Source organism: Xiphophorus hellerii, chromosome 6 (assembly GCF_003331165.1).
Source record: "Xiphophorus hellerii strain 12219 chromosome 6, Xiphophorus_hellerii-4.1, whole genome shotgun sequence".
Taxonomy (NCBI): Eukaryota; Metazoa; Chordata; class Actinopteri; order Cyprinodontiformes; family Poeciliidae; genus Xiphophorus; species Xiphophorus hellerii.
The window spans coordinates 28,003,328-28,073,706 of record NC_045677.1 but is presented as its reverse complement, the minus strand read 5'-3'; the positions used below and the strand labels follow the sequence as shown (position 1 = coordinate 28,073,706).

The 70,379-nt window shown below is 37.4% G+C and overlaps 4 protein-coding genes across 9 annotated transcripts in view; 2 read left to right on the top strand and 2 right to left on the bottom strand.

Annotated features, from left to right (window-relative positions):
- The window catches only part of LOC116720971 (tripartite motif-containing protein 16-like), a 3,255-nt gene extending 77 nt beyond the window's left edge, over positions 1-3,178 (top strand). Inside the window, exon 1 of the mRNA XM_032564509.1 lies at positions 1-3,178. This exon is cut by the window's left edge and continues 77 nt beyond it. Coding sequence (XP_032420400.1) covers positions 1,126-2,577 — 1,452 coding nt within the window. The 5' untranslated portion in view covers positions 1-1,125 and the 3' untranslated portion in view covers positions 2,578-3,178.
- A 952-nt stretch (positions 3,179-4,130) lies between these two features.
- On the bottom strand, positions 4,131-20,014 carry LOC116720968 (WD repeat-containing protein 37). 4 transcript variants are annotated; one of them, XM_032564502.1, is made up of 14 exons: positions 19,845-20,014; positions 17,602-17,795; positions 13,943-14,039; positions 13,108-13,203; positions 12,773-12,837; positions 9,687-9,822; positions 8,625-8,696; positions 8,485-8,529; positions 8,324-8,400; positions 8,006-8,240; positions 6,936-7,077; positions 6,694-6,828; positions 5,841-5,955; positions 4,131-5,007 (listed from the first exon to the last, which is right to left on the bottom strand). In XM_032564502.1, exons 2-14 carry the CDS (start codon positions 17,737-17,739, stop codon positions 4,876-4,878), a joined length of 1,485 nt encoding a protein of 494 aa, XP_032420393.1. In that variant the 5' UTR covers positions 17,740-17,795; positions 19,845-20,014; the 3' UTR covers positions 4,131-4,875. The 4 variants fall into 4 exon arrangements, with proteins under 4 accessions (XP_032420393.1, XP_032420394.1, XP_032420392.1 ...); XM_032564503.1 differs by having other exon boundaries at positions 17,602-17,758; XM_032564501.1 differs by having other exon boundaries at positions 17,602-17,799; positions 19,845-20,013.
- A 1,124-nt stretch (positions 20,015-21,138) lies between these two features.
- gtpbp4 (GTP binding protein 4) lies at positions 21,139-30,986 on the bottom strand. Its single transcript, XM_032566201.1, has 17 exons — positions 30,858-30,986; positions 29,269-29,439; positions 29,086-29,189; positions 27,977-28,113; positions 27,801-27,901; positions 26,913-27,005; positions 26,645-26,836; positions 25,229-25,294; positions 25,067-25,156; positions 24,868-24,978; positions 24,241-24,318; positions 23,325-23,376; positions 23,126-23,226; positions 22,712-22,909; positions 22,538-22,603; positions 21,650-21,802; positions 21,139-21,549 (listed from the first exon to the last, which is right to left on the bottom strand). The coding sequence occupies exons 1-17, from the start codon at positions 30,903-30,905 to the stop codon at positions 21,397-21,399; spliced, it is 1,914 nt and encodes a 637-aa protein (XP_032422092.1). The 5' UTR covers positions 30,906-30,986; the 3' UTR covers positions 21,139-21,396.
- A 3,093-nt stretch (positions 30,987-34,079) lies between these two features.
- Positions 34,080-67,586, top strand: larp4b (La ribonucleoprotein 4B). 3 transcript variants are annotated; one of them, XM_032565648.1, is made up of 17 exons: positions 34,080-34,603; positions 41,127-41,260; positions 50,094-50,247; positions 54,250-54,423; positions 55,129-55,207; positions 60,464-60,600; positions 61,693-61,796; positions 61,971-62,081; positions 62,256-62,309; positions 63,398-63,622; positions 64,529-64,635; positions 64,726-64,983; positions 65,338-65,362; positions 65,448-65,612; positions 66,144-66,322; positions 66,408-66,513; positions 67,146-67,586. In XM_032565648.1, exons 2-17 carry the CDS (start codon positions 41,180-41,182, stop codon positions 67,473-67,475), a joined length of 2,289 nt encoding a protein of 762 aa, XP_032421539.1. In that variant the 5' UTR covers positions 34,080-34,603; positions 41,127-41,179; the 3' UTR covers positions 67,476-67,586. The 3 variants fall into 3 exon arrangements, with proteins under 3 accessions (XP_032421539.1, XP_032421540.1, XP_032421538.1); XM_032565647.1 differs by lacking the exons at positions 34,080-34,603; positions 41,127-41,260 and adding an exon at positions 46,887-47,197; XM_032565649.1 differs by lacking the exons at positions 34,080-34,603; positions 41,127-41,260; positions 54,250-54,423 and adding an exon at positions 46,877-47,197.
- The last annotated feature ends 2,793 nt before the right edge of the window (positions 67,587-70,379 follow it).

Sequence of the window (70,379 nt, the reverse complement as noted above, 5' to 3'; positions counted from 1 at the left end):
AAGGTCATAAATCACTCCAACGATTACATTTTGACATAAGGGTGTCTATATAGTCTCTATTGATCAGTTATGTATGAAGCCTGATCCTGATGCTGTGAAGCATTATATTTAGTATCTGGGTTAAGGTGTAGATTAAGTGTAGACTGAGGTTAGCAGTAGTTTTCTGTTCTGGTAATGTCAAGGTTTGGGTTGTCTAATGGTGCGTTCACACCAAACGCATTACGCAATTGAATTGACTCAATAAATTGTGTGGCATTGCGGCACATAACACAGCGCTCCATTAATTAAATATTTCTAGGACAAAACTGAGAAAACTTTGTCTCATAACTAGATTGACTCTGGACTGCTGCTTCCTCTGTGTGGCATGAATTGGTATGAAACTAGAAGCAAATTTCCATTTTTGAAAAATCTCAAAGTCATCAGTTTATATTTACAGAAAACACAAAGTTACATCAACCAGAAAAAACAACAACAACTGTCACATAACGCTTGAGTTTATCAGGAGAGTCTCGTGTTGCTGCGGGTATTTTTGGTTTTACTGAGTTATCAAGAACACTCCTTACATTTACTGGAGAGAAAAATCTCATTAAAGTTTGAAATGTTCTTCTGAGATGCATCAACAAAACCTAAATTAACTTTGAGAAAATAATAAAATGGAGATGAGAAGTTTCACTGAGGAGCATTAGTAAATATTTAACAAACTTTCTTGTAAATGAGGAGATAAATTTAGATTTACAGCTGGAAAAATGTGATAACCCTATCTCTTCTTCCTGCTGCTAAACAAACTTTGTGGCTGGGTGGAAACACCTGCTGAAGGTGAAAGCTGATTGGCTGCAGCCTCTCTGCAATGAGATATGAATCATATATCAGAGCTCAACCATGTTTCTGTTTTCAGGAAATGAAACTTACACAGTCACTTTGTCTGACAGGAAAAGTGGAGCAGAATCAGCTTGATTTGTCTGGATCTACTGAAGAATCTGGTGACTATTCCCTGTGGACACAGTTACTGTATGAACTGTATTAAAAGCTTCTGAGATCAAAAAATTCAGGAAGTTTCGTCTGTCGACAACAGTCCTTAGTGCAGAAAAAACTTCTGTATCGAGCTCTTACCTGGAGAAGAACACCATGTTGGGAGCATTATTAGAGCAGTTGATGAAGATTGGGCTCCTGGATGCTGCTGCTGATCACCGCTATGCTGGACCTGAAGATGTGGCCTGTGATTTCTGCACTGGAAGAAAACTGAAAGCCATCAAGTCCTGTTTATTCTGTCTGGCCTCTTACTGTGAGAAACACCTTCAGCCTCATTATGATGTGGCTCCTTTAAAGAAACACAAGCTGGTGGAGCCGTCCAAGAACCTCCAGGAGAACATCTGCTCTAAGCATGATGAGGTGATGAAGATGTTCTGCCGCACTGATCAGAAGTGTATCTGCTATGTCTGCCCAGTGGATGAACATAAAGGTCACATCACAGTGTCAGCAGCAGTAGAAAGGACTGAGAGGCAGAGAGAGCTGGAGGAGAGACAAGGAAACATCCAGCAGAGAATCCAGGACAGAGAGAAAGATGTGAAGCTGCTTCAACAGGAGGTGGAGGCCATCAATCACTCTGCTGATAAAACAGTGGAGGACAGTGAGAAGATCTTCACTGAGCTGATCCGCCTCCTCCAGAAAAGAAGCTCTGAGGTGAAGCAGCAGATCAGATCCCAGCAGGAAACTGAAGTGAGTCGAGTCAAAGATGTTCAGGAGAAGCTGGAGCAGGAGATCACTGAGCTGAAGAGGAAAGACGCTGAGCTGGAGCAGCTCTCACACACAGAGGATCACAACCAGTTTCTCCTCAACTACCCCTCACTGCCAGCACTCAGTGAGTCTACACACTCATCCAGCATCAACATCCGTCCTCTGAGACACTTTGAGGACGTGACAGCAGCTGTGTCAGAGCTCAGAGAGAAACTACAGGACGTCCTGAGAGACTCATGGACAAACATCTCACTGATGGTCACTGAGGTGGGTGTTTTACTGCCAGAACCAGAACCAAGGAGCAGAGCTGATTTCTTAAAATATTCATGTAAAATCACTCTGAATCCAAACACAGCTCACATGCGAATGGTATTATCAGAGGGGAAAAGCAAGGTGACAGTGGTGGATCAACCTCAGTCTTATTCCAGTCATCCAGACAGATTCACTGATTACTGGCAGGTTCTGAGTAAAGAGAGTTTAACTGGACGTTGTTACTGGGAGGTGGAGTGGAGAGGGATACAGGTTATTATAGCAGTTGCATACAAGAATATCAGCAGAGGAGGGGATGAATCTTCATTTGGTGATAATGAGAAATCCTGGGCATTAGAATGTCGCAAAAATGGTTATGAATTTTGGCACAACAACATCTCAACCTCCGTCTCAGGTCCAGTTTCCTCCAGAGTCGGAGTGTACCTGGATCACAGAGCAGGTATTCTGTCCTTTTACAGAGTCTCTAAAACCATGACTCTGATCCACAGAGTCAAGACCAGATTCACTGAGCCGCTACACGCTGGAGTTTATTTATCATTGGAGTCTACTGTTAAATTCTGTAAACCCAAATAGAGAGAATCCAATTCATTCTCATGCAGATTTAGTTCTGATTATTGTTGTTTTATGTCTCAACTGTTCAGAAATCATGTGTCAGAGATTATCTGCGATTGTTTTTCTTCCAATTATATTCTAGTTTTGTTGAATTTGTTCATTTTTCAACACCCATCTCTAAAGCATTTGATCCGCACTAGAATATCTGCTGTCTCATCCCCTTGTTGCTTTTAGCTGCAAAGACTGTGAATTTGGTAAAAAAAAAAAAAAAAAAAAAAAAAAAAAGACAAAAGATTCCTCATGTTGAAAAAGTGACACCAGTACTTCAGTCACATTCTTGTTTGAACACGTTTTGTCGAGTCCTGACACAAACAAGACAACAGATATTGTCTCATTGTGGATCTAAGCTCATTTCATGTCAGTGATTTTTAGGAGAAACTTCAGAATAAAGCTTTCATTATGCCTCAATGTTTAGCTGTTGGTGATGGGACGCTGCCCCCTACAGGAAGGTTGTGTTTTTACACGACATGAACTCCAGGGATTGTTTATCATTACTTAATTTTTATTAATTGTATAAAATTAATGTGTTTAATCACTGAAAATAAAATAGTTTATTTCTGTATTTATGTGTTTTGTGCCCTGTAGATATTAAGTCGGATTTAAAATCTCTTCTGTTCATCTGCTTAGACAGGAAAAGAGGCATTTCACCATCCATGCCATAAAGGAGAACATCAACTCAGCTTTACATGTAAATAAAACAAATCTTCCAAAATCAGCAGCCATGAAGCAATAAGACGGATTTACATTAAAAACAAAGAAAAAAACATACATTCTGAAGACTAATTTGTTTTTTTAGCAGAACTGAACTATATTCTGTAAAGAAATTTATAAAGTAACAGATGAAAAAGATGTTAGAAATACACTACTATGATTTGTCAGTGTTCAGTTTAATGGTTTAAATTGTAAATTTTATATCTCAGAATTTAGTGAAATATCTCTTATTTATGGTAAATTATTTTTAAAATAGTCAACCTTAAAAATACCAACAAAACTAATTACAGTATTTCAGTAAAAAATGACAAAGCAACTAAACATGATTTTATTTAAATCTTAAAATTTACTGGATGCAAAATCTGTAATAAAGGCAGAAATATAATATGGACTAAGGATGTTTTATAGAATTAGGCATAGCAGAGTTACACTGTAAAAATAAAACTAATATGTTTGAAGTATATTGTGTTCTTGACAAAGGTTTGAAATATTGAAGCTCTGATTTATTTTAGGGAGAATTTACTGCATCTGTTCCACTAGTTTACCTTTAAAATGTTTGGTTTTTTTAATTTTTTTTAATTTTAGCATTTTCCCCATATTTTTCAGGCTTATTTAAGTCAGATTCTTTTATTTTATTTTTTTAAAATTTGTCTGCATTTGCTTTTTGACTGCAAAACTGTATTGATTTCATTGTAACTGAGTCTACTTTAAACTCTTTCTGTTATTGGAAACATTTGTCTATCATTTGTAAAAACATGCAATACTTTGTGTTGCTCCAGCTAATAAAATCCCAATAAAACACATTGTAGTTGAAGGTTTTAATAAGTTTAGGGATATGAATACTTTTGCACATCAGGAAACAACTCATCCATAGTCAATCTATGACCACAAGTTAAACAGTAAAGAATTTTCCCTTAAAAAATAAAATCTGTAACAGACATTATTTTAAACAAACAAAAACAAGGTGCATAAAGTTTCTGCAGAGATTGAGAACCTCTGAAGAGAAAACTGCCTAAATAATCAGAAATCTGTTGCTGATCTGACCTACCTTCTGTCTGTCTGCAAGAGGAAAACATGGCTCTAAATTTATACAGAAAAAAACTTAAGAGATAACAAGGATTATGTGCAACACCAAACCAGAAAATTCACAGATGTTTCCTTTAATCTGCCACCTGAAGCAAACATTAGATCTGGAGTTTTGGAGCTAAAAGCAGCAGGAAGCAGCAGAGAAACATGTTAACTTGCAGTAAGCAGGAGCTTCTGTACATTGTTTGTGCTTTCATCAGTGAGTGGTTCAGAGGTTTGCCTTTGTTGCTAATAGTGACGGAAAGTGAGACAGATGATTTTCAAGCCCCTCAACCTGGAGAAAGTCTGATCTGAGGAACTTCAACAATCCTAAGGCTTTAAAGGCCGACTCCATGGAGTCACTCTAACATCTAAACTAAACTGCTTACATCTGTCGAGACACAAACACACGCTGTGGGTGAGGTTTCACTGTGTGCTAACAACGTGAAGAACAAGAAGAAGAAGAAGGAGAAGAGGAGGATTTTATTTCTCCTGCAGCAGAGCCGGGATGTTGATGTTCCAGCCGATGGCCTGCCTGTCGAAGCCGCAGGTGAACAGGTTGCAGGCGGTGTTGTCCTCACACCAGGCGGAGCAGCAAACCATCCGACGGTGACCCTGAACAACATCCATCAACAATCACTAAAAATTCAATCAAAAGCTCCTTCAGATATCACTGGAAGCGTTTTGACAGAAAATAAAGTCATGAAAACATTGGGAGTGTTTTGACTTATTTACAGATTCTCAAAGTTTGGATTCTAAGCCACAAGTTATGTTGAAATGTTCAGCTCAATCTCAAGATGTGGGATATTATTTTTATTTCCAAATGGCGTTACCATGGCGATGTAATTGGCCAGAAATACCCTGGGAATGAATGGAGTCGAGAGTTGAAAAATCCTGAAAATCCACAACTTTAGAGGATTTTCTCTCATCATAGTTTCTAACATTTAACTTTCAGTTCGTAGGTAAATCTGTGGTCTGTTCAGAGGTGAAGAGGGCTTGTTGATTCCTCTTAGAGTTTTTCTACATCTTCCCTCTAAATGCTGCAAAGCTTGAGGGAAAAGTCAGATTTCAGAGTGGAACGGCCGATAAGTATGACACCTGAAGACAGTACATTACAGATGGTACAAAATGCTGCGGCACGACTTTCGGTTTCATCGTCTCTTCACTGGCTTCCTGTTGGATTTTGAATCTGTTTTTAATGTTTTTAATGGTCTTACTATTACATAGTGAAAGTTTCTTCATTTTTGATGCTAAAGAAAGGTGAATATTTTACTCACCTTGCTTGGTTATGGCAGAACCAAATTACCATGAATGCAAAAACCTGGTCAGTTTTACTGTACCAAATATTTTTTAATTTAATTTTATTTATGTAATTATCTATAAAATTGATCACCCTTAAAGAAACTAAAAACAAAAGTCCATCTGGAGTTCACGTCCTGCCGACTGACCTGCCTGTTGCTCCGCGGCAGCCGAGCCAGCCGCACTCCGGACATGTCGAACAGTCGGACCTGCCGATTGTCGTGAGGAAGGGCGATGATCTTCTGGTTCACCGACACGCTGATCCTGATGGGAAACAGGAAGTAGAATAATTATTCCTAACTCCTGCTGCACTTGTGACGAAGAAAATAGATTTAAAGGAGATGTTGGTGATGAAGTTACTGGATTACTTTTGAGGAATGAAGTATCCATTTTGAGCAAGTGAAACAGGTTTTGTAGTTTTTACAGATTTAAAAATGGACACATTGTTGTGCAAATGTACCAAGCGACTGAGAAAAACCATGAAAGCCAAAGATTCTCACGGACTGCGGAACGTTTTCACATTAAGTTACATTATTTTACACTAAGACTTTAACTGAGTCACTTTGGAAACAGGACTGATGCAACAAGCTGAACATGGGATCATTTCTCATGTCTTTAGTGCTTTTATATTTGGGATTTATATGATTTTCATTTGTTCAAATCAGTTTAGCGTCAACAGTTCAGGTGAGACGATGCTTCGCTGCATTTTTTGTCTCCAGCTGTAAAGAAAAAGTTCTTTTCCTCTCTATGGCGTTATTCGAGCCACCAATCTGCGTGTGCAGTGAGACCGATCTGGGCGCACATATCTATGTACATAAACAATAATTCAAGGTGTGTGTTTGAATTTCACACCTTCAAACAGGAGATCTTTCCTAAAGCAAAAATGTTACTTTTGTGCTTTTAGTTTTAATATGTTGTTATTGTGATTGCCATGATGATTTTTCGTCAGTTTGATTTTTTGTTGGTGTTTGACGAGTATCGGCAGGTTTGCAGCTCACACACCTGTTGACAGCAGAGTCGGTGCGAATGGTTGCTATGGGCGACCGCATGTTCTTCAGGTCCCACACTTTGACGGTGCGGTCGTCGCTGCCCGACACCACGTTGTCTCCCACGGTGAAGACAGCTGACGTCACCGTGCTGCAGGGGACGAGGGCACAGCTTTCACACACTCGCTTTCATTCAGGAAACCTGCAGAATTTTAGTTGTTTTCTAGATTTTTAAATGCTTGTTTGCGTCAGACTGACTCTGTGTGTCCCTGGAAGACGTTGACGGAGTGGATGGACGGGTCTCTGAAGTCCCACAGCCTGAAGGTGGTGTCTCTGGAGGAAGTGACCACCAGGCGTTGGTTGGGGTGGGTGCAGCAGTGGGTCAGCTCCTGATCGTGACCTTCACAGACACATTTGTTTCAAAGCTTTGATGTGTCCCTTGTCCCACAAACTTGAGTTAAATGGTGAAACTGCCTCACTGGCCTCTAAAGAGCTCTGCTAAAGAGCGAATACTGAAGCCAGGTGCTGAAGCACAGAGACATCTAAAGATTACAGGTGTTTGAGACGTTAAGATGCTTCCTTGAACAGGTTAGGACAGATTTATACAAATCATGTCCATTACTTTTCTTTTTGCATAAAAACATTCTTAGATAATGAGATTTTAGTCTGCTCAGTTCTGCCTATTTTGATCTGCTTTTGTGCATCTTTTCACTTTAAATCCATATAAGCTGCTGCTGGCCACGCCCCCCCAACTCAACATTCGTTTAGCAGCAAATTATACAACCGTACATCTTTGAAAAGCATTAGTAAAGCCTCATGCGCAACCAACAAGAATGCAGCAAGTGGTTTCTGGATGGTAAATCAAGAACAAAACATTTATAATAACAATATTAATAATAATGGATTTAATTTATATTGCACTTTATATCTCTAGATGTCAAAGGGCAAAACAAAAAGAAAACAAGTAATTGGAATGGATAAAGAGATTAAAACCAACATCTAAGCAGCAGCAGCCACTGTACAGGGCATACAGGGGAAAACCAGTTGGCGAACAGCATGGGTTGCTAGGTAACGGGCAGGGCTTGACTGGGGTTGCTAGGTAACGGGCTGGGTTTCTGATTTGTGACGTTAGATTCAGGAAAATTTTTAAACAGCTTGTTTTCAAGACACTAAAAAATATAAACGTACTGCCTAAAACTGGCTGGATGTTTGTTTTTTAGTCTGTTTTTAGAAGCAGCTGAGATCCAAATAGAAGTACAAAACGTGCAAAATTTTGCATAACTCGTCCTCTTTAAACTGAACCCGACTCTAACCCCGGAGCATCCTACCAGTGAGCGAGTGGACTAACTCCGAGGTCTCCACGTCGTACAGGTTGGCGGCTCGGTCCCAGGAGGCCGTCACCACCTGTTTGCCCCCCACCAGCCAATCGGCAGCGATCACCACGCCCTGATGGCTGCGCAGCGTCGTGGTCGGTACGCGGACCGAAGGGCAGTCGTTCGGGCCCTCCGCGTCGCCGTCGCCGTCGTCTTTATCCGAAGAGTCCACATCGTCTTCACAGGGCGTCTGCAGGACGGACAGGGGAGTGAATCAGAAATAAAATCTGCTGGAGTCGCTGTGATGAGCGAACAGCTGCAGACCAAGCTTACAGTGGTGTCAGCGACGGGCTGAGGAGTGGGAAGCTGCACCAGGTACCTCCAGATGTGAGCCGTCTGATCTCCAGAGGCTGCAGAGGAGAGACGGAGGGTTAAAACGGATCTGCAGTACTTTATATAGTAATTATCTGAATGATGGAAGCGTGGATGGTTACCAGTCAGAGCCATCTGTTCACTGGGGTGGAACTTAATGGAGTTAACTGAGGAAAAACAGACCAAACATCAATGAAACTTGCTGTTTCTATACCGTCCAATAACGCTACAACACATTATGATCAAATATTTTGGATGCTACCTGATCCCTGGTGACCCAGGTACTTGAGGAGGCACTTTCCGGTCTCAATGCTCCACAGCATGGCAGTGTGGTCTGTCAGGATAAATTCAACAGTCTGAGGTTTTTCATAGAAAATAGTGTATAATGAACAAACCCTTGCACTTTTCTGCAGGTTTATTTCAAATTTTGAACAAAAATACCCCAAAACACCAGTGGGTGGCAGTGTTTCCTACTTCTACTCAGGGGTCACAAAATATTCTCGTTTTTGATCGTTTTTTCTTAAATGGTGATGGAAAAATCTACAGATTGCAATTCACACACTTGGACACATTTTTAATTTTACACACAGATTACAGATACTTGTATCCATTGTAACTGGTTTGTTTTTATTTTTGTCCTTTGAGATCTAAACATATAAAGGGAATTACAAATAAAATCTACTATTATTATTTTTAGTATTTTACCAAATAAATCTAAAGTCCAGTTTTTGTTCTTTATGTAGATTTTGGACATGAGAAATAAATATTGTAAATTCATTGCAAATATTTATAAAGTAGAACCACACAGATCTGATTTTGATGGCAAAAAATACTAAAAATAATTGTGAAATCCTGCGTTGTAGATGCATATTTATAGTTTTTAAACTGTTAAACTAAACCATTTATGTTACAAGGTGTCTGAATTTGATAAGGATTCAGGTAAATATGTTGGCATGCTTGGAAAAGGTAAATGTAAGAAATGTTAGAAAAACAAATTATCTAAAAAGAGGAAAAAAACACCAATAACACAATTATTAGACACTATTATTACTTCTCCTGTAAACAGAGAACTTCAAGTTCAATTAAAGGTATTTTTTTCTCAACTGCGTAAATGAACGCAAATTAAAGTTGCAAAAACATTCATTTCTCTCCAGGTTTTTTTTTTTTTTTTTTTTTTACGAATCTCTGACAATAAATCCGTCCAGGTTTTATTGGACAAACAGCAGAAGAAACCTAAATATTGAAGGCAGTACAGGAAAAAAAAAAGCGAAAAACATTTAAGTTGTATTTAAAAAACAAAACAAGGTGAGTTAGTCCTGCGTACCTGCGGACGCGGTGCCGAGCACCACAGGCTGGGCCCGCGTGGCGCTCAGGTCCCAGATGCCGTCCCTGTGGCCGACATACTCCTTCACCAGCTGGCAAACCGCTCTGGATGTGGTCGCTTTGAAGCTGGACACAATCTGACACCGACGCCACACCAACGTTACAACAGAACGACGAAAATGCAACGGCAGGGTTCCTGAATGCAGCTTCTTAAAATGGAATCACTTTTTGGTTTTTCTTTTTATTCTGAGGGATTCTTTTAGCTTTATTGGCACCTTTTTAGTCAAATAAAGCTCCTTTTCTTTAACTTTATTTGATTAATTAGGCTAATCTCACTTTGTTTAGCTTTAACTGATCCCATTTTATCTTTTCAGAGCTGTGCAGGAATCCTGTTCTTAGGGAGGAAGCAGGTCAGGAGGAGATGCTCTGCAGGGTCCTTGTAGTACGCCAGGGCTAAGAAGCTTTAAGTTTACATTACATATTAGTCTGAGGCCATTTGTTGACCAATTTAATAACCTTTTGTTTGCTTTAAAATCAACTAGAGTAGGTATAAACCCTGCAAACCTTATGCTGAAAACAAAAAACATCGGCTAATGGCAAAAACAGATCTGCAACATAAAGATCAAATCAACATAAATGGGTTCAATTGGATCAGTAGATAAAAAGGTAAATTTATCAAAACAGCTCAAAGGATAAATAAAAACAGGGTGAAAGCTGGTGGGACAAGAAACAGGTTATCATTAATGTATCAGTTGAATCAAGGTTTGATGGAGGCGTTTACATTAAAGATGGGAATGATGCAAACAGGAGTCCTGGTGCGTTTTGGACACAAACTGCTAAATAAGTTCAGACTGAAACGAAGGAGGAGAAAAAAGGCATCATTCATCTGAAAGGAAGTTCAGTCTTCCTGTTTAACAGAGACAGTCTAAAAATATTTATTTCTTCAAATGACTCGAGCAGATGGAAAACACTGCTGCTGATTGTTAGTGAGTAAAAGACTCCAGCAGCAGAAAACCAAGGGGACTTTATGGGACAGTGAAGTAAATTATTGTTTTCCCACCTATTTGTGATGGATCCAGAAATGATTCCAGTTCAATACTGATGCATGATGATGCAGTTAAAGTAAAGCAGCAACAGCAGCAGGGACTGAGGGGAGTTTATGCTTTTAGCACTGCAGAGTAAAGCTGTGAGCACCGAGTCTGAAGCACTCAGCTATTAGTGAGCTACAGTTTGCACTGCAAAAACTCAAAACCTTACCAAATATGTTTGGTTTAGTTTCTAGTGCAAATTTCTTAGTACACTTAAAATAAAACAAAACTAACTTGCAAGTAATTTTTCAGCAACAAACATTTGCTTGTTTTAAGTCAATAATTCCTTAATTTTGCTGAAAAAGTGCTTGTTTCATTGGCAGATTATTTCACTTATAGAAAGACATTTTCCTGTGCTATATGCAAAATAATCTGCCAATGGAACTAGAACTTTTTCAGCAGAATTAAGAAATTATTGACTTATAACAAGCTCCTATTTCCTGCTGAAACAGTATGTATACACTAAAATATTTGCACATGAAACTAAACCAAAATACTTGTTAAGATTTTGTGTTTTTGCAGATTGAGGTGTGCAGTCTGCTGCAGCCAAACAAAGATTCAAACCCAAACGCAGAACACCGAGCAGGACGTGAAGTCTGTCGGAAAATAAATGGATCCAGACGAGATGTAAGCGGTCCCTGCACGGTCTGGGGAGGTTTTCTGAGGGAAGCTGAGTGAGTGAGGATGCACAGAACGTGGCTGAGCTGCAGAGCTGTCAGCTGGACTCTGGATAGATCCGACAGTTTTTTTTCTGCTACCTGTTCTCCCTTTAGTTACCAGAATGTGTGTTTGTAACATGTGGCACTCAGAGAGTATTTTAAAACAGCTCCAGGGTGTTTGCCACTGTCTCTGTAGCATTGTCAGGAAGGTAACAGTATAAACAGTTTATGTCCAGGATGTGTGTGGTCTGCATAGGTGCTAGCTGCTTTTTTCCTGAACCCAAACCTGTCCTGTTCTGTGGCTGAGTCAAACCAGCCAAACCAGTATCTGAGTTTTCATTACAAATGTGTGGAAAACACTGTCAATATTCCACTAATGTCAAAAAACGCAATATCGCAACTGTGGTGTTTCAATTAAATAAGAACACAATAAAAATCACGTGAATAAGTTTGTACATCATCAAACACTTCCTGTCGTCTTCTTTGTGGTTTGCATCAGTAGAATGGTTGTTGATCACGTGATACAAAAAAGTGTTTCAATTGCAGTTTTGCGAAATAAACTAATATAGATACGGCCATAAAAATAAAATAAAATAAAAAAAGAACACCTCATCCTAGCGCCAAAACGTTCTAGCCGGTGGTTGCAACTCTTCAAAAGCTCTTCACAAAGTGAAAACATGAGGGGCTGAGCAGACTGCACACTGGATTACAACTGAGCAACAGTTTATGTCAGCATCTGAATCCCCCTTCTGGGTGAATCTCCTACTTTTGGCATAAAAAGCGTTTGTAAATAACAACTGCTTTAAACTAAAGACGTCTCCACAGTGTACCATTATGTGAATGCCAAAAAGAAGCTAAATCAAAGCCAAAGAGATGCAACTGAAAACAAGCCTGTTAGTGAGATAAGAGGAGTTTTATCTCAGGCAGAAACTGAGAGAAAAGCTCAAACTCCTACATTTGAATGACCAAGTCTCGTGGGGAGGAAGTGTCGACCCCCTGGCTGGGCTGTTCATGCATATTGGCACACAAGGGGGGGAGAAATTTTACAAGTTACCCATGAGTCTCCACCCCACAACTCCCAACTGGTTACGTTGAAGTTGCGGGATCCGCCTACTACTCTGGCATGGCAAGAATTTGAACGCGGCTATGAGTGAAAAAAGGGTGAAAAGACAGCAGTTCCTCTCTTTAACATTCACACATCAATTCATATTTCACTCAAGAACGCACAGTTCTCTTCTACCCATATCTAAATTAAATATTATAACATTTTATTTAACCTTCAGTTAACAGAGCAATAACAGGAAATGAAAAACGAAATCCATTGGTAGTGAAGTCTGTACCTTGCTTGTGGACGCCTTGTAGGTTGTTTTCAGTTTCTGAGACAGCTGGCTGGTGCTGTGGCTCGCTGCGCATCAAAACAGAAAAAGACAAAGAAATCAGAGGAGATTCAGCCACAAGCTGAAAACTCATCTTTCACACGTCAATAAAAGACAAAAACCTAAACTAAACTGCGATATTGAAAAGAAAATTAGTATGTAATTGTTATTGCACCTACCAAACAAAAATGATCTTAAGCAGGAAAGGTTTAGCCTAGTTTATTATAAGATGGGGATAAAATGAAAGGTTTTGTGCATTTTTATACGTTCATTTAAATATGTCTGATAAAATGACTCACCTTTCGTTTTCAGAGCTCCTTTAGCTAAATCTGCTCCTTCGACAGCTTGTCCGTCTGCAGCCAAGCGATCGTTCAGGGATTCGATTTCTCTGCGGACTGAAAGTCACAAGATGCTTCGGTTAGCAGTTTCAGTGGCTACAGGAGGAGGTCCTGGAAAGTTTTGGTGTTTGCACCAGGTCACAAATAGATCTTTATTCATGGTGATTAAGAATCTATGTAGAAAAGCTCTGGACAAGTTAGGTCAAATCTAAAACATTTAATTTCAGTTCATTTAAAAAAATGACCTTAAAAACAAGAGAGTGAAGCTTTTCCATCTAACAAACCTTCAAGTTGTTCATAGAAATGATTTTTAAACAAATACAACTATAAAACTGCAGCAGGAGAAATAAAAAAGTCTAAAAATGATTCCTTTCAGTGAAGCTAGCTTGAAGGCAAAGCTCAGATTTATTCTGTTGAGTAGTTATCAGAAGTCATTAGCTTACCTGCATCACATGGAACCATTTTCATTTCATTTGAAGTTGGATTTCAAATTAAACTTATATCAAGATATATTTTAAACCTCTGCATTGGAGAGCTGTTCATTTTGATGCTAAATTATTATTTTTATTGAAGAGGACTGAAAATAAATTGACTATTTGGTCAGTACCTAAGCTAAGCTAACAACAACTAGAGCTTCTTCTGAATATCCAAACTGTCCTACTGATGTTGAGTTACATAACAGATTTAGAAGCTGCTTGGAGACTTTTAGAATTAAAATCTACAACTAAAATATTAGAAAAAACTTTGCAAATATTACAATCAGACAAAAATCTCCCAGCAGTTTTGGAAAACTTACGTTCAATATTTTCCAGGTAAAGGTTTTCGAACTCTCTCTCGATCTGACTGAACAGATCCAACAGGTTGGTCCTCAGGGACAGTGGCAGTTTGGAGTCCTGCAAGACGAAAGAAATGCTAATATAAGTACAACTGGAACCAAATAAAAAGACATTTTCTTACTCACTGTCTGAAGTTAAATCAGACAAAACTTTTCTTGTTTATAGGTCATTTAGAATCACTAAAATTATTTATATTTTCTGAATGCCAGAAAGCTGGGTGAACCCAAAACGTTCGACCCAAGTCATCCAGTTAAAAGAAAATTATCCCTGATATTGTAAACTTCTGAATTCGAAAATAAATTTTAAAAAACTTTCTTGCTAAGTTTTCTGGCATTAAACAAAAAGAAAAAACTTTGGTGATTCTAATTTACCTAAAATGAGAAGTTTGGTCTGAAAAAATGTGTCTGTGTATGTAAATATACGGCTTCAACTGTATTGCAAGACTGGTTGTAAAAATTATTTAAAAGTTGTGCAAAACTTTAAAATTTGCAGCTGTTTGAAGCTCGATGTCCATAAGACCTCCAAAATGAATCAAACACCTGCTGACTGGCATCTAAAACAGAAAATCCAGATCCAAGAAGAAATAATGTTAACGTAAAATAAATTCTGGTATCTGAGGAAGGAAGGAAATCAAAATGAGCCGAGCAGATTTGTTTCCTTCACAGAATATAAAATCAAATCAAGTTTAGACTTGCTGGTTCACAATTATAATGAGCTCATGTTATAAAAATGTTTTGTGAGTCTGATGTAAAAGTAGTTTCTCTCCGACAGTTTTCACCTCTATCCAAACACAGATTTATATATCTTTTCCTCTTTAACATGAATTATCCCTCAATCTGTTTTAGCATCTTAAATCATGAGCACAGATTAAATCCTGCATCGTTTACAGCTGCAGCTCAGCAGGAACAACACAGCTGCATTTCCTTGGCGAAGCAGAGAGCAGATCTCTTTGTTTCAGCTGAACTGATTCTTGCTGCGACGTTTTCAAAGAAAACCAGTCGAGTGTGACAAGCCTGAAGCCGACGGCGGAGAGCTCAGTGCCACGGCACAAACTCTGGGCAGAAATGAAAGGCTTGCCAGGAATCACGGCGCAGCGGCGTACCATCAAATGAGACGTGATTATGAGAATAATTTACAAAAGAAAGCAATGATGGAGCAGATTTCTCAAGCCCTGTATTCTATAACTTTGATTTATGTTTAATTATGATCATTTTAAAAAGGGCAATATAAAACTCCCTATATTTAACATAAATAATTAGGAACAATATACTGATAATTGACCGAAACAAAGATCATTATTTTCAAAAGGAGGATGGTGGATTCATAAACAGTAGAGAAACAAGAAAGCTCCTTACCAGGACTAATCTGATAACTGGTGTGAGTATTAATAATTACAAACACTTAATTTAAATGTTTGGTTGCAAACTAGAAAAAGAAAAGGTGATGCTGCTTTTACTCTTTGCCACAAATCAAAATACACTGCCTGCTAAAAACTATCTATCTACAGTATCTATCTATCTATCTATCTATCTATCTATCTATCTATCTATCTATCTATCTATCTATCTATCTATCTATCTATCTATCTATCTATCTATCTATAATATGCAGAGGTGGACAGAGTACCCCAAAATTGTACTCAAGTAAGAGTAGCACTACTTCAACATGTTTTTATTCAAATAAATATAAAAAGTAGCCATCCAATAAGTTACTCAAGAAAGAATAAAAAAGCATTTTGTGAAAAGTTTACTCAAGTACTGAGTAACTGATCAAATTATCAATCACTTAATATTTAAAAATTACATCTTCAGATGGACCAAATTATAAAGTTAAGAGGAAACTTTGGTATTTTAAGGACAAAAATGACAAAAATTGATACACGTAACAAAAAATAAGAAAACCAGACAAAAGAAAATTTTTACAAATCAGTTTCTTTCAACTGATTTGAAAGAAAATAACCATCATGTTATTTTCAGTTGTAATTCTAGAGTTGGCCACTTGGTGTCACTGTGTGTACGATGTTGGACGGATTATTGATCTGTGAATCCAAAACAACATCAGCAGATTCCAGAAAGCAGTAGATCAAATAAATGAGATCATTAAAGGCGAGCAGAAGATCATGAGAAAAGCTACTAGAAGGAAAAATTTTCTCCCAATTTCCCCTTTTAAACACCAACATCCCAGAACTGGATTTACCAAAACTACTTACTAAATAACTGCCAGAATCATTTCAGAGACACAACACCTACTCTCAGCTCTAACAACCTACCCTAAACTATCAGGGCTGTTGGCTACTGCAACTTACCTCCATCCTCCCAAAGGAGTCCAGATTATCAGAGGACTGAAACCAGAAGGGACCAGAGTGAAAACATAAAGTCGAGAGGAAAAGATCACAACAAACGCTTACAGGGGTTCAAATCCCAAAATATTCATCTCCTGTGTCTTCAGAATCTGAAATTATGTCTCTATTACACAAAAGATTCCCACAAAAATACGTTTATTCAAAGCTAACATAATATCAAGTGTTCAGTTTTAACCTCCCACTGGTAAATAACTGGAAGCCATTATAATAAAGGCAACTGCAGATGTTCAGATTTCCCATTAAACCAGTAAGACGGATATTACACTAAAAACTGAGACGCTAAAAGTCTAAAAATCCTTCTCGATACTAAAAATATTGGAAAATAAAAATATTAATCCTGATAGTTCTGTTTTTTAGTTCCAGAAACAAAAGACTGCAGAAAAATAAAGAAATGAAAAAAATTAAAACGTGAGAGAAACTTTTTAAAGCTTTTAACCAAATATCTGAATCTAAAAATATATTCTAAATTCTATTGAGCCAACGCTGGAACTGGAAGACATTTTAAATATCCAAAATAAATAAACAAAACAACAGAAACAACAAATAAAATGAATCATTAAGCCTCTGTAAACTAAATTGTCCTTCAAAATAAGAGCTAGTTGAGACCAAAGCACCAAACTGAAGACTTTAATCATCCAGTTTTTAGAAGAAAAAGAAAAAAACAATAAATCATACAAATGGAAATGACTCTGCCCGTTTTAATTGATCATGTGATTGATTTATTGCTGTTTGCAACAGACCTAGTCATAAAGTTTACTAAAAGGCTCCAGATAAACTTAAAGATTTGCTTTTTGCTCCCAGTTTAAATAAAACATTCCTGCCTAATAAAAGAAAACAGCTGGCAAATGAATGCGTCAAACAAATTCACATAGAGAAGTTAATCTCCCCTTTTCAACACTAGCATGACTCTTTCTTTCTCACTGCTTTACTGTGTTCGGAAGGTAAATATAGATAAATCTGATTTATTCTGCATCCAACAGCTTTAATTCCTGTCAAACTGAAGCAAAACCAGCGTCTATCCAAGCGATTCTCCTAATCCAGCTGTTCCCAGCTAAATTAAAATAACCTTACATCAATAATGCAGTAATTGTGGCATGCTTAACCCAGCAATAAAGTCCTCTAAACGGCTGCATTAAAAGCTAATTGGCTTAGGCTTACAGGTGCAGCCAGCAGGACGGCGGGCTAACAGCGACAGGCAGCAGTTTGACATTTAAACAGGAACAGCAGGAGGTTTCTGAGGAGTGGGAGCGTGATCACCTGTCCCTCCAGCAGCTCCCTCTGCAGGCCCGAGCGGTCCTGCTCCGTGCTGTTGGTCCGGCGGATGGACAGGCTGTGGGACTTCCTCTTCTGCTTGGCCTGGCGGGAGCCGGAGCTGCTGCTGCTCTCCACTGGCATGGCTCTGACGTTGGGCGCTCTGAAGGAACGCAGAGAGGCGGATTGGACTTGGCAGCCTGGCTGGTGTGAAGGTGTTAACCGGCGAGATGAACGGAGCGTGAAAACAGGATTGGAGAGCGTATTTATTCAGTGGGAAGCATAAGGTAGAAACAAAAGAGACTAAATGACAAAGCAGAAATATCACGATGAGACCGAAACATGAAAAATATCTGCAGATGCATTTCTTTATGTCTATTTTCTGCTCTTCAAATTGAAAAAAATGCAATTATGATAATATATGATAATTTTTTTTTTATTGATTACAGCCCATCTGAAGTCTGTTTGTTCTTTTGCACATTAATATCATTTAACATCAATTAATTAATATTTAAAAATCAGACAGACTATAATATAAAATTAAGTGGAAATTTGGGTATTTTAAGGACCTGAAGAAAGTACAGCATAGCAAAAATACTCCTAAAAGTAATTTTTTTAAAAAGTAACCCAAGTAAATGTAACTGAGTAAATGTAACTAGTTACTACTCAACTCTGGTTATAGGTAACTTTTCAGGAATCTTGTTTTAAGCCAATAATTCCTTAATATTAATGAAAGAGTTCTGATTCAATCGGAAGACCATTTCACGTATAAGATGGTAAAAATGTCATGTTATCAGTGAAATAATCTATCGGTGGAATTAGCAGTTTTTCATCAACATTAAAGAATTATTGACTCCAAACAAGCTTCTAAAACCTTCTGTCAAGTAACTTGTAAGTTTATTTTGTTTAATTTCAAGTTCACTAAGATATTTGCAATACAAACAAGACCAAAAATATTTGGTAATTTTTTGTGTTTCCATTATATTACTTGAAAATGGTCTCAAAATAACAATATTATTATTAATCAGAATAACATCTGGGACTATTTAGCACCAGAAGTATGATCATCAACCAAATATTGCATCTAATAAGCTGATATTGATGCTGCAGCAACAACTGTAATTCAATATATTGTAGCGCTATAAACAAAACTCCAGGAAGCAGCAATTGTTTGCATGTTTGGCTTTTCTATCAAGCTAATCTGGCAATAAAATATGACACATTGTTGTCCTTTTATGCACAGAGTAAATATTAGTGGAGATACTGGAGCTAAAATAAACTGTTTTTAATGTCATGATGGTAGAAAACAAGAGAAGAAGCAACATTTTAATGTGGAATATTGTAGATCAAGGATATAGTGATATTCAGTAAATTAGAACATGTGACAAATATTTGAGAAAAATAAAACTTTAATCAGGTATTAAACATACATTCTGTATTTAAATATATGTTTTTATTGTTCTTGTGTAACATTCTAAATTTAAAAATCATGTTTTCATTTATTTTAATGGGAAAATCATCATAACTTATATAAATAAAGGTCTAAAAACGTCAGTTTGTGTGTAATTAATCTATATAATGTGTTTGAGTTTTTGAAATAATTCAACTTTTCTATGCTTCGCTTCAAAATAGTTACAATTTTTACATAAAATTGTTGCAACTGCCTTCTTATTTCAGCTTTTATATTACAAGAAATAATCAATAAAGCTCTTTTTTTAATGCACAACCCTTTTTTGTAAGAACAAGCTGGATGAATGTTCAGGATGATTAGTCAAAGATTGATCAACACGCCCTTTATTGTCTTTCATTTCTGGGGAAAGTCTAAGGATGTTGATGGCAGATTTAAAGCTAATCGCCGCTGACTCGGTGCTTTTTATTTGCCCTTGAACTAACAGAAGGTCTGAGGACACTCAAATAAAACATCTGTCCTTCTGTCTCCAGTTTTCCAGCAGACACTGCTCCTCTCTTCTCCAGCAGAATAAAACACCTTTGTCTGGCTTATCAGACAGTCTGCTCGGCTCCTTTTGTTCACGTAACAAAAATAAAAACGCAACGTCAACACACTAAATGCTGAAAATCTGTCACTTTACTGTAAAATAAGATACGTTTAAGACGCGGCTCAAGTTAAAAACAGAGCCATTTCTCTGGACTCTTAACACGTTAAGTCAGGCTAACGTTATGCTCCCCCTATTAGCAGCTAATAGGCTAACGGGAAAAGACGACCGGTCAAAACACTGCAGCAAACTTACCGGAAAGTCCGCTAATGCTGCTTTTTGTTCCGGGGTGTGGTTCCTGTTTTTGTTCCGTTTGTCATTGTTTTTATTTGCGCTAAAGGTTTGCGATTTAAATCCGTGTTGACAGCGTCATAGAACCGTTACAAGTACGTGAGAAACGGTAACGAAGCCAATTCCGGCCCGAAGCTTTTCACAATAAAAGCACGAACATTTAAATCATAAAAACGGTCATTTTCTTCAAGAACATAATTAGTCTCTGCTGAGCATTTATGTATAAACACACAGCAAGAACAAATGTATATTTTTAGAATCCCTAAAATCAATATACGGAAAAAATACTCCTGAAATAAATTCGTGATAATTATAATTCTTACTAGGGCAGTAGCCCAGGGCTCCATTCTTTGGAGGGAACCCCAAAGGGTTTTATCTTCTTTTTTATATATATAGATGCAAACGTACATGATGTAAAACTCAGGATCAAAATTCAGTGAGTTGCATTAATATGTTGTGTGTTTTTTTACAAATACAAACAATATTCAAGTATTTGAAAAATTACAAAGCTAAAGTACATTTCTTTGGGAACAACATGGCGTTATTGTCTAGGAAACATATCAAACCTATGTTTTTCAAACATAGTAATTTATATAAAACTCCTACAGTCAAAATTAGGTGAGTTGTATTAATATTTTGTGATTTTTACAAATATAAATATCAGGTATTTGAAAAATTAAGTTATGGTGCAGTTCTTTGGAAATAGATCGAGTCATTGGTTAGTGGATGAATTAAACCTAGCATGCATCAACTCATACCTGCTGATGTATAGGATTACCAGTTAACTTGCTGTAATTTACATAATAATCTTTTCTTATTGGTAAAAAGGACCCACATCCTTGTAAATCTGGCCCTGGCTAAAGTAATTGTTTCAAAGACAATATTATTTTGATTGAAAGTCATAATTATAATATAAAAAGTGAAAAATGATTCACAGTTTTGCTTCTTAAAAATAATTATAATTCAATACCATGTTATTACAATTCAAAGTCTTATGAGATTAAACTGTGATCTACATAGTGGTAATTACAACTTTGTATCTCATAACTTTAAAAAAATACATCAAATATAGTAAAACTATGCTTTTCTTTAGGTGGCACAAATGTGCTGGGAAACAAAGGTTTCCTCTAAAGACAAAGCAGCACATGTACTAAGGTAGTGAGTCAGTGGTGAGGTGTGCGTTGATGTTTGTTTACATTCAGATCAGTTTTGAGCTGTTTTAATTGATGTGTGCAGAGGTATGAAACCTAAACATGGCTTCGTTCAGGTATTTGTTTATTTGGCTTCCTTGTTACAAAGTATTTAACAAGAGAAGACCGTAGAGAAAACATCGTCATCACTTTATCCGAAGAGCCACAAACAAACCAAGAGGTTAATTTGCACAACAATTCAGCAACTCAATGATATCTGAAATCAGTGTCTAACTCTGATCATTTCATTTCTGTCTCTGTTTCCATCCTAAAAATATGGCTAATATAGTTGGGTTGTTTTATTTCAGTCCAGAAAAATCCGTTTTTTATCTGCGATCTTTGGTGCCCGACTTCCTCTTCCCGGACAGCAGGTGTTTGGGTTTGAGGTCGAACACGTGTCTGTCAGACTCTCCTTTCCGGGCCTGGCGGTTCATGTCTCTCTGGGAGTTCTTCATCATCTTCTTCGCCTTCTTCACCATCTAGAAAACACCCGACACGACGCCAACAGTTGATTTTAATTTTCAGATAATAAAAGAATAAGCTGATACATGATGAGGTCATAAACGCATCGTCACGCACCTTGACGTCCCGTAAGCCCGACTGGTCTCGTGGAGGACGGGAAGCGCTCTGGCTGCGGGTTTTGGAGGTCGGAGGCGCCGAAGCTGCCGAAGCTTCACGTTTGCGTTTCCTGGTGGCGCTGCGTGAGCGCCGGGCCTGCAGAGCGTAGTGGCTCTGAAAATATAACGACCAAAAAATTATTTAAAATGTTCGTCATCAGCATGCACAATCAAACAAACATTTAGCAATAAAAAATTATAATTCTACGTCAAATAAACAGTTAAAATGTGTTTGTTTAAAAGCTATACATGTACCAAGTGCTATGCTTTCTTTGTTCTGTTTTTTTTTTTTCTTGTTTTCACAATTTTAGGTAAATTTTTTTAATGTATTCAATGAATGTGGAAAATTTTCTATGTTTATTTATACAAAACTTAAAATAAGAAGTAAAAAAAAAGGTTTAATATGAAGAGTAAAAAGCCTCAAAACAATTTCATATTTGCACTGAAAAAGATTCATAAAAATCTAACTTCTAATTTCAGTTCATTTATTAAAGGCAAAAAATCCAGACATGTTGCTGATAGCTTTAATAGAAGCAATTTATATTTTTTTTCCTTGCTGAATAAATATAGAAAAAGCAAAAGTTGGATTTCTTTACATTTTTCAGGGTAAGAAAATAAACTAACATTTATTTTTAACAGGCTTTTTAAGTATTTATTACATTTAATAAATTAAAAAAAAAACATATCCACCATCATTTCAAACTGCAGGATGTAATATTTTTTACTTAAACATAATTTATTTTTGTCTTTTGAACAGAATAAGAATATTTCAGTTTAATTCCTGTGTAAAAAAAATGTATGAAATTATTTATTTTATCCCATAATTAATTTTTTTAAATGAAGAACTTACATCATTCTTTTCGGTCATGTCCAGACCGAGGTTACTCATCTCCTTCTCCAGCTTCTTCTTCTCAACCTTTGCAGAAACAAAAACAAACATGCGAGTTATTTAAATATTTCGAAGACACAAAGCGTCTCTCGTCCCAGGTAGCAGCAGCCGTTGCCATGGAGACCCTCCTCCCACCTTGGTGGCGGTCCTGGGCATGCGCGGCCCGTGGACGTCCTTTTCCTTGGACTCCAGCACCAGGAGCTGCTTCTTCTCCCGGATCTGCTTGGCCAGGGAGCGGATCTCCTGCATCTCCTCGTCCTCGCTGTCCTCGTCCGACTCGTACTCCCCGGCTCGCTCCTTCAGCTCCTCCTCCTTCTCCAGCTCCTCCAGTTTCTGCAATGCAAAACGGAAATTTGATCAATATCAGGCGACATAGTTAGAAATATGAGTCCAGTTTGGGTTTTAAAGTCTGAGCTGACTAAGAATCGAGTAAAAATCTAAACTTAAGCTGCTGCTAATGTCTAAATAGTGTGAAAATTGTGTATCCCAGGTACAAGTCCAAGAATTAAATAATAACCATCAGAAAGAGGAACTTTTTTAGAGACTTACCCTCATGATGTCGGGGTCGATGTAATCTGCAACGTTGTGGCCTTCCCACACTTCAGGGATCTTATCGTTCTTCTCATCCTCGTTCATCAGATCCCAATATTCTTTAAAATAATTAGAATAATCAGTAAAACATAGGAAAAAAAGCAGCTAAAAAAGCAGCTGCCACTTCTAAGTTTATCAGAAGTGCAAGTTTTCTCACTCTGCAGGTCCAGAACGTAATCGTCACCGAGCTCCATCTCCAGGTCTCTCTCCTGAAACATGGAAAGTTTAAGATCCACTTAATAAATCTGCCTATAAATCACAATATGTACATAAATTTTTCACCCAAAAAGCTCCATCAAACAGACTGAAATTCCTTCTGTTGTATAAAAGCTAATTTTTTGCTGTTTAATCTGCAATAATTCATGATTTGTATGAACTTTCAGGGATGTTATTTTTAATCTGAGTGCAGCAGATGGCTGGTTGGAGAATCTATGCAGACATTATAAAGATAATTCATGAACAAATGCAGCTTTACTTATTATTACTATGCTCAGATTTATGAAGAAGAATGAAGCAAAAATAAATGCTGAACAATTACAGGTTACCATTTATTTCAGATTAATTTGTTGTTCCACATTTATTTCTGCAGTAAAATAGGATTTATAGAAGGACAAAGAACTTTTTTTTTTTTAAATCATGGTAGATATTATTTGTATGACTTTTTATTTATTTATTGCTTAAAAATGCAAATATCTTTAACTAACAGTGAATACAATTTTTTATTTCAGCATGTTGATAGCTGAACTAAAAGGACCTGCTGATGTGTTTGCAGCTGATTTTTATGAGATAACACTATTTTGTTGTTCATAGTTAATAAATCAAGGATTGTGGAGAAAAAAATATATTTTTTAGATATTTTCTGTTAAATGACTAAAATTCTCAGGACAAAAAGCCTTAAGAGAAAAACAAAGGGGTCAGATAAGAAAGTAAAAAATATACAAATATTCAGTCCAAGCATCCAGATCTGAGTTTAATAAGCATCTGACTAACTCAAGGGTAAGGTGAGAAGATAAGGGTAATATAAACTGTAAGCTACTTTTCCAGGTGAGCGTGTCGCTGTAATGTTTACGTACCAGTTTGCGTTTGGGTGTGTCGACCTCCATGGCTTTCCTCCGGTTCAGAGCTCCTTCTGGGATGAACGGCGGTCTCTCCTGGGAAACATCAGAAACCCGTTTTTAACCTGAACTCCTCAGAGATGCTGTTTGGCTTTAACCAGTGATATCAATCAATTAAAAAAAACTTAATCAGATTAATCACTCTCTAGCTCTGTGATTTATTGCCATTAATCAAAATATAAACAATTATTTGATTTTTCTTGTGGGAGAAAGCAGGTCATGTGAACTAAGGGAAACTTACTTCACTACTTGAATGCAAGTAGCAGCAAACTTCTTCAGGGGACAACTGACGGATAAAATTAATTATATTTTCTAGTTCTTGGGCGCCCCACCCCTTTTTTGTTCCCGACCTGGGCAACTGCCCATATGAAAAATGCAAATATCTTTACATTTAAAAAAAAAAAATGTTCAAGAAAATGTTTTATTGTCTCAAGCCAAACATGTCTTCTCAGGTTTTTATATTCAGGGAGGTTTAAAGGAAGCCATTTTGTTTTAAACATCAATACAGAAATGTCGTTCTCCATTAATTTCTTATGGAGATTAAAATGTTCAGATTAATTTTTGACAGCTCCAGGCCTAACCGACCTTCTCATCCCTCTTGGAAGGCATGGCCAGGTGGAGCCTGTTGAGGACGTCATGGACCTTCTTGCCCTTTATCTTGGTGTTGACGCGTTGAGCCAGGAGTCGGTCGCAGGCCTGAGGAACGCAGCGGCGTTAAAAAAAAAAGATCCGATAATAATCCCACCAGAGCGTCAGAACGAGCCCGCCTGCTGTCGGATCTCACCTCGGTTTTCACCTTGATGACACCCTCCTCCGTCAGCGTGCTCGTCTCGATGACCGGGATTTCCTCTGCGGAGAGATCCGCGAAGATTTTCTGGTAACAGATAAAACCTTCAGCTTAGAGAGGCTCAAAATAAAACGATGAGAGGAGGAACTGAAAACCGACCTGGTTCTCCTCCGACAGCTCGCTGATCTTCTTCACATCACATTTGTTTGCAACAACAATGAGAGGCTGCAGGAAAGAGAAACAATTAGATGGTTTTGGTTTGATGTCACAGGAAAAAGTAAAAGCATAAGACAGGATTCATATTTTAAAAAATCCCCAACAGAATAAGTTGAGCACAGTTTCTGAAATAAACTGAAACAAAAACACAAAGATGTGGAAAAATTTGCCAGAAAATCTTTTGTTGGTTTCCCTCCGACCTCTAGAGGGAGCCAAAGTTCACTGAAGAAAACAGACGTTCAGTTTTACTGCCTTACAGTAATTATTTCTGGGATTTTTATGCGATAAAAACAGATAAAAGTCTGAAAAGTGTGGCATGCATTTGCATGAAGCCCCTGACTGCATCTTTCACTGGAGGTTCAGATTTACACATCTGCAGACATTTTTATCTTGGATGGAAGGAGTCTCAACATAAATTTTTGTCTTTCCACACACTGAAAAATAGTGTGAGGTTTGGACTTTGACTAGGCCATTTTAGAGCCATTTTATTGTAGCTCCAGAAGGTGAACGTGCAGCCTCAAATATGTTTTCATCCATGACTCTCCTGGATGTACCTCCATCCATATTCCCAATATGAATTCTTAACACTTTCCCCTTCCCACAGCATGACGCTGCCACCACCATGTTTCAGCAGATAGGTGATGTATTCAGTTTCATGAGTAGAGTTAAGATTTCCAACAAGTGTAAAATAAAAAAAACAAATCTTTACATCTTCTCTCCAATATGGTGTGCTTAGATTCCTCCAGGAAGCTGGGAATTAAATATTAACCATGTTAATTTTTTATTTTTTGGCGAAGGTTGTGTGCAGCAATTTAAACTTTTTAAAGATGCAGTTATGGCAAAAATAGGGCTTAAAAAAATATGCAATTTTTTGAAAAAGCTGCTGATAATTTGGTCATTTTAGACCACAACATCCAGGAGGGACTGACTTATAACTCAAAGCTGGACTCTGTTTACAAAGGCTGTGTTTTATTAGAGGGTATAAGAGTAAATGGGGCTGAATGAAAATAAAACACTTTGCAGATTTTTTCTGTTAAAATTGCAGACACAAGATGAATCCTCATCCTTCTACTTCACATCCATGTTCTCTGTGTTTGTTTACTATAAAATAAAATTATAATATTCCAAGAAAATACATAAAAGTTTGTTTTTAATGTGAGTAAAATCAAGGGATGTTAACTTGTTTTATAGTTATTCTGTTGTTATGTCTGAGGAAGGTTCTTGGTATTTTAAAGAGTAAAACAGGAGCAAGAAAAGACTAAGAACAAGTTGCTTCTTCAGTAAATATCCAGAATGGTGGCAGGAAAACAGATAATCTTTTCCTCTTTGTTTTTAATATGTCGGGTGTGGAGGTCGCACCTTGTTGGCGAACAGCGGCCGGATGTTGCTGAAGAGCTCCAGCTGCTCCTGCAGCGTGTGTCCGCACTGCTCCGACGGATCCATGACGTAAAGCACCGCCGCCCGCAGGTGAGCCAGAGCCGTGATGGCCTGCATCTCGATGGTGTTCCTCTCCTCCAGAGGGTGGTCCAGGATGCCGGGCGTGTCCACCACCTGCAACCAAACACCAAACATTCAGCTCCTCTGCAGCAGCAGCGGTCTGCAGCGATCTGCAGCAGCCGAGTGGTACCTGCCAGCGGAGGTATCTGTAGTCCATGTGACCCACGAACAGAGACTTGGTGGTGAACGCGTACGGCTGCACGTCGACATCTGCTCTGGTGACCTGAGGGGAAAGGTCATTTTACACGTCGTCAAAATTCCTGCGTCAGCAGCCTATTTCTGACAATTAATGGGTTATTCAATCCACTACTTTGATAATTAATTAATTACTCAAATTATTCTGTGAATTAATTGATTCAAATTCTGCAGATATTTCATTTAATCACTGAAGCTAATTTTACATAACAATAAATACTTAAAACTGTAAGCAAAATAAAAATCTAATTATTTTTTAAGAAATAAGAAAATAAGCATTTGATTGCCTAAAATACTATAACATTGAATTTTCTTAGAGTACGACTTAATTATTTGGAGCAAAGGATGAATCCGCAGCTAAAAAATCCTTCAAACATGTCTGAAATGATTGCAATAAATTATAATATTGTTGTTTTGAGGACAATTTTAAGTAATATAATGTATCCAAAATAAAAAAGCAACAATTAAAATCAATAAATAAAAAAACAAATACAAACAAAACCATAAATATAATGAAATATGAAGTTTCTGTAAACAAAAATTGTCCTTCAAAAATATTAAAAATTAGTCTCAAACAGGGAAAACTGCCAGTTTGAACTGGAAAACTGCCACTTGAGGAGTTTTGAATACAACAGATTTATTATTTTAAATTAAAACTGTTTTGATTTTTTGTACATATCTAGCTTTATTTCAGCTCTGAGTGTGTTGTTCTTCCAGCAGATGGCCTTATTTTGAGTCTGTACACCCCAGTTAACGACTAACTAATTACTAAAATAGTCGACGATTATTTAAATCTTTGATAAATCGTTTCTGCGCTGCTCACCTTGTTGATGAAGCTGGACTTGCCTACGTTGGGGTATCCACACAGCAGCAGGGTCCTGGTGTTCGGGTCGATGCTCGGCAGACGGGACAGATGCTGACGAACTGTTTGGGATCAGAACCAGAAGATTTAGCTAAAGATCCACCTGAGCGGACGGCGGGTCATCGCTCGCCTCTCACCTTGCTCCAGGTACTCCAGACTGGACTTCTGCCTCTTCAGGATGGTGCACATCCGACCCAGAGCGGCTCTCTTCAGCTGTTTGCACCGGTACATGGAGTCTCCGTACTTCATCAGACGCACGTAATCTTTGGCAACACTGGACGAGTTAAAAAGAGACACCTTCAAAATAAAAGCCTTTGGGAATCTCCTGCAGGTTGGTTATTTATGCACAAATGTATTTTTGATTATATATAGACTGATGGGATTTAATACAGTGTTGAACCACATAGAACTGTTTTAAATACATGCTCCAAATGTCATCTCCTCTTGTTTGTCACATAAGTTAAAAAGAATATCAAAAATTGGTAAGATTTACATTTCTATTAAGGAATGTCTAATATTGACGAATGTCCGCCATAACAGTGACATCAGATATCAAAGTTTCATATCAATCCATCTCTAGCAGAAGTTTCTAATCCCAAAAACCAAATTCAAAACACACTGACCACCACATCTGTGACTTTAACAGATTTTCACTGTCAATAATGAGCAATAATGTAACTCAATTACATTCACTTCAGTGAAGTTTTTTTTAAATTTACTTTTAGGAGTATTTTTACTATGCTGTACTTTCTACTTTTACTAGAGTAATTTTATTATGAAGTATTTCTGCTCTTACTTGAGTAAAATTTTTGGATTTTACCCACTGAATCAAAAACAAACATGTTTTGACCAAAGATTCGCTGGGCACAGACACACACCTGCAGTTTTTGTTAAAGTTTATAAGATTTTTATTGAAGGAAATTGATTTGGAAAAAAAAATATTTTGCCTAATTTTGTTATTTTTAAATCCATCCATCCATCCATTTTCTGTTCACCCTTGTCCCTAATTGGGTCGGGAGGGTTGCTGGTGCCCATCTCCAGCTACGTTATTTTTAAATATTTATATTAATTATTGTCATTTTGGTCCTTAAGACACCAAATTTCCCACTTAACTTTATATATTGGTCCGTCTGATGATGTAATTGTTAAATATTAAAAGATTGATAACTTGATTAGTTATTCAGTACTGGAATGGACTTTTTACCAAATACCTTTTACTCTAACTTGAGTAATTTCTTGGACTTACTTGTCGATGAGGTTCCTGGCGATGTTTATCTGTCCTAAGGCCAATTTGTAGTGGTCTTTGTCATACAGCACGTTCATCAGATCAGCATAAAACGGATGGATATCCTGGAAAAATAAAGAGATGATCACAACCTGCCTGCGGAAACCAGATCAGAACAAAAAAGACTCAAATCTAGGGTCTTACGTCGAGTTTGGGGAAGTCGGTGAGGATCTGCGTGAGTCGGTCGTGGTAGTTCTGCTGCGTGAATTTCACCTTCCGCATGTAGAAGTGCCGGATGCGGTGGATCTGGTAATGCTTGTGTATCACCGTCGGCGTCTTCCTTTGAGTTTTGGATAAAGTGACGTCGATGAATTCCTGTGGGGATGGAGATGAAGGCGTCACTCGCAGGTTAGTGACCGCAAACAAAACGCCGGCGGTTTGGTTTTTCAGGAAATTTCTGAACATAACAAAAGTTATCAGAGCAGGAAAAATATCTGGAGAACAAGAGGAACCCCAAATCTGAGCTGACATGCAACAGATCAGCAATTAGGAAACTTTTCCCTACATTGTTTTAAGATTTCAACTTCAGAAATTAATTGCTTTGATTTTCTTTGTCATGATCAAATTCTGCAGCAAGAAAGCTAATCAAAAAGACTCAGTGCTTCTTATTTAAAAGTCTCTAAGAACTATTTTATTATATCAATGCTGATGTACAGAAAGCCTTGCTGAGTCAGTCAATCAAGTTTTCAGAAACCAATTTCATACTTAAGTGGAAAATCAGAAGGACAATTTTAAAAATATTTTCTTTTAACAGCAAATTTATAGTTTAAATGTCCAGCAACCTCCAGTTTTCTCTCCCATTTTCACCATAAATACAAGGACTGCTATTGATTTTTCTAATATCCACCAAAGATATCCAGTTAAATGCCATTTCCTAATTTATTTTTTATCATAAGTGTTAAAACATTTTCAGCTTGAAGGTACAGGAAGCCCATTTTCTCACTAATTTCTTCCATAAATATCCAGTTTTCTGTTGATTTCTAAAATTTACACCAAAAATGTCCAGTTAACTGCTGTTTCTTTTTGATTTCCACCATAAGTGTCCAGTTAGCTGACATTTCCTCACTTATTTTAACCACAAATGTCCAGATTTCCAGTTTAAAGCTCCAGAAACCCGCTGTTTTCTCAACCATTTCCACCATAAATGCCCATATTTATGTTGATTTCACTAATATCCACTAAACACTTCCTGCTAACTGCGTATTTTAGGCTTAAAGACCCAGTAATCTCGTGTTTTAGCACCGTTTTCCACCATAAATATCAATTTAGCTGCCATTTCCGGACCTATTTTCAACAACAACAAAAAAGCCTCAAGATTTCTAATCTAAAGGTCCAGAAACCTCTTGAATTTTCTTTTATTTTGACCATAAATAATGGCTTTCTCTGGATTTCTCTAATTTGAACCAAAAATATCCAGCAAGCCGCCGATTTTAAGTTTAAAGGTCCAGTAACCTGCTGTTTTCTAATTTCCTCCATAAATATCCAATTAGTTGTTAATCTCCCACGTAATTCCACAATTTTACGTATAAGTTGGCCGTCTTTCATTAAAGTTTCATTACAAATGACCTGTAAAAATTAATTTCGCCTCTGGTTTGTTTTTTAAAAGCACACTAGGCAGCTGCAGTAAAACACGTGTTTTCCTTCGGTGTTTTCTTTCCTGTCTTTTGATCATTTCTCACAACGACTTGAGCGGAAATCGGTTTAAACCGCGAAATTAGCTAAATAAAACTTACCTTGGCGGTGGGAACCACCATAATCTTTTTAAAGTTATAAAGTGCCATTTTGTCGGGACACGTTTAGGTCCACTGACGGCACAGAGAAGGGAAGGGAACCGGAAAATACGTTACAAATGAAGATGGTTTTCTGTCTCCTTATCGCCCTCTGGCGATAGGAGTGAGGAACAGCAGGAGGAATTTTAATAAAATACGTTTTAAAACCTAAAAATCGGTTTGATGTTTTTGCTCACATTGTCTTACTTCATAATTTATCATATATGGTATTTAGTCAGGTTCATCTTTATCTGATAGTAATATTTATTGATTGATTTGAGGCAGTTTAATGCAGCAAAAATTACATTATCCATGTAACAAAATAAAAAATGTTAAACTAAGCAACATAATCGAATCCTATCTATATAATCTTGTAAATAAATATTTTTAGACCATTCACTTACTAATTTTGGACATAATAGGCTTACTCACAATGCTCAAAATAACGGATTTCTTTATTCTTTGAGTTTAAATGCAATAAGTTTGGGTTTTTTTAAAACAAGACTTTTATCAAAGCGTTACGAAGCGTTAACTGAAGCAAAAATAATAATAACTTCAAAAAGAGTCCTTTAAAAAAAATTAAACAACATAATTGAGACCTATCCATATAATCTTAGAATTAAATGTTTTTAAACGATACATTTATTAATTTGGGATCTAATAAACTTAATAATGCCCCAAATACCTGATTTTTACTTTTTAGATATAAATTCACTAATTTATCTATTGCCTTTTTTTAAAACGGCACTTTTCTTAAAGAGTTTAAAAACTTTAAAACACAAAAGACTAAACAAAAAACGCAAAAGAAGGAAAAAAAACACTCCGATTTGTTGTGAGCAGCGCTAATTAGAAATTACCCAATCAGAGAGCGCCGCTGTTCCAGAGCCCCGCCCATCTTCTTTGATCACGAGAGAAGTTCGCGTGCGCCCTCTGGCCGTCTGGACCAATCAGGACGGCCCGCTGAATGCAGAAAAGCTATATTTTTTGCAAAATTGAGGAAGTTTATTTTAATATTGCCATTTCCATCAAACTTTTCTAATATGGTATTTCAAAATGTGCATAAAAAACTTTGATAGATGGACACAGGACAGACTAATGGAAGAATATATGATCACTGTCATGTTACCTAGAAAAGCACCAGACAGTGTTTAGGTTGTAGTGAGACTTCCTGTTTTTTCACCAGCTTTGTTCTGATGCTGTTTTCTGTCTGCTGAGCCTGGCGGCCAAATATGTATGAACACATTACCCACTGTTAGTATTAGTTTGATTAATTTTAAACAAAAAATTATATTTTGGAAAAGTTTCTTAAGCTTTGAAATTTTTGCAATTAATTATATTGTATTTTGTCTTAAAAATACAACAATTTGCTCATAACTTTACAGTTTTTTGTCTTTCTAATGATATAATTTGTTTATTAAAAGTACTTTTGTAGTCAATTTTTCTCTTACTTGAGTAAATTTTTGAATGGTAAATTTGTACTTTTATCTGAGTACAAATACTCTTACTTTAGCACAATTATTGGCTACTTTATCTAAAGTCTCCTTTCAGATAAGATGAAATTGGGAGAAAACCTGTTTCCTGCTTTCCCCCCGTAAAACCTTCTGCTTTAATCACTTCCAAACAGAATGGACTACACCTGATTGTGGTCATTTCCAGGCGCAGGTTAAAATTTCAGAGGCAGTTTTAATGTAGCATTTGGAACACTGACTTTTCACAATATAACTCCAAAATCCTTTTTTTTTAGTTTACTTTTTTCAATTTGTGGCTTTTATTTTGGTAAAAAATTTTGTTGCATCACATTTCCAACAACTTTTATAACTTTTAACTGGAACAGGATTAGTTTGGGTTTGATATAATCACTTCATGTAAATTCTAATTTTCACATTTGAACCCAGCATTTTCCCTTAAAAGATTTCTTTATTTGTTTTTACAGAAGAGGATTCTTAGGAAGAGAAATGGCGAGTGACTGAGGGTCACTGCGCGTAACGGAAACCCTGTAAATTCTAGACACTAACAGGTACCATAGAATTGCACAAAAATCCGTGAGGGATGGCGGAGTCCCAGAGTGAAATTCTGTGAAAGATGTGTACGGAGCCTCGTGCCAGAAGCCCATTAAAATGCTGTCTACGTCATTTTAAACTGTGTGATTGTGAGCGTGAGTGGGAATAAAAATAGCAACAGGTATTTTGTTCCATATAACAAAGTAGGAGTGTAACAGGTAAACCTTCTATGGATGCAAACTCGACTAAAAACCCACCTGTTTAGGATTGTATTTGAAACGTAATCGATTACAAATTTATTGATGGAACCTGATTTAATGTCGTGTTTTGATTGTTGATTCTATGTTGCATTGTGTTTCTGTGTTTGTAATGATGTAAAGCACTTTGAAATGCCTTGCTGCTGAAATGTGCTATACAAATAAAATTTGATTGATTGGAAAAATAATACTGTCTTTAATAATAAAAATGTAATTTCCCCCCCACACAGATTTTTATTTTCCCCCAGAATTGTGAGAAAAAAGTCAAATCTCAGAATTCAGCCTTTTCTAAATCATGAGTTTAATTCTCAAATTTAGGTTGGAACCATAACCCAAACACAATATTTTGAGATTTAATTTTTAATCCATAGATGAAAGTGAGAATTCTTAGATTAAAATCTGAATTTTGAGATTAAGGTTAGGATTCTGATTTTCCTTCTCATAATTTTGAGGAGGAAAAAACATAAATTCTGAGATTATATTTTTAATTTGGAGATAAAAGTCAGAAAATTAAATTTCTTCCTCAGAATTCTGAGATGAAAATCTGAATTTTCACATGAATCTCATGAATCTTGTTTTTTTTTTTTCTTAAAAATTCTGAGATTAAATCGTATTTGGACTTTTCTTCTCAGAATTAGGAGGAAAAAACTAATTCTGAGATTAAGTGTATAATTCTGAGATTAAAATCAGAATTTTGTGATTAAAGTCAGAATTATTTTTATTTTAGTGGCCGTAATCCTCTTCAGTAGTTTTTTCCATTTTTGTTTTCCTTGTGAAATTTTCACGCATTCATTCTGTTAATGCAAAATGAGCGATATCAATAGTCTAATAATGAGAATGACATTTTAATTCTCAGAAATGTTCTATTTTGTCTCCAAACTCGTTGGAGTGACTACTCTGTGGACCAATAGACGATCTTAGTGCTGCACACGAAAGGGAAAGGAAACGCCGACTTCTCCATTCCAAAATCCTCTCTGCCTCATCTTTTAGCACCAACGGCTTGTTTGATCAATTTGAAGCTTTGAGACGCTCTCTCCTTGGCTTCAGGGCTACTTTCGGTCGCTTTTCGACTGCCTCTTTGCGCAGAGCCCGCTGTTGGCCTGGAGAAATCCATCACCGCTTGAGATTTGAGGCGCCAGATTTATTGAGCCCGAGTGCACAAAGTTGATAGTTAGCCACCTAGCTAACTGTTAGCTCGCAGCCCTTTTTTGGTTCCAGCTTCGGGGGCGTCGTTTTGCGCTACATTTGGCTCCCGACAGCTAGCAGCTACACCTGAATGCTCCTTTTGGTGAAGTTTAGAGCTGCTGTCGGTAGAGAAGGCGCTCCATATTGGCTGCTCGCTGATAAGTCAGCGTAAAAAGCCCGGAAGGAAGCCAAAGTGAAGGCCCGAGTCCAGCAACACCAAGAGCCGCCTCCGTCAGTGTTTGTACCGCCGCGCAGTGAGAGTTGACAGGTGAGTGAGAAACTGCCTTTACCATCCCGTTGAGGCGGGAATGGATTGACATCCACGTTTTCTGTTATTATAACTAAATATTGATGTTATCTGTAACAGTTGAGGGGTTGGGAATTTCGCGGAATCACGCCATCTTTCCAGTTATAGTTAGCCGCGGTTGCTACTTTCTTAGCCCAGTTAACTTTACAGCAGTCCTTTTTAACAGCTGGGTTATGTTGGTGTTTAAACGGTCATATTCGGACCGAACCGACCTCTGATTAGGTCTTTATAGTATTCCCCCCCTCCACCTGCAGACCACAGGCCGGTCATGGCCGTGGCCTTTAGCCCGGGAGCTGCAGTCTTTCTCGGCTCAGAGTCTGCATTGCGTCTGTGGTGGAAGTTGCTGTGTTGACTTGGAAAGTTGATCCAAACAAACATGGCTGTTGTGTTGGGAGGCGTCGTTATTTATAGCTACATTTTCACTATTTCTACCCTAAAGGTGGATGCTTTATACTTTTTGTCTCAAAGTTTTATGTTTTTATTATTATTTTTTATATTTACAAAAATACAGCGTGTTGCATTATGTCAAGTCTTTTGTTTCGCAAATCCAAGGGAATGGGTGGAAGTATAAGCTTATCTATGTAACATGTATTACATGTCTAATACAAATATATAACATTTAAACACGCATTTATTAGTTAACCCATCAATATAATATCTATTTACATTTAATTACAGCAGCAAGAACCTCATTATTTTTAAAAAAAAATTGACTGAAAACAACAAGCATCAACAACAAAAAAACACCAATAATAATAATATTTATGTTTGTGTGATAATTTAAAAAAAAATCAAATTATTTCACAGTTTAATGCCACATACTGAAGTTTTTTTCTGGTAGTTCTGATTTAGTAATTGTTCATTTTTGGGTTTGTAAAGAATTAGATCTGTCTGTAGTTTAACTATCAATGAATTTTAATAATTTAGGTTTTACAAATAGTTTGTAGGCCTGTCTCAATAAATAAGTAAATCTCACGATAAATTAAAACAAACCCAATATTCTCCATTTGCATGATTTATCAAATTTTTTTTCTCTCTTTCTGCCAAAACCTGGATAACAAAAGTCTTCAGTCTGTTGTTTTGGTCCCAAGTAGCCCTTTGTTTGAAGGACAATTTTTGTTACAGAGACTTCATAATTCATTTTATTTGTTGTTTTGTTTATTTATTTAACACTGTCTAACACTTATTGATATTTGAGAATGTGTTCTTGAAAATTATGTCAAACCAACTATATTATAATTTATCGCAATAACTTCTTATTTGCAATTTATCAATTTATCATTCAGCAAAATTTGTTCTTGAGACAGGCCTACTGTAGTATTGCTGAGAACCTCTGAAATTCCCTTGAGAGACGTCTTTTCTCTCAATGTTTGTGTTTTGGGTAAACATTGCACAAAATTTAAGTGGTTGTATTGATCCACTTAAATTATATGTTTGCTTTGCCAAATCCCAGTTGAATTTTTAACATTTTATCGGTCAGGATTTTTTAATTGTCTTTTTGACTGAATGTTTACCCATTCAAACAATTGAAGAACAATTTTAACCACCTTTTCGGATTTTAAATGAATGATATTAAAGTAGAACTGGACCAGAAATTAAACTGGCGCTGATTAAAATGCCAAACATGGCTGTGAAATAAGATTTGAAAATGTTTACAAGCAGAATTAAGGTATCAATCTGGAATGGGTGATATTTATTTGAAATCTTTTCACATATATATGTTTTATGGATTTCCAAAATATTTTTGGTATTTTTGATATCATGGAAACATTAGAAAAATAAGATGTGAAACTAAGATTTATATTTCTCTTGCTCTTATTTTTAAATAGAAAAGCAAACATTTTTCCTAATTCTGCTGAAATTAAAGATGCTTTTCATTAAATGACAATTATAGTAATTACTTGTGTTGGTAAAATCTAGAGTTGTTGCAAAACATTAACATAGTAACAAATTCACCAATATTCACAAAATATCATAATATAAGCGTTTCATATCTATACTTATTGATTTGTTTTATGTTTTAAATATCTGAAATACTACCAAACTGGTGGTGTGACCTTTCCTGTTTTATTCAGTTTTCACTTCACATGGATGTTTGAAACTCTGAAGCAGTTATGAGGCACAACCTGAATTTGACTGCACAAGTTAGTCATCAAGTTGTTGCTAGGTAACCAAAGAGAGAGCGAGTTGCTGGGCAACCAAGGAGTGAGCGAGTTAGTTGATTCTGTCAAACTAGCTTAGCTAGCTGTGGGAGACTTTCCTCTGCTTACATCCCCCAGAATGCTGTGCATAGGAGTACAGTGAATATTCAAAATATTAAATATTATATCACATGTATTGTCTATTGATATTGATCACATGTCAATTCAATATATATATAGTTATTGATTTTTTTGTTAAGAGACGCTTGAATCGATTTTTGTAGTTGAATTTTTACATTTGAGGTTTTAGGGCAAATTTCTACAGATGAGTTTTTTTCTTCTTTTTTTAGGTGAATTTTTAAAGGCAACTTTTTGTCAGTTAATTTTTACAAAGCGTTGCAGTTGGGTTTTTAAAAGCAAATTTCTGCCAATTATTTTTGTCTTATTTTAATTTTAGGTGAAATTTTAAAGGCAAATATTAGTAGTTGCATTCGAGTGTTACAAGGCCATTTTCTTCAGGTGTTATTTAAGGCAAATCTTTCAAAGGCAACTTTTGACCGTACAAATTTTGATAGGCAAAATTTTGAAAATGAAATTCTTTCTGCCGAATTTTAAGTAAAAGAAACAAAATTGATAAACATATTTGCAGAAGATTAAAATTCAGTGTTATTATTTAAATGCTTAAAAAGTCATCAGATTCTAATTAATCTACATATTTTCCATAATAACCTTTTTTAATTAATATGCTTATTTCTCAGAGTTTTTGTTTTTTAGATTTAAGTCTTGATCTCAGTAGACTTCAGTTCGCTCTTAAGAAGCCAATTAAATCTGCGCTCCAAGACTCTGAAACAGAACCACTTGTTTGTCTGTAAAAAAGTCAGACTGGAAACATACTTGGTGGACCACTGCGGCTTTTTGCGGCAGATTTATTTCAGAGAACCACGGGGTCATAAATTACTCCGTAAAATTATGCAGACGGAAAACAAAGGTGTGGAAAAAGGCGGGAGGGTGGAGGATGTTTTGGTTCAGGATTGTCTAGACAATGAGACTGACTCACTGCCCTACTGTTCATGTGTTTTAACCCGGGTTATGGTTTCTGTTATGTTATTATTTTTAAGCTGGTTTGACTTGGAAATCACTGCTTCAGCATCTCTTTACTCAAATAAAAGTAAAAAGAAATTATTCAAGGGGAAAACATGTTTAACAAAAAGGCTTCTCAAGTACTGAGTAACTGATTATGATATATGATTTAATATTTTAAAATATCAGACTGAAAAATATGTGAATTTATGTGCAAATTCTTGTACCTTAAAGACTAAAATGGAAAACGTATATAAATGCACATAAATTAGTAACAAAATAATAAATTCAGGCAGAAATAATATATAATTCATTTTATTTGTAGTTTTTCTTGTTTTGTTTATGTATTTTGGATATTTGAAATGTCTTAAAGTTCCAGTATTAATTATTCGTTTTAATTTAAAGTTTTATTGATTTTTGAGAATGTGTTCCTGCATTATTATGCCATTACCATTAAATATGGTCTCAAAACAATATTATCGTTTATCACAATAACTACAGGGATGTTTTATTATCCAGCTAAATGTGTTATTGTGACATTGTTTCGTCTTGGTTAGGGCTGAAACGATTCCTCGAATTCGAGTACCTCAATTATTAAAATTCCTCGAGGAAAATTTACCTGCCTCGAAGCTTTGTTAATTTATGTTTTATTATTTAGCGCACTCTGTTCCGGCCGGAACATTATGTGCGTTTTGTGGAGCTCTGACTTCCGGCTCTGAGTTGTTGACAAATGCTAAGTGTTAGCGGCATAATGTCCAATTTTCAAGTTTGACCAGTGGGAATTTTATTGATTGCTGATAACGCCCGGGTTTTCATCGTTTTTGGGGGACCAATAGGCATCCTTAAAATGACTGGCGCGATGCCTGGAGTACGGCAACCTTTCTCCTTCGGGAGCTGCTGGTTCAGAGCGAACGGCGGGGAGAGCGGTGTGGGAGTATTTATACAGGTGAGCGGATAGACTGAACACGGCGGGCGGCTGAGTAGTTGATGGTTACAGTGTAAGAGTGCATCGTGGCGGTACATGGCCGGTAGATGAGTTTCTGAGTGTGACGAACGAAGGTGCCATAAATATCCCGTATTGCTCCCCCCTTTCTTACTTTAGTCTACTGGTCTACCGGTCATACATTACATTGTTCATTCGTCTCTCCCCCCCGACTTATACGTTTGTCTGTCTGGTCTATTTCCTGCCCTCCACCCTATCTTACGTTCGTTCGTTCACCTGCCTCCCACTCCCCACCCTAAGCCCACAACTCCAGGAGACATTTCCCGTTTTCTCAAACCCAAAGCTTGACAGGTATGGGGCAAGTTGAGAATCCATCTATTAAACTGACTGAAGATGAATACATAATATAAAAGCTGGAGCATAGACATTTTTCATAAGCGTATTTGTGAGCCTGCCTCTTTATTATTAAATTGAATATAATTTCAGATCTTTGTATAACTTCAGGTTAACTTAGAAAGTGAGCTATTATTGTTACAGGTTAGTTTTCTAAACTATAAAAAAGTAACTGTTAGGGAAGCTCAAATATGAAAAATTGGACTGATATTGATATCCAATAGTAACACCGGTGTTATGCCAGATTTACCAATATTTTATTTTTTAATTTTTTTTATCCGATTACTCGATTAATCGTAAGAATAATCGATAGATTACTCGATTACTAAAATATTTGTTTACAACAGCCCTAGTCTTGGTTCCCAAACGGCTCAGCAGATAGAAAACATTAGAACAACAAAGTTTGTGCACAAACAAGAGGTCTCACTTTGACATAAGTTGTAGGTGTTTGTATTTGTATCGGCCCAAACAGTGAAACTGGGCCAATATTGTATAATATAAGTTATCAGGCATAACAACAATATTGATATTGGATGTTGTTTTTTTTATCAGCGCATTCCTAGGTACAGAGACAGAGATTTCTGTTTCTATAATATTATCTAACTGTGCTTATTATTGATATAAGATGCTACTTTAAAATGTCCACTCCAAATGTTTTTGTTTTTAAACATGAGGGAAACTTTTTACATTAACTGCTGTCTTTGTGCAAGTACATCTCTGACACAACTGTGTACATTTCCAACATTATCACTGCTTAGTTTTAAAAGTGCAGTTGCTCACTGCAGAATATAGATCTAAACCAGGTAAGTTTGTGTAAATAAATAACTAATAAAAAGTTATTTTACTCCAATATAGTGCATAAAACAGCTTTTAATTTTAAAAATGAAAAAGAAATAATATAAGAATAATTACGTAATTCTACAATATTTTTAAAAAATGCTTTTAATTCTACTGTTCAGGAAGGTTTTGATCCTAAAATGTTTTTTTTTTTTCTTTCTGAGCTTCATTCATATCTGTGGAATGACACACTGGCTGTGTATCATTGTCATCATGTGGTTCAAAGGTCACCAGTTTTACAGCCATGCCATTCTCTCCCTGCTTTGTCTGCAAACACAATCAGAGCCCGTGTCACAGGCAGGCACCGATTGTTGGGCCGGATTATCAGCGCTTCACACACAGCTTCAGCAGAACAGCAGAAAATACGTGTTTCCACCTCTCAGGAGTCGAGTTTTAAAAATGAAATTGTCAGCTGAGAGTGAGAAAACTAGAGAGATGCAAATAGTTACAAGGCCTATAAAAAGTATTTGCCTCTTTTATTGATGTTACAAATCAATCAAGAACAACAAAATTGTTTGTTTGTGGAAAAAAATGGAAAAAACCCCATTTAATATCAAAATGAAAACTGTTTTCTACCAAAATGCATTTTAAATAAAAATACAAATGATTACATAAATATTTAAAGCAACTGAGTTAATTCAGCAGAGGTCCAGTCAAGTGGTGGTGGTCGTCTCACAATGACGGGACTAGAGATAACCTGAGTGCAGTGAGTCTGTCTGTAAAAACACCTGGTCCTTTTACTAATCAAATACATGCTCAGTCTTTGCCTTTTAATACAAAACATGAAGACGGCAAACAAACATTGTAAACAGAATGAGAAAGATATTTTTACGTTTTTATTAAGTTTTGTGGAATTAAAGGTCAATTGTTTTTGCAGCTCCACAAACAGAAATACAGTTTAAAAATGAACGGTTTACCATGCTAATCACGTTAGATTCACTTCTGTTGGCCACATCTTTGTCTCTCCTTAAAGTAACTGCCGGCCACTGACCTTTGACCCGCTCCATCCACCCACACGTCACCGCTGATATTTGCTAAACATCCGCATTCAAAGCTAACATGTTTTCGTCTCCATTTGCTCCTTCTGAAGCTTACTTGGTGACACAGAGACTTCTCCCTGAGGAGCCAAGAAGCAGACGGCTCATGACTTCTGACCAGGACACGAAAGTTGTAGCTGAACCACAGGTGCAGCAAGTACAAGAGGCAAAAGAGAACTCTCATTTGGTGAGTTTTGTGTTGTTTCATTTGCCATTTTTCAGCGTTTCTGTTTTGGTTTGCAGGAATTTAAGCAAAGCGGTGTGACTTTTGCCACCTCTGATGGCTCAAATTGTTGCTCTATCTAATAAGCCAACATGTGGCTTGACAATGGTATTGTGTTGAGCTATTTGCTGGCTGATTTCCCACACAGATTGTGTTTTATGAAGAAGAAATTCTTGGTGAATGATAGGAAAACATCTCCTGTAACTAAAGAACCACGACCTGCTTTTATTTCTCTCCTTTCGTTAGTTTAGGACAAATAAAAACCCAAACAAACTGGAAATGTGCAGGATTGTTTGTGTGACCACTGGAGAAACAGGACTATTTATATACATTTTTGATCAATTTCATAGTGATTTACGTTTTAAATTGTGTATCTATAATTCTGGAGAATATAATTTGAGACTAACTTTGAGTTTATGTTCTTATTTTGTCAACATTCAAATAGAAATCCAGCAAGAAACAAACAGAATAGTGAATTGTAGTGGTGCATTCTGGGGGTATTTTTTTGTCAATTTAGTTAAATCTGCAGTATGTAACTTTTATAGATGTGTTTTAGTTTCATATTTGTTAAAACTGTTAGCATATCATTACAGTATAATACGAGGCAGATAATCTGTGAGAAGATCAATCTCCTCCACCTCCTCCCAGAGCTGCTATTATTGTCTGAAGAAATGGACCAAAAATAACCAATAAGAGCCTGGAGGAGGGTCTTAGTTTATCAGACGTCATCATTTATCAGGCGTCTTGGGGCGTGCTGTGAGGGGGTTAGCACGCCCCACATTTGGAGGAGGCCTTAGACCCGCGGACGTCGCGGGTTCGACTCCCGGTCCCGACGACCTTTGCCGCATGTCCTCCTTCAAAAATGGCGCCGGCTCAGCTGGCTGCCTGCAGACGCAGCTCCTGTCATGTGTTAATCTGTGTATAAAAAATTCTTGCTGTAACTGCGAAATAATTTCCCTGCTGGGATGAATAAAGTAATTCTTCTTCTTCTTCTTCTTCTTCTTCTTCTTCTTCTTTGGTGACCATGCGAACAAGCTGTGTTAATTGCAGTGTAGCAAAGGGGACATCGCTAAGATCCGTCTTCTGGCTCTGATTGGTTGTTTCTAGTCAGCACTGGGAGCACTGGGATATGCCGGAGGAGCTTGATTTGTTTTTTTTCACAGATTATCTGTCTCCTACCATACTGTCATGACAAGGTGACAGTATGATATGAGACAGATAAAAAAGTGTCAGTCAACCTCATGCAGAGAAATAAATCATTACAGAAAAAACTGTTATGCTAACTAGCCTTAGCATTCACTGCAAGCTATGCTAGCTGCGGTGACACACAAAATAGTGCTTGATGGCGCTGAGACCCGCCTCCTGGCTCTGATTGGTTGTTTCTAGTTAATAGGGATTAATATTTGTAATATATTTTGTATTACAATTGTGCCTAAGTTAAAAAATGTTTTGTTTGAAAAATGTTTTAATTTTAACATTAGAAATGTGGGGTTATGCTGAAAACGTAATTTCCTAATTCAAGATAACAATTGAATGCAACAGGTTTCTAAGTGTTAATGAAACAGTGTCTATTTTTGTAAGGCAGAAAATGTTTGTTTTTTGGTTTTTGCATCTTAAGTTCTGATGAAAAGTGCATCGTGGGAAATCGGCTACCTATTGGGTGATGGGTGTGTCGGAAGGGCCCAGTGTGTTGATCCTCATGTAAATCCAGGTCTTTCATCACAGTGATGGAGAAGCCTCAGTCTGTTATTATTTCAGAAACCTTTCTTAGAAAGCGTTGCATCAGGACCTGCGGATAGTTCATCACTCTGATCCAACAACACAGGCTGCAGCCATCAGTCACTTCCCTCACTTTGTTCCCAGATGTTGAGGAAATGGCTTCCTCGGCTAGAAACACACTTTACGTGTTGAAGTGATTCAAATTAAACGCCTCTGTAATGTGAGCTGCGGCCTGTTTTTATTTTTGGAAATGATTGGTTTCATTGTAAAGCAGGGATTAAATTCTGACCCATCTTCTCTCTTTCTCCCCAGTTTTGAGTAAAATAATAATTATTATCACTGTAGGTGAACTGTAGCATGTTGGTTAAATGTGATACTTAAAAGTTGGAAAAATCAGTCTGATTTAAATTACCTGGTTAGTTTTATAATAAACACAGCAGTTACTGTTTGTTTACACATCTTGAAGTAGCTGTGGTTGCTGATCTGCTCATGTAGCTTCACAACAAAGATTACGTAACTTCAGGATGAGAAATCTTTCCAAAGAAAAACGGTGGCTCCTAGAGATAAGACATCCAGACTCTGCAGAACGTCTCCAAATTCAGGGAGCGGAACTGAAACCTAAACATCCAGAGGTTTTAAAGAACTGAAAAAACGCTCATGCCAAAGCGATGCAGGCTGTGTTTTACTTTTCAACTCTTCTGCCTGGTGTCTCTCCTGAAGGCATTCAAACAGCTTGCATGGCGTATTATTCCTCCATGGAGCTGCTTGGACCTGCAGAGTTGATTGATGGAAACACATGGTAGACTTCTGCAGTGACTGTTTGGGCTAAATGTGGTCACTGGGTGGGAAGCCCCAACAATATACAACGGAGTAGAGTTTATAGTCCAACAATTTGGTCTGATTTATGATTTTACCTTAGAGTGTGTTTTCGATCAGATGTTAAAGCTGCAGTATACAACTTTTATATAAAAATGTTTTTGCATATTTGTTAAAACTGTCACCATGTCGTGACAGTATATGATGAGGCATGTAATTGCATGATAAATGAAAACAAATACAATAACTTCCATTTGTATGATTTATCATTTTTCTCTCTTTCTACAAAAAAAACTGGATGACAAAAGTCTTTAGTCTGGTGCTTTGGTCTCAGCTAGACCTGCTTTTGAAGGACAATTTTGTTAGAGAGACTTCATAATTCATTTTATTTGTTGTTTTGTTTATATATGTCGGATATTTAAAATGTCTTCCAGCTCCAGTCTTAAATCTTCATTAGAATTTAAAGTTTACGGATCTTTGAGAATGTGTTCTTGCATTATATTACTTGAAAATGGTCTGAAAACAACAATTTTATCGCTTACATCACAATAACTTCTGGGACAATATATCGTTCAGCAAAATTTGTTATTGTGACAGGCCTAGATGGAGACAATCTGTCAAAAAATCAATCACCTCGATATCCTTTTTAAGCTTCTTCTGCTGTCTGAAGAAATGCACAGTTCCCGACCAAAAACAACCAATCAGAGCCAGGAGGCGGGTCTTAGCGCTGTCAGTCATGCTTGTGTACTCTGCTTAATATGCTAATAGTGGAAAAACAACTTACAGCTACAGGAAAACAGTTTATTTACTGTAATAAATGTCAGGCTATGCTAGCTGCAACAAGGGGAATGAGCAGCGCCACAGGATGTTGTTATTGACAGCGCTAAGACCTGCCTCCTGGCTCTTGATTGGTTGTTTATAATTAGCTCAATTAACACATACAGTATATATATATATAAAAGTTACATTCTGCAGCTTTAAATGGGTTAAAATTTAGTGTGACGCCTTCAGGCATTGGAAGGAGCTTTTACCCTGTAAGCTGCAAAATTCGGAAAAGGAAAGATCACGATAAAGACTGGAAAACAGATAAGAAGCAGCGGAAATGGAAAGGGGGCAAACTGATGCCCTGATGGCGTGTGGTGGGGTAACGCTTCAGGCTGTAGGTCTCATTAAAGCTGCTGGTGGTGGAAAAGCAATCAGTGAACCAAATGACGGCTTCCAGCGTTTTTAGCATATTCAGTTCAGAGAGATTCAGCTCCACTGCAAACAGAGAGGAAAATCTTTCCATGTTGGGAATAAAGGGACATGCAGCAACTATTTCTACATCACAGAAAAATAGCTAAACTAAATAATTATGGTAATTTTATTGATTTATCTCAAAATGTTAAGCGTAGACCTCAATATATGCACTATCTGAAAGTAGTTTTCTCAACTTTTAGCATTTCCTGCCAATAGTTTCATATCCGTCTGCATTTTAAGCAGCTGAAATCTGTTCTTCCAGGCCAAACGAACCCATATGTTGAGCACATATGTGTTCAAAACGCATTGGATATTGACCTATGTCATAGGTCATAGGTCATATTGACCTATGACCTATGTCATAGGTCAATATCCTATGTCATAGGTCAATATCCTATGAAATAGGATATTGTTCAAGTCAAGGCATTTATAGTTCAGACATGAAGAAAGGCAAAGACTGAAGTGAGTCTGTTAGAAAAGAGAGCACCAGTTGTTTCTGTTTGGTTTTTCGCCAGTAGATAACATGGAGACAGTTATGTTACAGTTATTATCCAAGAAGTGGATAATAACTGTAATAATAATAAATGTCAGTTTGACGGATGGTACAAATTGTCTTAATGGAAGAACTTTTAATCCTGAATGTCCGTCTGAGGAAAATGTTTTTCTTTATTTCAAAACTTAAAAGAAGAAAAAAAGTCATGTTTCTTTGAAAATGACCGAATATTTCCAAGTGTGATTTATAAAACAGTATAACTTATTTTCTTATTTGTACATAACAACTAAACTAACATAACTGGGAGAAAAGAAAAAATGCAATAAAATTAAAAATCAAATGTTTGGACTCAAACACACATCCTATCTTCTTCACACTTTTGGCTTAATTACTGCTCTGACTATGTTGGTCTTTCAACAAATTGCCTTTTTTTGAGTCTATATTTTCTAGTTGACTACTAAATTAGCTGATGATTATTTGAAAAATAACCATCAATCCAATTTCTTTTCTGCTGTAGTTGACTGTTTTCACTCTGATTCCAGAAGACGTTTGTTGTAGTATTGTATGCAATAAAAATAACTACCCTGGTGTTTCTCAGTTCATATCAAGCCTCTGATTGCTCCTGATGTTTGCACACCAGCAGATTAGTCCAGATTCAGCTGTTTGCAGTCGCTGCTCTTATCTTGGCGGTGCTTCATCAGCTGCTCTGGGATGACACCGGCAGTAACTCGCCTCTGAATCACTCCAACAAAAACAGAACCGTCTCTCTCTCTCTGTCATCACGCCAGCCAACCTTTTCACCCTCGTCGAGGAATAGGAACATTTAAAATCTCTAAAGGTCAAGCAATGCCCGGTTTAAAAAAAACAAAACAAAAAAAAAACGCATCCGGTGATGTCAGCGGGGGGTTTCTATGGCAGCCGACTCGGACAGGAGCTGAAGCTTTAGCACAGCCTGCCGTGTGTGTGTCTGCCTGGCCTGGACCTGCCGGTGCAGCTTCCAGTTGGACTCGTCTGTCTTTCTATGGATCTGTTTCTTGTTTTGACTTGTTACTCCTCCTGTAAGAGGAAACAGGTTTCACTGTGTTTTCGTTCTGCTCCCAGCAGCTAATTAGCGGAGTTAGTCCATTAAAAGACTCATGAGGGTTGAGCTGTAGCGTACGCAAAGGCTTCAGGTGAGCGCCTCAAAGCCCCATGGACGTCTCCGCTGTTTTCCCAGAGAATGACTCAGTGCAACGGTGACAAAAACAAAAGCAGACACGGATGCTGAACAGGAGGAGGCAGCCACTCAGCTTGTGCAACGTCAGCCTTGCCCACCAGGGCAGCCGAGCCTCTCTGCTGTCATCAGATTTGTTGAATCGACGGAGCAGCTCGGAGGAGACGGAGTCAGAGGAGTCCGGCTAAAACTCGAAATCACACGGGGTTGATCGGAGGTCTCATTGTGCCTGCATGTGGGAGCGTGTTTTTACTGCGTTCTAATCATGGATTGGATGGAGTGGAGCTTTTTACCACCTTCTACAGGAGGCTTCTGGCCTCCAGTGCCTGAGGAGTTAAATGATGCGCTGGCTCTCACCACGGCTCTGGGTTATGGTCTGTTTGCCTGCGAGGCGTGCAGGCTGAACTACTCCTTTAATCCTGTGAGTATTTCCAGTGGGTTTAGGCCACCAAGACCCTCAGAAATACTTTCATTTCTGTTTGTAATGCAAAAAAGTGAATGATTTCTAACGATATAAAAGTTCTTTACTTATTTAGAACCTAAATTCAACTTTAAAACACCATTTAGGTGTTTAATTCAGTATAATATTTCTATTAATTTCCGTGATAAGAAGGAGGGAAAAGGGTACTTCAGGATCGAACAAGACGTTGCAGAAGAGTGCGTCTATTCACCTGAAATCTGGAATAAACTTCCTTAAAACTGAAAAACGGCTAAAACACTGAGTTAGTCAATTTAATAAGTTAACAGAGTTAATAAGTTAACAGAGTTAACTTATTAAATTGAGATTTAAAAACCCTCCTGTTCAGAGTTGCGTTTGAACCATAACAACTGAAAATTGAATAACATATTTGATGTGTATCGAGGATTTTAACTATGGCACTTCACAAAATGTAATGTCTGCTACTGATTTTCACAGTTGACTCTGTCATGTATTTATGATGATTTTGTTTTCATGATGTAAAGCACTTTGAACTGCCTTGTTGCTGAAATATGCTACACAAATAAAATTGATTGATTGATGATGAAAAAGAAATGTCAAACTCAGGTATCCTCCCATGACAAAGTAGGAATAGCAAAAAGTCTCTCTTGAATTTAAGCTCATAAAGTGAAAATCTATATTGAAATTCATCCTGTGAGGAGGAGGAAATAAATGGAATAGAATCAATAGCTGGAGCTTGGAGCAAACCGGCACCCCTGTCCGCTTGTAATTAACTCCAGGTGGCAAAAACTATGATTCGACACGACAAAAGTCTGATGCCATAGTAATTTCTGCTCCAGTTCTGACCAGTATTATTACTGGACCTGCATAAATATGAAAATTTGGGCCAACATTGATAGCCGATATTAAGACTGGGGCTATTAGGCTTGTCATGATAACAAATTATGCTCAACAATGAATAGTTCCAGAAATTATTGCGATAACTGATAAAATTGTTGTTTTGAAACAATTTCCAAGTATATATAATAATAATAATGTAAATACAATCTCTCCAAATCAATGAACTTTAATATCTAAAAAACCTTCAGCACTGGAGCTGTTGATGCCGATGTATCGTGGATCTCTAATTGTTACTCTGAACATTAATGTTAAGAGTTAATGTTCAGAAATAAATGTCTTTTACTTCTTCTGACAACATTACACTAGAATACTTTATATTTGACTTGCAGGGATTGTGCAAGTCTCACATTTATCCACATAACCTGAGTTTTACTTGTGAGAATTAGGCGTATATTTCTCTGCTGGTTTAGAGTGGATCAATCAGGCTACGCAGATGTTGGTGCTGCATAAACAGGAAGTCCCCTTTAGCCTTCACCTTTAACTTCTTTTTCGGAAAAACCAAAAACCACTGCACACATTTTTGTTTTTGCAAACCTAAGGAAGTTATTTTGAATTTTGCCTGAACCCAGCTGCCTCTGGTTCTGTGGTCTGTTTCATTCTGGTCTGGTAACATGTGCGTGGGATCAGTCTCTGCAGATAGTGCTTGGTTAAATTTCATCTGAATCAAGAGTTACAGTTTCTTTTCTCTGTTGGATTATTTGTCACTAAACAGTCTTGGAAAAATTGCCCATGCCGGTGAACGATAAGTCACTCCATGATGCCTCCCTGTCTCTGATTTATGTTTTATTCACTATTGTTTGCTGACAGTAAAATCAAGCTGGAATGTATTTAAAATAAACATTAATGGCAATAGTGTGAAGTATTTAGGTACTATATAAATGTCTGTCACGATGTTTGTTTCCTTCTTCATTTGTAGAGAAAATGGGTGAAAGTATTGTGAATGTAGGCCTGAAATAATTGTGATGAATCTATTGTTAAAATAATCATTAACTAATTTAGCTATCCATCGGTTAATCGTTAACTGGAGTGCACTCTAAAACATGCTATTTGCTGAGAGAACAGCAGCAGTTAAACCAAAACTGTACAAAAATTATATAGATTTTGCATTTAAGATAAAAACTCACCTTTTCTGAAAAATATTTTCTACCCAGAACTCCTCAGGTAGCAGTTTTAGCTTCATTCAGTTCATAAAACTTCTATGAAGAAATTTTTACTATCCCGTTATTGATAAGTTGATCCAAAAAATAATCAACAGATCAGCCCTACACTGTATTGATGTGAAGTCAGTCAGAAAGGGTTGAGCTTTTCACACGATGGCTGCGGCCTCAGGCAGCCGTCTACCCATGCCTTATGATGTTGGTTTTTAATTTTTGGTTCTTTGGATAAGCTCTATTGAAACAAATTTTGTTATGCTTCTTTGCGATGACAATAAAGGCTGATTCTGATTCTGATGTTAGGATTTTTTTTAGCTGCAGATGCATCCTTTGCTATAAATGACGAAGTGTACACTAGTGAAATACTGTTATTGTATTAGGTAATGCAATGTTTATTTTCTTAATTGTTTGTGCCTATTTTGAATTTTGAATTAGAATGGCTTAAGTGCTTAAATAAAAAATGATAAGAATGTGCCATCTTTTGATTCGATCACTTGCCAGAATAATTTGATTACTAAAATAATCGGCGGTTGCAGCGTTAGAATGGAGATTTTCCCGTTTCAGCCAGCAGCTGTTTGTGTGTCTGTGGTTTGAGGTTCCCTCTGCTCTTGTGCAATTTCCTTTGTATTGTGGGAGGGTTTTTCATTTTAAATTTATTTCCAAGTCTGAGCTTTCCTGAGTGCCTTACATCAGTTTTATTGTTAATTTCAGAAGCAATCTCCATTAAACAGAGTGAGAACTAGAGTTGGCAAACCACAGACCTATGTTGCTTCAGCACAAACCTTGGCTTCTCTGACCGGACTGTGTTGTTGTTTTTCTCCCAGGAATCAGCCAAGGTTTCAGACCTCAACCCCAATGCGAAAGCATGGGCCAACCACATGTTTAGCCTGGACACCAGCGGGACTGCTGACACCACCACTGCTGCCCTGCAGCCATGGAAGGAAGGCTGCGATAGTTCGGCCGACCCCGGCCCAGAAGGTCAGTCGCCCGTTTGGGACACACACATGCAGACCACTTCCAATCTTACAATCAACTCTTTTAGCTACCATGATATGGAAGACCAAAACTGACATAATTGAAAATAAAACCTTAAATGCATATTTAAGGAAAAGGATAAACAAAATATATATACAAAGGGATAAGTAATAGAAAATACTCAAATTCCTGTAAAATTTAAATATCCTTTATTGTTCCGCACTGGGGAAATGCAGTTCACACAAAACATCCAAAAGTGTTAAAAAATATATTTAAAAAAAATTATAAAAGTAGAGCATTTATCAGAAATAGAAACATACTCGCGATCCAAGGGATGTACAACTCGTTAGGATTAGACTCTTTTCATTAAGCAATAAATCAACTGCATGAGAAATTAAAACAAACTCAACAGTTTCTATTTGCATGATTTATCGTTTTTCTCTTTTCTCTCTTTTTACCAAAAACTGGATGACAAAACTCTTCAGTTTGGTGCTTTAGTCTCGTCTAGCCCTTTTTTTTTTGAAGAACAATTTTGTTCACACAGACTTCATAGTTATTTGTTGTTTGTTTATTTATTTTGGATATTTAAAATATTAAATGTACATTACTATTTAAAGTTTATTGATCTTTGAGAATGCCATTAACATTATAATACTTGAAAATGTTCTCAAAATAGATTTTTTTTTTATCATAATAACTTCTAGAACAATTTATCGTCCAGCAAAATATGTTATCATGACAGATCTAAATATGACTCCTTTTCATTTTTTATGTACTTAATGTGGATGTATTTTGAACATTAAAAAGTTAACAGACTGTTTACAATGCAGTACATCAGTGCAGTGCAGACAAACAGATGCGTAATAACGGCAAAAATGTGATTTAAAAGTGAGCAAAAAGACAGTAAATTGTTCAAATACCAGCAGGGATGCCGTTGAGTTTGTTGGGAGCAGTGATGGTTATAAAGTCTGATAACCACTGGGAGGAAGGATCTGTGTTAACGCTCCTTTGCGCACAAAGGATGCAACAGTCTGTTGTTGCTCTTCAGTTCAGCAGTCTAAAATGTTTTTGAAGCCAAATTACAGCAATAGCTTCAGATTGGTTAGGAAATGAAACAAGCTAAACCATTTATGGCAGAATCTTATAGCTGAGCCCAAACAGGCTAAAATTTCTGATGAGTAAAAAAAAAAGAAAACAACCTTCAGGTTTATTAAAGACTTTTCCTTCAGGCTGATTCCTTGGAGCTATTTTTAGGTGTCAGTTGGAGGCATTTTAAGAGTTGTGCCACTGAACACTGAGGGCGATTCTTTTAATCTCGAAACTCTGACGTCTCATTTGCATGTGGGTATTAAAGCTACACTATCAGCTCATTCACAACAAGCTATTTTTACTCTCCTGTTTGCCACACATCACATTTTTCATGAGTGAAACACGTCTTTAATCATTCATACCCAATTTAATATGATGCATTAATATATTCTATCCACTGTTCCCTGAATGTAACTGATTAACATCCGGCGCAGAAGCAACAAGGATATGGTTCGGAAACCGAAAGCAACGATTAGCTCTTGTCTCACTTTATTTCATACAAACGAGGATATTTTATAGAAAATGTAATCCAACTGACAGTGTATTTGTGACTGTTTATGTGTCTTTAAAAAACTTAGAAAGTATATTAATAGCTGTTCATGAACCTTTGTATTGAAGATTTAGTTTCAAAACGGAACTGAAGAGTAAATTTAAAGAACTGAAGTCAGTCTGAACCACATCCTGATATCACAGCTTTTCCACCAATATAAAGAAAAGCTGAAGTCATTGTTTCCATGTTGCTCAGCTTCTGCCTGTTTACTTATTGACTTGTTTTTGTGGCTGTGTTAAAAATCATTTTCTTCCAGACATTTAAATAATTTTCTTCAGTTTACAGAATGAAGTTTCTGCATGTTTTTAGCGTAAATGCTGCACTTTTATGTGCTATAAAAGCATGAGCAGTGGTTTACCTTTAATGGCTGAACTGCTGCTGCAGAGCAGGTAATTGCAGGTTTATTACCTGTAAAAACCAGTATGTTGTTTTGGAAGCACAGTGCATTTACCTCAGCCATTACCTGCCAATCAAATGATGTGGGAGGCACTTTAATGCCATGGCTGATTTTTGTTTGTGAAGGGCTGCTTTTGCTGCTGTGTGGCAGATGATGTTTGAGACGGCTTGTGATGTTTTTATGTATTGGAATAGAAAAGAAGTATGTTTGTCAGCAAAGTGACAGCCGACTACAAGCGCTTAGATTTACACAAAAATAAAAATATAAAACATGGACCAAGAATAACCTACCGTACAGGAAGGGCAAATTTACTGCATTAGAAAATATTGTGCAGTTATTCAAAGTAGCATTTTCAGAGTCTAAAAAATGTGGAACTGAAAAGCATAATTTAAAGATGTAACACATGATTTTGTATACTTGTGCATAAAAACAACAGATTATTTACGAGAAGTGAAACAGAACTTCTTGTAAGTGGAATGTTGTTTTAAATGCGGGAAAACTGCAAATACAAGCAGGGATTTAAACATTTCTTGAGTTTGTTGGAAGTATTGTTGGTTTTAGAGTCTTAGCAGCTGCTGTGAGGAAGGATTTACGATTTATGCTATTTTGTGCACTTAGGATGCAGCAGATCGAGCCTGAAGGAGCTCATGCATGGGGTTGGAGATTCATTAATTAACAGGCAATGTTTCATTGCCTGTTAATGAAACATTGCCAATATAGCTATATTTTATTTAGCTATATTTTATAGCTATATTGAAGCTATAAAATATTAGCTTCAATATTTTATAGATTATTTTTCATGTACACGTTAATAGTGAAGAGATCTAAATTGAACTTTGAATTAAATCCTGCTGCTTTTATTCTCATCAACATGTTTTGGTATCCCAAACTGATCTAAAACAGAAATGGGAAAAAGGTTATGTGGCTTGTTTGTGAAACGTCTGGAAAATAATAATGTTGAAAATTAAACTACCCAGAAAATATATTTGTTTCAGCAATAATAAAAAAAAATTTTTTTCTTTTCTAAATGCTGGTCCTAGACGACATGCTTTTGGTACCAAGTTGATTGCCCGTTACCTTAGGTTTCAAAACCAGATTTCTTATCTCAAATTAGCTGCCTTTTAGTCCTTGACTGTTTTATTTAAGATCTCTGCAGAGGGAGAATGAGTTAGAGCTGGACAATATGGCTGAAAATCTATCACAATATAAGTGTTTCATATTGGCCAATATCAATAATTATTGGTTAGTGTTTTGTTTTAAATATTTAAAATACTGCCAAACTAGTGGCCTGACATTTTCTATTCTTATTCCACTCTGTTGTTTATTATTTTTAAGCAGTTAACCATAAACTGCTGCTGTGCTAGTTACTCAAAAGGTTGTTGCTTGGCAACCAAAGAATCAGTAAGTTGCTAGGCAACCAAAGAGCAAGAGGTAGTTGAAGCCACCAACCTAGCTTAGAGGTTGAGCGACTGAAGTATTTCCTACATTTCTCAGAATCCTGTGCGGTTCTGGATCGGAGTTCAGTGAAATCATTGAATATTCTATCAGATGTATTATCTATTGATTGATTATGTCTATTGCCATGTATATTGTTATTGATTTATTGTCCAGCTCTGCATTGAGTTTAAAAAAGTGTATTATAGTGAATTCAGTGTATGTTTTATAGACTGATAATGGAGTTTTACTGATTTGATGGTTAATAGTAACATATTTTTCAGTATTTGACCTGATCAGAACCAATCAAGGGAAATCTTCTCTTCATCTCTTAATTTGTTTATGTTACTCATGCATTATTTATTCTCACATTATGTAATTTTTCATCCTTTTATTTAATTTTTTAGGCAAAGGTTAGACCAATTAGCTAATGTGCCAAAGTGAAGCTGATGGAGCTCAGCTGCAAACAGGCTGGTGATGAATCATTATCTTATTGCCTGTGTTGTCAATAATTGATGCCCTTGTTGATTGCCAGGCTTTGAAGCCAGTGAGGACAAAGCTTACAAGGAGCCTGAGCTAGCTGACCCAGATGAGCCTCCACCAGAACCAGTAATGCTGGCAGAGCCGGCCCCGGTTGCCACCGTCACACTGGAGGGCCCCGAGCCCGCCTACCCAGGGTACCCCGACCCTGGGCAGCCTGGGCACACAGGTGGGCTGGCTAGTGACTGGGCGGTTTGTGGGCTTTCACAGGTTACTTTACGTAAACCAGTTTGGAGTTAAACCCAGCAGGTGAGCTCCCTGGGAATGTGTGTTTTTTATTGTGAGGATTTAAGAGGTAATTATGCAGGGAAATGACCCGGGTTGTTGACGTGGACTCCACCAGATAAATCATGAAGTAATTAGAGGTGAATCACCTATTCAGTAGTACCTGCAGTAGAGTTTTAATTCTGGGAATGAGATGGCTTCATCCAAGTAGAGCTCATCCTCCACTGGTTTTCATTTTCTGAGGAGGCAAGTGGCCACTTTAAAAGGTTTAATTCACAGCAGCATTAAAATTTGATGATCCGCCCAGCGCTCTCTGTTTGAAATAAGCACAACAGTAACGGAGCCAAAAATGTTCTGCAGGTCACTTTGGGTGTTGATTGACAACAGATTCAAACTCTAAGCTAACATAACTGAACTGAAGAAACTGATTATATGTTTCATCCACAGCTGTATAGGCTTATAAAGGCAGCAGTAGGGAAGATTTTGCCAATTTCCTTTTTTCTTATTTCTGCATTAAATATTCATTGTTCTATTTTTCCTCCATTTATCTCACTTTTTGTTCAGTTTGTTTGTTTTGTACCAAGTTTTTAAAGATGTATTTATTATTTCTTGCTATTAAAATAATTTTTCTTTCCTGTCTTATCAACAGGCAGTGACTCTCCGCCTGACAACACCCAGGAGGGCTTAAGAGAGAACCTGAAGAAGACCCTGGAGTTCTGCCTGTCCCGGTGAGTCCAACTTCTCATCCATAAGCTACTTTTGGTTCTTGACAGGTTCTATAAACTTGGTTTCTGTGCATCCTTAAGTCTTGCATATCTAAAACTAAGGTCTTAAAGTGTCTTAAATTGATTTAAAAAATGTAAGTTGACCTAAATAAGTAAATCACAGGTCTTAAATATTGTTGTGGCAGGACTATTTACTCTTGTATATCCTATGTGGTTTATTTTTCTTGAGGCTACCAGTAACTAGCTGGTAATGTGCCCTTACTATATTGCAAGGTAGCTTTTTGCATCTATCATGGGTAAGTGTAAATTCAAACAGGTTCCTATTTAATTGTAAACCTTCTAGTAAAATCCTAGTTAAAACTCAGTTCAGTCAAGTTCAATTTATTGGGCCAATTTGTAAATTTTTCTATCAGAAGAAGACGAGCAATTTTTCCTCCTGATCATGCATGTGGCGACAGTGGAAAGGAATCATCCCATTTTAGAATGAGGAAACTTCCAGCACAACTTTGATTTAGAGTAGAGATGTCTGTGCATCCTTAAAATGTCTTAAATTAACATATCTAAAATTACAGCCTTAAAATGTCTCACATTCATTAAAAATCAATCGGTTGGCCTTGAATATGTTAATCGGAAGGTCTGAAATTTTGTTGCAGCAGGACTATTTAATCTCATATGATACTATGTAGTTTTCTTTCTTGTTGACCTTTACTGTTATGCAAAACTTTAAGAATGAGTTCACTGCGTTCTGTGACTCAAAGTGGTTTGTCTACCTGTAAGTATCTGCTAATATATCCCTATTAGTTATTTAGCTGGCTATTTATCTAGCAAGATATTAGCTTTTTATTGTCCATTACGTGAAAATTTATCGGCAGTTTGCTTACTTCTGTTGCCAACCCATACGATTTGAGATTTTCGATTGTGCATTTCTGTCTTGATGAAAGTCTTAAATACCATTCCTAACAGTCTTAAAAAGTTTTAAGTTTGAGTTGGTGAAACCCTGGAGTAAGTGATCACTTGCCATGACTTCCTATTGTTAGAAGAAAACACATGTTAGCTCTGTTAGTTACTTCATCTTGGGGAGAAACTCAGTTGAACCGATGAGCTTTGAGTCTAAATCCGGCCATGAAACAAACTGGTGAAGTCAGAAATGGGGTTTATGGGCTCTGTGGAAAGTATCTGCTTTAAGTGAAGCTGTATGCTGCGTTGACCCACTTAAAATCTGTGACAGGTGATGATAAAACCCAACAGGAAGATGAGAGACGGTGAGCTCATGTTGTTTCTCTAATGTTAAATCGTATTGATTCTGCTGTTTATTGGTTAAATGCATCCAGTTAGACCATAACTAGTGTTAGAGCTAGTAAGTGTTTCTTCAGCCCCTGGTGAAAGCCATTCTTTCTCTTTGGCCAATCTAACAGTTGATGCTCAGATAGCATCACTTTATTGGTACCAGAGCTTGTGATTGAATCAGAAAGAAGCGTTGCTAAGCTAACTTTAGCGCCAGTATACCACTGGAATCATTTTGGTAGAAAAGAAGACATTTTGGTCTCTATCAGCAGCTCAGTGGTGTGAAGTTACTTTTTAATCAGGTGTTATGCATAATTTATTTTTTTTTTTTACCCCTCCAGGGGGTCTTTTGTGGGCTCTAGTGTCCCTTATATGACAGTAGGCTGACAGGAAACGGGGAAGGAGAGGGGGAAGACATGCGGCAAATGTCGTCGGGTCCAGGAGTCGAACCCGCGACGGCCGCGTCGAGGACTCAAGGCCTCCAAATACGGGTCGCGCTAACCGCTACGCCACCACGGCACGCCCCAGTGTTATGCATAATTAATAGGGCAGGAACTTCAATGCTTTAATTTTGATTAATTAATTACCAAAATTTTCAAACTTTACTGGAGTTGTTATTATTTATTTATTTTAAATATATATATGTATAAAAGTTTTGGCCGAAACTTTTGTACATATATATTTGAGTTGGTGAAACCCTGGAACACAAACGACACCTGCCAACATCAGTGAACAGCAAAGCCATCTCTTTTGGTCTACTTGAGGTTATTTTTTCTTGGAAAAACAATCAGATTGTTTTTCCAATAAATATTGTTTTCATAAAAGGAATTGGCCGATCAGCGAAGCTATTCAAGCCTAAAACAGCATCTTAATTCTAAACATGTTGCAGCTAACGTCAGAATCCACAGCCCACATTTCTAAAAAAGGTGCATGAAAAACTGGAAAGCTGAATGGATAGAATAGCGCGGATGGTTGAATAACAGATTAAAACAATAAATATCTTTGTTGTTGAGCTCAAATGTCTATTTATGCAATGATTTAGCAACAAAAAACGTTTTTTTAATTGAAAAGGTTGATTATTTTTTTGAGGTTTGATTAAAATACGATTAATTAATCACACACCCTGCTAATAACTCAATTAAAATTTTAATTAATTTGGTTAATGTTCCTAATTAAAGCCATCTATTTTTCCTCACTATCCACATTAACTGATCGCTGAATGTCGTCCACCTGTTTTCCTGTTGGAGCTTTAACAGTGAGCCAGTAGCTGTGGATGATTCATGAACCTCGAGAACAGCAGCTTTTGTGGTCCACAGCGGGGTCCCGTCGGTTTCCTTCCTTCTTGTGAAACTCTGTGGATTCGTGTTGCCACCGTCACAACACGACTGCATTCCGACACAGCAGTGTTTTTCCCGTGGCGGTTAAACCTCAGGGGCCCTCTGTGGTCTGCAAGATGTAAAGGTTATCAGCTGCCTGTGGCCTCCAAGGAGTACATCTGCTGGCAGCTCACAATATGTGCCGCCTGGCCGGCTGCATGCGTCAACACAAACAGAAACCCAGAAAACAGAAACGGATCTACGTCACTGTCTGCGTTAGACCTTTTACTTCTACCTCCATTCAGAAACTCCACACTTAAGCTTAATCAAGATGATTTAAGTCAGTGTCACTACAGACTTTTCTGCAAATGTGATGGAAGATTTAGGATGAAACCATCTGTACCAATACCATAGCTATGCCTGAATAACAGCTAAATATTCTGTCTCGACAGACTTAATCTTTTATCTTTTTATTTTTGCTTGGCCTGTCTTGATAACAAATTTCCTGGAGGGTAAGTTGCCCCAATAATTATTGCGATAAGTCATAATGTTCAAGTAATATATTGATAATGGCATAATGATGCAAGTTTACCCTCTCAAAGACCAGTAAATGTTTATTTTGTAAGAAAAACTTAACAATGGAACTGCAAGATATTTTAAATATCCAAAATTAAAACACAACCAAAGCTATAAATATAATGCAATATGAAGTCTTTGTAAACAAAATTGCCCTTCAAAAAATATGAATTAGAATGGATATGATTGAGCCCATTTTAATTTATAATTTGATTGTTTATTGCAACATTCTTAATCATTGCATTAATTAGTATTTACTCAAATTTATTTTAAATCTGAAGATCTCAGATAAATAACCAGGTGAAGCTTCTATTAAACATTTTCCATTAATAGTTTTACTCCAAAAAGACAGGAAAATTATTGTGCATGTTTTAAATTATTGCCAACAGAATTAATAAAAGTTTACTAGAGAATCAAAGAGTTACTGTAGATGGTGATGGCTGTTGGCAGGAAAGGTCTTCTGTAGCAGTCTGTAGTACAGTGAATTTGAAGAAGCCTCTGACTGAAGTTACTCCGTTTTCCCAAGACAGTATCATGAAGAGGATGGTCAGGGTTGTCCATAATTTTCTGTATTTTATGAATAAAACAAAATGATAAAATGAAATTAAAAGGATAAAAATAAAAGAATAAAAAAAAAATAAAACAAAAGAAATATTCTTTGCATCATCAGGTTCCACATTCTCTAATCTAAGAAGGCTGAAAAAACGTCTTATCTCAAACACAGGTTTTGTCTACACAGCAGCCGAATCCGACCCAAAAACATTTGCATACCTGTCACTGGTCTATGTTTGCATCAAATTACATTTAAGTTCCTTCTGGATGTTCAGCTTTATTCATCCTTTATTCAGAGCTTTACGCTGCTATGCCATAAGCTATACCACGATAAGTGCTGCTTTCACCGAACGTTATGAGTTAATTATTTATTTAGGCCTGAGTCTGGCCCCAAGTGAGGCTGGACTCTGTTTAGGCATCTGGTTGTCATTGTTCCTCTGTGGGCGTCGGGCATGGTCTGAATGAAAGGCCCGTTTCAGAGCCTTTAAACGCCTCTGCAGTGCTGCTGCTCACAAGTCAAAACCTTACAAATTTAGATTGTTTTCCTCTTTTCTCATTGTTCTGTACACTTTTATTTATTTGTATACTTTGTTTGTATAACGTTTATGGGTGGACAGTTGCATGTTTGGACAGCTATTCCCTCTGGTTCTGGATGCTGTGCAGCTGGAAGGATTTTTGTTTTTACTTTCTTACTTTCAGACAGTTGTTGTGGTGCGTAACCATGGCAACAATGGGCTGCATTTACAACCGGGAGCAGCTGATTAGCATTTCAAATCATAGTAACTACTCCAACATCTCTTTCTAAACGGCTTTCTGATCGTACAGCCAGACAAAGAGGAGTAGCAAAAGAAAATGAGGTGGATTAGCAGAGCAAGCCAGCAACTGATGGTGTCATAGAGGACATTTTCTCTGAAATATCCTCTTAGCTGCCTGGAAATTGAGCTGTTAGCATGTCATGGCAGTCATGTTATAAAGCAACAGTCTTCAGTCAGAAGCTTTGTTAGATTCGATGGAAGAATGTCTGCTACTGGACGTCTTTACCATCCACAACGAGTTGGTCTAGTTACTTAGAAATTACTGATTACTTCTCTAAGAAAGTAATCTAATACTCATTTTCAGAAGTAATAAGTTACCTTAAAAATTACTTGATGATTCACTATCTGAATCAGTCTTTTTAAGCCTCCATCCTATCACAGTTAATCTTAGTCTTTTTAAAACTCTTCTTAATTTCACTCGTTTAACTTTATGGAAGTTGCATCAAGCAAAGATAAAATTAACTGCAATGAATTTGAAGAATTTTGTTGAACATTTAAGACTGTCTAGTTCACATTTCTCCACATTTTAAGAAAATAAAGTCTTTTGTTAACCTCATATTCTGCATTTTTAAGATTCTTTTTCAAAACCCTTGACAGAAACCAGATGTGCGCTGCTTGGTTATGAAATACTAGTGGGCAATGATTTATGCAGAAACGGAGAACTCCTGCATCACTTTCTGATTTCAGTCCTAACCCGTTTCTTCTCTCTCCGTCAGGGAGAACCTGGCCAGTGACATGTACCTCATCTCCCAGATGGACAGCGACCAGTACGTGCCAATCGTGACGGTGGCCAACCTGGACCACGTCAAGAAGCTCAGCACTGACGTGGAGCTGATAGTGGACATTTTACGATGTGAGTAGAAAACTCTTGTCACGTTACTCACCTCCATGTTTAACCACCGGCTTTAAAACAAACAGCGTGACGTCAGTCAGCTGCAGCAACCGCTTAGGAAGTGGTTCACACTGATTTAGCTGGACTGATTATTAAGGTGCATTTGATTTAAACGCAGACTTAATTTACAGCCTAATTTGAAGCTACTTGCTTTGTTTTGTTGCTCAATCATGTCCTTCCAACAGCTTGGATTTAAATTTTTATTTAAATTAGAGAGCTGGCACTGCTAAAGTGTTAAAATTAAATAAGATTTATTTTGTAAAGAAGAAATGTATTGTTTTTAAAAAAGTTTATCATTCTGTCCGCCTGTCCATGTACATTCATGTCTGTGAGCCAAAATCTGCAAAATTAAAGTAATCAGATTAAAAACAAAAATTTTTTCTGATTAAATTTTCTTTTCAATAACTTAGGCATACAATATTTTAATTAAACAAGCTAGTCAGATATTTTTAAAGTAAATAAATTATTTTAAGTAAAAAAAACAAAAAAAAAATCTTTCTCAGACTTTAACCCTAAAAAAAAAAGTTTTTTAAAATGTCTTTTAAAATCAAAATCTGGTGTTAGAAAACAAGGCCTTTCAGCATGATATTGATCCAAACCCTGTAGAATCAGTTCCTCGAGGATTTCACGATCGCTTTTAATTACTTTTTTGTAATCAAACTATCTGATCTTGTGGCACTACTTCAGAAATATTTGCAAGAAATTTTGTGATATTTGGCCATATCAATCATGAGCTATAACTTAACATCAAGTAAGACTGAGACAGTGGAGTCGTAGAAGAAATACTGCCACCTGCAGGTGGGAGTTATAGCATCACTTACAGCCACTGTTTGACCATTTTGGCTGAAACTTTGCTAGAAACTTGCACAAAAACTGGATGATAAGAGCATCAAACTGAGGAAGGTGGAGAACCAGAACATGCAAGTTACTCAGAAAAGATTTGAGATTCAAACCAGAGACTTTAGTCCAGGACCATTTAGTCCAAAGCACCAGAGGATTTAAAAAAATGTTTACTAATTGATTTTTTAAAAACTTCTCTATGTCGTCCTGCAGCGTTGCCATTGGTCCAGGTGGACGAGAAGGGGGAGAAGGTGCGACCCAATCAGAACCGCTGCATCGTGATCCTCCGAGAGGTTCCAGAGAGCACGCCTATAGAGGTCAGTGTCAGCCAGATTAAACACAGCCTGATGGGATATTTTCATTATTCACACTGATCTCTTTCCGTCTGTTTACAATATTTTCATGATCTTGATTGTTTTTACTCTGGATCACTGCGTTGTTCTGTTTTGGTTCTCCTCGGCGTGAATAATGTTCCCTCGTTGTTTCTCCAGGAAGTGGAAGCCCTTTTCAAAGGGAACAACTTACCCAAGTTTATCAACTGTGAATTTGCCTACAACGACAACTGGTTCATCACCTTCGAGTCAGAAGCAGATGCACAGCAGGTAACCAGCGTTTCCTCTCCAACCTGAGTCAGATCAATAAAGTCCCTAGAGAAACTGGGAATACAACTATCCATCTGTCTCTCTCTCTATCGCTCTTCCTCCTCTTTCTCTCGCTCTCTCTAAAAAATCTGAAACTGATTTACTTTTTTTATCCCATCATTTTTTTCTCCAAAGGCATATCAGTATCTTCGTGAAGAAGTGAAGACCTTCCAAGGGAAGCCAATTAAGGTATCTATCTGGCCATTTACAGCCTCTGAGCTGTCGTCACCTCTCTATTTTTCACTCATTACTTCATGTTTTTAATTATGGAACCAGAACACAATTAAAAACATTGTGTTTTTCTGTTGTCAGAGCCTTGCTGTTGTTTTCTTTTTATTTAAAAGGATGCCTAGATGTCAGTCCTGTTATATAATTAATTAGTTCTGTTTATTTAGAAATAAACTAATCTCCACTGAGCAGTGAGCTGACTGGCTTCAATAAATCCTTTGATTTACAAAAGCTAACATCTGTTTTAGATCTTCATCAACTTTTCATGCAGCATGTTTGCAGCAGAGTAAACATCCATATTTAATAAACCAGGATGCTGTTAGGAGAAATCACCGCAGATATGAGTGCTTGTACTTCTATTTTCAGTTGATCTAAACAGAGATTTATTTTATTTTTTTTCTGCACACGCCTTCACCGGTTTATGAAATATTATGTCGATTTAAATTTGTCCACATACAGTGGTGTGAAAAAGTTTGTCTTCTCCTTCATTTCCTATTTTTTGCATGTTTTTTCACATTTCAGCGTTTTAGGGCATCAGAACAATTAAAATTCATCAGTCAAGTTATATCAGTTAACGGATATTAAAATTGTCTTAATCTTCTGAAACACTGATCATTGCAAAAATATAGATATAAGAGCTTGTTGTAAGTCAACAATTATTTAATTTTGATGAAAAATTGCTAGTTCCATTGTCAGATTATTTCACTTATAATATGGGAAAATGTCTTGTTACAAGTGAAATAATCTACCAATAGAACTAGTACTTTTTCATCAATATTATGAGCAGAAAAATTCACACTATGAATTTTTTGCTTACATTGTTCAGTAAAAAAATATTAAATAAAAACTTCTCTGAAGCTGAATTTTATTAAAGTTATAGCTCTCGACAAAAATGAACCCTGATTCATTCCAATCACCCTTAAATTCAATAAATACAGATATAAATTACCTTTCAGATCAATTCAAGGTCAAATTTAGCTCAAAATCAACTTTCCTTGTGATTACCGATATTTCTTGTTATCTAAATCTAAGACTTTTCTCCCCGCCAGGCGAGGATAAAGGCGAAGGCAATCGCTATCAACACTTTCATGCCAAAGAACGGTTACCGGCCAGTGGAGGTGAATCCCTACGCTCAGCAGCAGCAGCAGCAGCAGCAGCGCTACACGTCCTACTACATCCCGCCTGTTTACAGCCCGCAGCAGCAGTTCCCTCTCTACAGCCTCATCACGCCGCAGGCCTGGTCCACCACGCACAGCTTCATCGACCCAGCTCTGGTACGCTTTGCAACACACACTGGATTACACACCATGGGCTTAAAGCGACTAACTGAAGTAAAATCTGTACCAGGATGATGATTTATTGGACCAATCTGAGGGGAAAACGATCATTCCAGACAGAATAATTCAGCTTTTATGGTTTGATTTGTTTCGAATAGTGTGAATTTTTCTGCTTAAAAGTTCAGAAATGACTCCATCCAGTTCTGGATTAATAAAATTAATCATGATGTATTGATTATTGAAATAATTGTCAACTAATTTAGTAACTGATTGATCGTTAACTTGAGTGTACAGACTCAAAAAAAGCTAATTGTCAAAGGAGTTATTAAGCCAAAACGGCTCAAAACAAAAACACATTTAAACAAAATAAAACATTTGGCTGTAAAGATTTTCTACCCAGAACTCCTTAAGTGGCAGTTTTGGCTTCACTTGGCTCAAATTTGGTAAAATTTCTCCTATCAAGCATCTTTTTCAACCAATTAATCAGTTAATCCAAAAAATAATCCCTAGATTAGCCATGCACTGTATTAATGTTGAGTCAAGCTGAAAGAATGGTTCTTTTATCTTAAATGGAAAATCTTTGTCTTAATTTCTGCTCTGATTATGTTGTTCTTTCAACAAATGACCTTCTTTGAGTCTGTATTTTCCAGTTAATGATGAATCAATCACTAAATTAGTTGACTGTTATTTCAACAATAAATTCATCGCGACTAATTGTTTCATCTTAGGTGGTTAAATGAAAAAAACTGCAGAATTTGGCCATTTTTCAACCGATTAATCACCAGAATAATCAGTTAATCATCAGAACAATCGATTAATCAATTACTAAAAGTAGTTGTTAGCTGCAGCTTTAACACAGTTCACTTCCTGTTCATGAAGCTGATGAATGAATGAATCTTCCAGGTCACCCCCTTTCACAACAACCAGTTCATCAACGGATTCACCACGTCACACAGCTTCAAACCAGCAACGTCGCCGCTCACCGTCAGACACTTCTCCCCCAGGAACAGGTTGGTCGGTCTCTCTGACGCCCAAAACAAAAACGTCTCCAGCACCAGAACTGTGCAATCATCACCTTCAACTTGATGTTTTCCGCTCAGGAATCACAGCAAACCCCACCTGAGGTCGAGCATCCCCACGGCGGACCGCAGCTCCGGCCTCCTGGACAGCCCCAGCCTCTTCCCCGGCTTCGCCAGCGAGAGGCTGAACGGGGTCCGCAGCAGCCCGCCGGCCCGGCTCCCCTCAGGCCAGCCCAGAACCAGGCTGCCCTCCACCGCCGCCTTCCCCCGCCGCGATGCCGCCGGCACCGGCCGCGTCACCGAGCCGCTAATCCCAGATTATTCCCTCGGCCGGGGAAGGTGAGTCTGTTGTTCTGCAGGCGGTGTGATGCGTGCTTGTTTATTTAAAAAATTGAATCTTCAAAAACTAAAAATGCGATTAACCAATTAAATTTCATCGCTAATATTTTATTCATTGGTAAAGTTTGCTTAATTTCTAAAAATGTGATTTATTACCAAATGGTAATAAGTCACATTTTTTGATTGTTAAATTTGGTTAATATGTAAAATTAGATAAATTGATCAAAATTGATTAACTGATCATATTTGATTAATTGATCAAATTAGATTAATCGCCCGCCCCGTCAGGTTCGAAGTGAAGTTTTGTAAATTCAGATGTTCCCTTTCTTAAAGGAAAACTCTTTCTTCTTCCAGGAAAAAGAGGGATGAAAAGTTTACGGTAAGTGTTCCTCCTTCCTGTCGTCCATCAGAAAGGTTCTGATGTCGCTGTCTCCGGTCCTGAGTTTCTGTCCGTCTCCGTGCAGAGAGCGACTCCCCAGTCGCCGCCGCCCAAGCCCCCGTCTCCCAGCTTTGAGCTCGGCCTGTCCAGCTTCCCGCCGCTGCCGGGCGCCGCTGGGCAGCTGAAGGCGGACGAGGCGTTCGACAGCCGGCTGGCGAGCAGCGTGGTGCTGGGACCCACGAAGGAACGGGTGAGAACCGGACCTGCTAACCTGTCGGGTTTTAAACTGATCAACGGAGGACCAGCGGTGGGTCCGCATGCTGCGAGGAACGCCACCGTATTTAAAGGATGGAGGCGTTCCTCAGGGTTCACTACTTAAAACCCTGGAAAAGTTTGGAATCTGATTTAAGGTCTCCCTCCCTCCCTCCCTTCCTCCCTCCCTCCCTTTTTCTTATTGCCTTTTTTCCTCCCATCCATCCTTCTTTTTTTATCCTTCCTTGTATCCTCTCTTCCTTCCTTCCTGTTCCTGCTGTTTCTAGAATATTTAAATCTCGATCTAGAAATATGGTCCATAGATTGAACTGTAAACTTTAGTTTCGAATGTGGGAAAATCAAATCTGGAGTTTTTTAATGAAAGAAATGCGGAACCCTGATACCCTACTCCAGTTTTTGACCTGAAACACCGTAAACATGATGAACCGCGGAGCCTGAAGGTTTCTTATAGACTCTAATATTTTCCAGGAACTGTTCCTTTAACCAGATCTTTTTCTTCTTGTTCCAGACTGTGAATCCGGACCCCAGCGGCGGCACTGTTCCTCCAGCCGGGCCCAAAGAGCCTCTCCGGTCCTCCGCCTCCCCTCTGCCTCCCAGCTTCCAGCCCCCCCCATCGACCCCGACCGCCCCCCCGACCTCCACGTCGACCCCCTGCACGCCGCTGAGCCCCGCCCCCTCGGCCTTGCTGTAAGAACCGCAGCGACGAAAACAACGGAGACGATTCTGAAGTCCAGACTTTATAAACTCTCAACTTCCTGTTTCTGTTTTCCAGGGAGGTGAAGGAGGCAAAGCCGAAAGAGGCGCCGCTATCGGTGGAGCGCGTTCCCGGCACGCTGTCCACCGCCAGCAAATCAGTGCAAGTCAACGGCGCCGCCACGGTCAGTATTGTCAATACGTTTTAAGTTTCAACTTATCATCAAGCTTGATATATTTATCAAGTTTATCCCTTTGACTTATTTATGTTCAAAACTACAACAGAATTTGGACGAAGTTTATAGGTGTCTACAAAATATTTTAATAAGATATTAAAATGATTTCTATGCATTTTTCCAAGACAAAAATATAAGAACTTCATTTGCCAATCCGTACAGTTCCAGTTGCATTCTATCGCAAACCATTTATAATTTGTTTGGTCTTAAGTTAAAAGGAAATTTTGTTATTTTAAGGGCCAAAATTATAATAATTTATATAAAAAATTTAAATCAGGCAAAAGAAGATCAATTTCTTTCAATTAAAAACTTATGAAACTTTAACATAAACTGCAGGTGTTTATCTGTCTGGTGAATTTTTGGTTAAACCATGTTTGTTCAGTGGGCAGAAAATCCAGAAATATTACTCAAGAAAGAAAAAAACGATTTTTCAAAAAAATTACTTAAGTAAATGTAACTACTTACTCTCCAACGTTCTGCCCCCAACGTTTTTTTGGTCTTAAATTTAATTCCATGTATCATTAAAAATGTTTTAAAAAGTCTTAAATCTGATTTGCTGAAACCTTTTTTCCGGCCGTCAGGAGCTGAGGAAGCCGTCCTACGCAGAGATCTGCCAGCGAGCGAAGGACGCCCCCACGCCGCTGCATTCAGCCCCCCTAAAGGAAGCCAAGCCAAGCTGCGCTTCCCCCGCAGGCGAGGAGAGGAAGTGCAGCGATGCCTCCTCTGTGCCGTCAGGGGAGCACAAACCCAGAGAGACTTACCACCCGCCCTCCAAAGCTGGGCCCGCCTCCACCTCTCGGCCCCTGAAGGAGGGTCGGAGGCCGGTGGGGCGCTGGGCCTCGCCGCCCCCCCATCCAGGGAAACCCTCCAGCAGAGACGCCCACCACACCCCGCCCAAATCGCCGCAGTGAGGCGGACCCTCCTCTTCCTCCACTACGCTCCACAGAAGTCTAAAAAAACGAGTCAGGGCTACTCCACTTCTCCCCCAGTATCACCAGTCGGCAACAAGCATAGAGGACGCCTTCTTCTCTGGATCAGGGCTTGCAGACATAAAGCACTTTACTGTGCATGTAGAGCTCTGTCTCTTCTTTTTCTTCTGCTTTTCTTCTTTTTCTAGTTTATTTATGTGATTTTTCAAATAATTTTCATTTATTTTCCCTCGCTTCTCTGCAGCAGCCTGCCATTATGGCGGCACGGCCCAAACGGACTTCGTTGTGGGATTTCATCATCGATAAATTTCCCGACTTATTTACACTAACTTTCATTATTTTTCCATGAGCAGTTACAGTTTTCTGCCACTAGGTGTCACCCCTTTTTTTAATATATTTTGCCCGGCCTGTAACGGCGGCAAACTGTCTCTGATTCAAACTTTTCTGCCGGAAAAAACTGGAAGAAATCTGTCGAAAATCCATTAGTTTTGATCCGAGTTGTTGGAAAACCACCTGGGAAAACTGTAACACTAGCTACCATCCAGGTGTCTGCAATTAATCGGAATATTTGAAAGATGGTGCTAGATTCCTGGAGTCAGTTTCTGCAATTTTTCTCAGTTTACATTTACAGATCTTTAACTAACACAAGAGAAGCAGGAGGGAATTGGGTCTTGATAGTTTTCTGGACGGCTACTTAAGGATGATTTGTTTTTCCCGTTGAGGCGGTTGTTGCTCGTAAAGCGCTGGTTAGCGGATGGTGAATCCAGAAAGTGTGAAAAGCTGGAATGAACCTGGAATATTTACAGGGAAGCGGAAGAGATTTGTGTTTGCTTGCATGTTGAAGAGGCAGAAGCAGGTCGGGTCGGTTTCTCCTGGTTTAGATTCGCTTAGGGTGGGAAGACTCTTCCTTAGACATCAACTTAAGCACACAGAGTTAGATTTTTTTCCTGGCCTCTTCTCTCCGGTTTTCCGCATAAAGGAACCGGAATTTAAGCACAGAGAGGGATTTTTTGTGATTTTCATTAGATTTGTTTACTGTAGCAGCCACTCTGGCAAAATCTTTAAAAAAATTTAAATTTTCATGAGAAAATAAATATTTTTGTCTTTGCGGCCCCGTCCGGAAATAAGAACCACGTCTCGATCAAGTCTTCCTCCAACACAAAATCCCACTAAAGGAAAACCGGAGCCCATTTGGAAAAGGGAAAACCTTCTTTTTCATTAGTTTTTATGCTGCTTTTCATTTGGATACCTACTTTATTTCTTCTGTTTTTGTTTTGAAGGACTGAGATGCACTCGGATGGATTGATTTATTTTTTCCCTTATTGGTGGAAAATGATGAAAAAGTTTCCATATCCAGTTATTTATAAAGCAGAGCTGTTTTCTTTTCTTTTTAAGTGAGAAGATTTGGGGAATGAAAATCCATGTTGAAGTCTCTGTACACATAAAACGTAAAAAAAAAAAAAAATCCATCCAGTGTTTGAAAAACTTGAATTTTATTTAAACTTGAAAAATAACTTTGCCTTAACTTTTATACAAGATGAGCATCGAGTTTTTATTTCTTCTCAAGAGGAAAAAGAAAATCCCCCCCGGATGTTAACGAGCTTAACGAAGCGACGCCGTGGAAAATATTTAGTCTTACTTTAGACAGAAAATCTGGCAGCGTTTACTTTTCTTTTCACTGATTTCTGTAAAAAATTGTACGAAAGACAAATGTTTTTGTTCTTACTTTAGTTCCAGGTTGTTTCTGTTTGTTTGGTTTCTTTTTGGGGGGGGGAATCGTTCTAAACCTTGTAAAAATGCAACTAGTCCAAACTGTATTAAAATGTGCACTTTGAAGTATGTGCTTTGCTTGTACAGTTGTAAATACTCAGAAAACTATAAGAGGTACCTTAAAATGATTATAAAAAATATATTGATCCTTGTTAACTATAATGTCGCTGGATGTAGGATATAAAAAAAACACACAAAACAAACAAAAGTGTTGTGCTTTTGGAAAATAATTCTTTTTTAAAAAATAATTAGTTTGCAGAGTTTGATTTCTGCTGAAATGTTTTGTTTTTCGTTGGGTTTTTGTCGTCTGGCATTCCATCTTTGTTGTCACCTTCGTCCCTCCTCTTCCTCCTCTCAAGCTGGCTTCTCTTTCACCGCATTCACAAAAAAAATCTCCAACAAAAAAAAGCACTACATATTTATTTTTTTGACATCAACTGGAGCCACTATTGCAGAATCTGTCTAATCCAGTATAATTAGATTTAATTTAGAAGAAAAAAGTATTATGGCATCTGAACACTAAAACAACAAACTGCTTTTCTATGTATTTTTAAATTTGCCATCCCTAAAGAATGAGTTTTAGGTGCAGAAATGATCTAAAATATACAATTTGCTTGGAAATAAGACAAAAAAATGTGTTGGAAACTTCATGAAAAAGATGGATAATCATTTAATTGTTTAAAACATTAATAAGATGCAGTTTTTGCTGATTGATGAATAAATTAAAGCATTAGCACAGTTGATTCATCTGGATCTGATGGAAGTCTTTTTTTCCCCATATTTTCCCATCCTGAAATTTTTCCAGAAACCGTCGGGAACGTTACGGGAAAAACAGAAAATTTGAATCTGGTGAAAGAGAAACCCAACTCTTGGCTTTTAAAGAGTGGTGCTTGATTCCCAAATCAAATAATGTTTGTTTAATTTTTTTTTTACGCCATCTGTTTGTACAGCAGGTGGCGCTACAGAGTCGATTCAGAAGTTCTTGGGTTCTGATTTGCTGAAGGATAAAAACTTTTGTGCGACACAAAGAAAAATATCCAACTTTTTGTGCGTTTTCTGGAGTTTTTCCCCTTCTTTCTCGTTCTCCTGATAAATGTACAAAAAGATAAAATTTTC

What these genes read in the sequence shown, in the direction of transcription:
- larp4b (XM_032565647.1), top strand. Translation starts at nt 47,042, where the DNA reads ATGGATTGGATGGAGTGGAGCTTTTTACCACCTTCTACAGGAGGCTTC. An exon ending in TATTCCCTCGGCCGGGGAAG is followed by an intron (nt 64,984 to 65,337) that starts GTGAGTCTGTTG and finishes TTCTTCTTCCAG; the next exon opens with GAAAAAGAGGGATGAAAAGT. An exon ending in CCCGCCCCCTCGGCCTTGCT is followed by an intron (nt 66,323 to 66,407) that starts GTAAGAACCGCA and finishes TCTGTTTTCCAG; the next exon opens with GGAGGTGAAGGAGGCAAAGC.
- LOC116720968 (XM_032564502.1), bottom strand. Translation starts at nt 17,739, where the DNA reads ATGCCAGTGGAGAGCAGCAGCAGCTCCGGCTCCCGCCAGGCCAAGCAG. An exon ending in GGGAGCTGCTGGAGGGACAG is followed by an intron (nt 14,040 to 17,601) that starts GTGATCACGCTC and finishes TTCGTCTTGCAG; the next exon opens with GACTCCAAACTGCCACTGTC. An exon ending in GTTAGTCCACTCGCTCACTG is followed by an intron (nt 7,078 to 8,005) that starts GTAGGATGCTCC and finishes GTGTCTGTGAAG; the next exon opens with GTCACGATCAGGAGCTGACC.
- gtpbp4 (XM_032566201.1), bottom strand. Translation starts at nt 30,905, where the DNA reads ATGGCACTTTATAACTTTAAAAAGATTATGGTGGTTCCCACCGCCAAG. An exon ending in TCTGGAGTACCTGGAGCAAG is followed by an intron (nt 27,902 to 27,976) that starts GTGAGAGGCGAG and finishes GATCCCAAACAG; the next exon opens with TTCGTCAGCATCTGTCCCGT. An exon ending in TCGACCCCGACATCATGAGG is followed by an intron (nt 22,910 to 23,125) that starts GTAAGTCTCTAA and finishes TTTGCATTGCAG; the next exon opens with AAACTGGAGGAGCTGGAGAA.